This window comes from Enhydra lutris, unplaced genomic scaffold (genome assembly GCF_002288905.1).
Source record: "Enhydra lutris kenyoni isolate GAN:26980312 unplaced genomic scaffold, ASM228890v2 scaffoldscaffold9, whole genome shotgun sequence".
Lineage (NCBI taxonomy): Eukaryota > Metazoa > Chordata > Mammalia > Carnivora > Mustelidae > Enhydra > Enhydra lutris.
The window spans coordinates 7,125,318-7,196,673 of record NW_019154093.1 but is presented as its reverse complement, the minus strand read 5'-3'; the positions used below and the strand labels follow the sequence as shown (position 1 = coordinate 7,196,673).

Sequence of the window (71,356 nt, the reverse complement as noted above, 5' to 3'; positions counted from 1 at the left end):
AGATTGTTTTGGCTCTTCTGGGTCTCTTACATTTCTAGATGAAATTTAGAATCAGCTTGTTCACATCTGCAAAAAAAAAAAAAAAAGGCAGTTGGAATTTTGATAGGGATTATGTTTAATCTGCAGATTAATTTGGAGATTGTTGCTATTTTGACAGTATTAAATATTACATTCTATAAACACAGGATATGTTTTCATTTCTTTAGGTCTTCTTTAATTTTTCTTAACAATTTTTCAGAGTGCAAATTTTATACTTCTTTGGTTAAATTTAAGCCTGAGGAGTGCCTGGGTGGCTCAGTCTGTTAAGCGTCTTCCTTCTGCTCAGGCCATGTTCTCAGGGTCCTGGGATCCAGCTCCACATCAGGCTCCCTGTTCGGCATGGAGTCTGCTTGTCCTCCTCTCTCTCTCTCTGCCCTTCTCCCTGCTCATGTTCTCTCTTTCTCTCAAATAAATAAAATCTTTTAAAAAAATTATTCCTGAGTATTTTGTTCTTTTTGGTACTATTATAAGTGGAATTGTCTTCTTAATTTCCTTTTTGGATTGTTCATTGCTAATATGTAGAAATGCAATTGATTTTTTATATTAGTCTTGCATCCACAACCTTCCTCTAGCAGTTAATTTTTATGTGTGTAGATTTTTTAGCATCTTCTATATATAAAATCATGTTATCTTCAAATAGAATAGTTCTTTCTCTTTTCTAATACGGATGCTTTTTCTTTTATATTCTTGCTTAATTGCCCTAAACCTCCAGTATGATGTCGAATAGAAGTGACCCTCTTTTTTTCTTTTTTTAAAGAAGTAGCCCTCTTTTATTTTTTATTTTTTTAAAGGATTTTATTTATCTATTTGATAGGCAGAAATCCCAAGTAGGCAGAGAGAGAGGGAGGAAGCAGGCTCCCCACCAAGCAGAGAGCCCGATGCGGGGCTTGATCCCAGGACCCTGAGATCATGACCTGAGCTGAAGGCAGAGGCTTTAACCCACTGAGCCACCCAGGCGCACCCAAGTAGCCCTCTTTTAACAAACTAATGGTTACCAGAGAGGGGGGGAATGGGGGATGGGGGAAATGGTGATGGGATTAAGGAGTACATTTGCTGGATAAGCACCAGGTGTTGTATGAAAGTGTGGAATCTGTGTATTGTACACCTAAAGCTAATATTATATCATATGTTAACCAACTGGAATTTTAATAAAAACTTTTAAAAAAGGGTTTTTTGTTTTTGTTTTTGTTTTTGGGTGGACTCAAGATGGAGGAATATATGTGAGAGCGAATTGTGGATGACTGTGGTGGGGTCTTTACCATGGATACCACAGTTGATGGTATCTTTCAACCACTCAAAGGTTTTCACAATTCTCCAGTGGGAGTAAACCACAGACTACAAGGGAGTTTCACAGCTATTAAAACCAGGGCTCCGCAGTTGAGAGGTAGCTTTGCAGTTTGTGGAGATTTATTTTTCATGACTGACTGCATTATGGTTCAAGTCGGAGGGAAAGATTCCTGGAACTCCATCACAAGTGTTGCCTTAACAGGAGCCATACTGGCAGCAAGAGATGGATCAGTGGCCATGGTTGGGTCAGCAGTAATGGGTGGCATTCTAGCTTTAATTATAGGACCTGGTATCTTGTTGATAAGATTTATCTCTGCATGATTTCCCAATGGTCCTCAGTTTGCTGAGGACCCCTCTCAGTTGCCTTCTGCCCAATTACCATCCTCACCTTTTGGAGACTATCGACAATATCAATAGGACTTCTTTCCCATGATTTCTTTAACAGAATGAGCTGTAGTTCAAGAAAGGATTTCAGAAGGTAAATTATGGTCTATTTTTAAAACCATAGGTGGGACAGCTATGGCCACATACGCTTTGAAGAGATGCTTAGGTCTTTTTTCTATTTAAAGGAACATGGTGGGGGCAGATGTTAAAAGATAATGCATTTATGTATTCACGCTTGGATTGCATTTGTGATAAAAATAAATGTCTAATATCTGTAAATGAAAAATAGTAAATGCTTAGAAGATGAAAGAGCAGAGGGCAAACAACAATGAAACATGACCATCATTTCCTTGGGGGATTCTCTGCCTGATATTACTATTCTGTCAGTGAAACAATAAAACAACTCCTGGAACTTAAATAAAAAAGAGTGACCCTTTTTTGTATTTTGTAAGCAGTCAGCTTTCTATGTATTCATGATCTAGAGCAAGGAATAGAGACACTTGGCAATTATATTTGATTTTGCCATCTTTACGAGATGGCATAGCTACTAAGGAGTGAGGTAGCTTCTAAGTTCATGAGGTTTGTTGTTGTTGGTTTTTTTTTTTTTTAAGATTTTATTTATTCAACAGAGAGAGACACAGTGAGAGAGGGAACAAAAGCAGGGGGAGTGGGAGAGGGAGAAGCAGGCTTCCCGCTGAGCAGAGAGCCCTATGCCAGGCTTGATCCCAGGACCCTGGGATCATGACCTGAGCCGAAGGCAGACACTTAATGACTGAGCCACCCAAGCGCCCCAGTGCATGCAGTTTTGACAAACAAATCAATTAATATGTTTGCTTTTACTTCCAGCCTTTGCTTCTACTACACTTTTTAACTGGGACAATTGATTTTTTTTTTCTCTCTTCTTCAAGCTGAAATAAAGGGAATGAATTAGGGAATGAGATAAATCTAGATTTGGATTCCAATTCTATAGTGTAATTCTCAAATTTCAGCTCTAGAGGCCACATGACATTTAATAAGTCACCTCATCTCTCTGAACTCAGCTTTCTCATCTGTGAAATGGGGATGACACCGTTTCCTAGGGTTATTGAGATGATCAAAGAAGATGATTAATGGAAAGCACCTAACACTGTGCCTGACACTTTAAGGGCTCAAAAAAATGCCCAATCCCTTTGACTTCCACCCCAGCCCAGAACAAGCCTTCTTTATCTATAGGTTGGGGGTGGGGAATAATTGATTTTAGAAAGACCTTTCTAATACCCAGACTTATCCAAAGTCTGGAAGGGTTTTCAGGAAGTAGTGAGCTCCAGGCCCCTGATGGTATTGAAGCAAGTTTGAAATGATGAAAAAGGTCTACGGCCATACCCTGAACGCACCCGATCTCGTCTGATGTCGGAAGCTAAGCAGGGTCGGGCCTGGTTAGTACTTGGATGGGAAATGATGAAAAAGGTAAGGTCAGATGACTTTTGTGGTTTTTTAGAGTCTATTAAGTTAATATGAAAATATTCATTGGCTTATATGTTACTGAATTTTTTCAGCAACTGTTTATTGAGGATTTGCCATGTGCCAAACCCTGGACTAGGTAATGGGGATCCAAGAGTGAGCCAGAGAAGTGGGGTTCCCCTCCTCATGCAGTTCAATCTTGAAGTGAGACTAATAATAAACAAAAAAATAAATAAAAAGAATAAGATAAAACCGGGGCACCTGGGTGGCTCAGATGGTTAAGTGTCTGCCTTCAACTCAGGTCATGATCCTGTGGTCCTGGGATCAAGTTCTGTGTTGGGCTCCCTGCTTAGTGGAGAGTCTGCTTCTCCCTCTGCCTCTTCCCCTGCTTGTGTTCTCTCTCTCTCTCAAATGAATAAATAAAAATCTTTAAAAAAGAAGAAGAAGAAGATAAGACCAAGTTTATTGATCATAAAGAACTGTAAAACTCCAGCACTAGGGGAAAAATATAGTATATAGAATTCATGGTTTGAATGGTTAAAGAATCCCATGATTCTTTAATCTTTGAATTTAATTTTTTTCTCTTTCCTTTTTCAACCAATTTCTTATTTTACCAACTCTCTTTTATTTGTTTGTTTATCTATTTATTTTTAAAGATTTTATGTATTTATTTGACAGACAGAGATCACAAATAGGCAGAGAGGCAGGTGTGGGGGTGGGGGAAGCAGGTTCCCTGCTGAGCAGAGAGCCTGATGCGGGGCTCGATCCCAAGACCCTGGGATCATGACTGGAGCCGAAAGCAGAGGCTTTAACCCACTGAGCCACCCAGGTGCCCCACCAACTCCCTTTCAAAAATATTTTTTAACTTTCATTTTTACATTTATAGTCTATTCTTTCAATGTATTTAATTTTTTTAATATATCTATTTATATACATATATAAGTTTTCCTTTCTTTACAATTTTGAGATGTAGTTTCCTCTAACAAACAAACCAAAATACTCAGGATATAGCGTATTGCTCTCTTCTGTTCAACCGTCTGTTTATATTCTTTTTTTGTCCTTTAATTTTCATTTTTATAGTTACATTCTATCCTTTCACTGTATTTAACTTTATTTTTGTACATATATAAGTTTTTTAAAATTATTTTTAAATTAATATATAATGTATTATTAGCCCCAGGGGTACAGGTCTGTGAATAGCCAGGTTTACACACTTCACAGTACTTAGTTTGTTTGTTTCCTTACAATTTTGGGATCTAGTTTTCTAACAAATAGGCCAAAATACACACAGGATCCAGTGTATTACTCTGTTCCGTTCAACCTGTCTGATTATATTATCTCTCTCTCTTTTTTAAAAGATTTTATTTACTCATTAGAGAGAGAGACAGAGAGCACGAGCAGGGGGAGAGGCAGAGGGAGAAGCAAGCAGACTCCCTGTTGAACCAGAAGCGTGATAACATGATGTGGGGCTCTATCCCAGGACCTGGAGATCATGACCTGAGTCGAAGGCAGACGCTCAACCATCTGAGCCACCCAGGTGCCCTATATTCTCTCTCTTTTTAAATTTTAATTTAATTTTTTTTTCATTTTGGGTCTTTTCTAATTTGTTTTGTATATAGTTCTCTGGGCTTGTTGTAGCCATTTTAGTATTTTGTTCTCTTGTTCATCTATTCTTCCCTGGACAGAATGGCAAGACAGAAAAACTCACCTCAGAAAAGAGAACAAGAGGCAATACTGACTGCCAGAGACCTAATCAGTATGGATATAACTAAAATGTTGGAACTAAAGTTCAGAATAACAATTATAAAGATACTAGCTGGGCTTGAAAAAAGCATAGAAGACATTGGGGAAGCCCTTTCTGGGGAAATAAAAGAACTAAAATCTAATCAAGCCAAAATTTAAAAAGCTATTAATGAGGTGCAATAAAAAAATGGAGGCTCTTACTGCTACGATAAATGAGGCTAAAGAAAGAATTAGTGATATAGAAAACCAAATGATGGAGAATAAAGAAGCTAAGAAAAAGAGAGATAACTACTGGATCACGAGGGGAGAATTCGAGAGAGAAGTGGTACCATAAAGCAAAACAATATTAGAATAATTGGGACCCCAGAAGAAGAGGCGGGGGGGCAGAAGGTATATGGGAGCAAATTCTGAGCAGAGAACTTCCACAATCTGGAGAAGGAAACAGACGTTCAAGTCCAGGAGGCACAGAGAGTGCCCCTCAAAATCAATAAAAATAGGTCAACACCTTAACATATAATAGTGAAATTTGCAAATCTCAGAGACAAAGAGAAAACCCTGAAAGCAGCTTGGGACAAGTGGTCTGTAACCTACACAGGTAAAATATTAAACAGGCAGCAGACCTATCCACAGAGACCTGGCAGGCCAGGAAAGACTGGCATGATATATTCAGGGTGCTAAACGAGAAAAATATGAAGGCAAGAATACTTTATCCAGCTAGGGTGTCGTTCAAAATTGAAGGAGAGATAAAAGCCTTCCAGGACAAACAGAAACTAAAAAAATATGTGATTACTAAACCAGCCCTGCAAGAAATATTAAAAGGGATCCTTAAGTGAAGAGAGAGCCCAAAAGTAACATAGACCATAGAGGAACAGAGACAATACACAGAAACAGTGACTTTAGAAGTAATACAATGACATAAATTCATATCTTTCAGTGTAGTTACTCTTTTTTTTTTTTAAAGATTTATTTATTTATTTGACACAGAGAGAGAGCACAAGCAGGGAACAGGACAGGCAGAGAGAGAAGCAGGCTCCCTGCTGAACAGGGAGACCGATGCGGGACTCGATCCCAGGACCCTGGGATCATGACCTGAGCTGAAGGCAGAGGCTTAACTCACTGAGCCACCCAGGCGCCCTAGTGTAGTTACTCTTAATGTAAGTGGACTAAATGCCCCAATCAAAGACACAGGTGTCAGTTTGGATAAAAAAGCAAGACCCATCAATATGCTATCTGCAAGAGTCTCATTTTAGACTCACAGACACCTCCAGATTTAAAGTGGGGGGGGGTGGAAAACCATTTATCATGTTAATGGACAATTTAAAAAAAAGCTGCTGTGGCAATCCTTACATCAGACAAATTAGTTTTTTTTAAAGATTTTTTATTTATTTGACAGAAAGAGACAGTGATAGAGGGAACACAAGCAGGGGATGTGGGAGAAGGAGAAGCAGGCTTCCCGAAGAACACGGAGCCTGATGCGGGGCTTGATCCCATGACCCTGGGATCACGACCTGAGCTGAAGGCAGATACTCAATGACTGAGCCACCTAAGCATACCAGACAAATTAGATTTTAAACCAAAGACTGTAATAAGATATGAGGAAGGACACTATATCATAATTAAAGGGTCTATTCAATAAGAAGATCTAACAATTTTAAGTATTTATGCCCCTAAAATGGGATCAGCCAACTATACAAACCAATTAATAACAAAATTAAAGAAACACACCAACAATGATACATTAATAGTATGGGACTTTAACACCCCACTCACTGCAATGGAGAGATCATCTGAGCAGAAGATCAACAAGGAAATAAGGGCTTTGAATGACACACTGGACCAGATGGACTTCACAGATATATTCAGAGAATTCCATCTTTTTTTTTAAGATTTTATTTATTTATTTGACAGAGAGAGAGAGAGAGAGAGAGATCACAAACAAGCAGAGAGGCTGGCAGAGAGAGGAGAGGAAGCAGGCTCCTTGCTGAGCAGAGAGCATGATGCAGGACTTGATCCTAGGACCCTGGGATCATGACCTGAGCCGAAGGCAGAGGCTTAACCACTAAGCCACCCAGGCACCCCCAGAGCATTCCATCTTAAAACAACAGAATACACATTCTTCTTGAGTGCACATGGAACATTCTCCAGAACAGATCATATGTTGGATCACACATCAGGTCTCAGCTGGTACTAAAAGATTGGGATCATTCCCTGAATATTTTTGGACCACAGTGCTTTGAAACTGGAACTGAATCACAAGAGGAAATTTGGAAAGAACTCAAATACATGAAGGCTAAAGAGCATCCTACTAAACAATGAATGGGTCAACCAGGAAATTAAAAAATAATTGAAAAAAATCATGGAAACAAATGAAAATGAAAACACATCTGTTCAAAAACTCTGGGATGCATGGAGCGCCTGGGTGGTTCAGATGGTTAAGCGTCTGTGTTCAGCTCAAGTCATGATCTCAGGGTCCTGGTATTGAACCCTGCATCAGGCTGTGCGCTCAATTGGGTGTCTGCTTGAGATTCTCTCTCTCCCTCTCCTTCTACCCCTCCCTTCAGCTGTGCCTCCCCAAATAAATAAATAAATCATTAAAGAAAGGAAGGAAGTAAGGAAACTAGACCACTAGAGATCTATGAGATCAACAAAGGAGTGCGAAGACAAGAGGACAGAGAAGAGAGTCCTGAATCACTCCAACATTTGGAGGTTGGCTTGGCTTAATAAGAAGCCAGCAAAGGAGACTGGGAAGCATCAGCCAATGAGGCAGAAGTAAATAAGGAGAATGGTATATAATTGAAGCTAATAAAAGAAAATGTTTAAGGAAGTGGTTAACCATGTTGAAAGCTTCATAGAGGTCGATCAAGATGAGAACAACAGAGAAGTGAATTTGGCAAACTGGAGGTCAATGGTAGCTTTGACAAGTGCACATTCAGTGGAGTGAAGAGGTTAAAAGGTTGGTTGGATCATTATGAAAGGTTAAGAAGCAGAGAAAGCAAATATAGACAACTTTTCCGTAAGTTTTGCTATGAGTAGGTATAAGTGGAACGGTAGCTGAAGAGAGATATGCTATCAAGGGAGAATTGTGTTTATGTGGGTTTTAAGATGAGACATCCTAAGGCCTGTGATTTTGGTGATGGAAATGATCTGGTAGAGAAGGAGAAATTGATGATACAGCAGAGAAGAAATTTGATCCTTGGGAAGACACAAGAACGTGGGATAGGTGTGTAGAGCCAGGTGAAAAAGCAATGACTAGGATCCTGATGCAGATCAGAAAAGTTGGTAGTCTCTCTCTCTCTTTCTCTCTTTGTCAAATAAATAAATAAATAATAAAAAAAGAAAAGAAAAGTTGGTAGATTAGGTGGGAGGAAGATGAATCTGAATGCTTCTATTTTCTCAATGAGTTATAAATTGAAGTCATATGAGAGTGAAGGGGGACAGAGTATGTTGGAGGTTTGAAGAGAGCAGAAAAGATCATATTGGACAGTGGGAAAACAAAACTATACCAGGGGAGTATAGCAACATTACTGGGCAGGATCAAGTTTCATTTAAGGTTTGTAGTCAGAAATTTCAGTTCATGAGGCCTGGGTGGCTCAGTGGGTTAAGGGGCTGCCTTTGGCTCAGTTCATGATCTCAGGGTCTTGGGATTGAGCCCCACGTCAGGCTCCCTGCTCAGCAGGGCATTTGCTTCTCCCTCTCCGTCTGCCTCTCCCCCCTGCTTGTGTTCTCTCTCTCTCTCAAATAAATAAACAAAACCTTTAAAAAAAAAAAAAGATATTTCAGTTGAAGCAGCACATTTGAGTGATTTTCTCCAGCCATGTCCAACTGCTCAGACACAGACATGGACTACTCAGTCAGAGTTGGGTTTAGGAGGACTTGGAGTTCTGTCAGTGAATGTAATGAAGAGAAAGTGACAAGAGAAGTATGAATATTTACAATATTGTGATTGCAGTGATGTACCATGGAATCTAGACTGGGAGAGGAAAAAAGTGAGAACATGAGGAGAGTGGAATAATTAGAAAAGTGATGATTTTGATGGATTAGGGGACTTCGTGAGTTTTTGATTCAACACTAATATATGTATTGATTTCATTCCTTAGAGAAGTAGAATAAAGGAGGAAAGTCATACAATTATCCTGATAAATGCTGAAAAGCATTCAGTAAAATCCCACACTCCTGTTACACACACACACACACACACACACACACACACACACACACACAATTATTAGCAATCTGGAAATAGAAAGAGATTTTCTAAGTGAGTTAATATATGAAGCACTTTCAACAGTAACTATTATAAATATATAGTAACTTTTGGTATTATTATTATCTTTCCATAATGTGATAAAAAGCATCTACCAGAAACCAAAGGTAAACATTGTACTTATAGCGGAGGTTCCCCATAAGGGGATGCCCACACTATGATCCCTATAAAAGCAATCATTCAAAGTTAAATGTGTAAATATTATATAGAGATATATTTTATCAAATTAAATACTTTGTGTTAAATGCAGGTGCATCCTATTAAGTTGAACATGTTACTGTAATATGCACAATCTGTGCTACTTGTGCAAGGAAAGGGTATAAAAAGTAACAGGAAGTTTTTGGGCAGGTCTTTAGTCTCCATGAAACTCATCTCAAACTGTTAACATCTTGTTCCCCTGGTCGGGACATTTCTATGGGACCAAGAGAGGTCAACTTCAGAATATCTTTCATGATGTCTCACTGTCTGTCGAATGAAGTAACTCTAAGTCAACAATTTGTTTAGATAATACTTTCATGCTTCTGCTAATTGAAAGTCTACCCACCAAATTACTTGTTAAAATAAAAATGGCAAATCCCACTAAGTTAAAGTACAACAAAAGCATGTCAATGATCATCTGTACTAGTCAACTTTGCGTTGGGGTACTTAACTACTGCTGAGAGACAAGAAAAGATAAGGTATAAATATTGGGAAAAGAAGACACAATGCAAGTATTTTTTTAAAGATTTTTATTTATTTATTTGACAGAGACAGATCACAAGCAGGCAGAGAGGCAGGCAGAGAGAGAGGAGGAAGCAGGCTCCCTTCTGAGCAGAGAGCCCGATGCGGGGCTTGATCCCAGGACCCTGAGATCATGACCTGAGCCGAAGGCAGTGGCTTAACCCACTGAGCCACCCAGGCACCCCGCAAGTATTATTTGAAGAAGAAAAATAGTGCCTACAAAATCTAAGTGAACAAACTGAAAAATCATTAGAATGAATGAGAGTTAATAAAATGGTTATATATAAAATTATGTAGAAATCAATATCTTTCCTATTGACCAGCATTAACTTATTAGAATATGTCACAGAAAAGAATCAATTCACAATGGCTGCAAAGTCTATAAAGAATCAAGAAATTAAAAAAAAAAGAATCAAGAAATAAACTTAGTGAGAAATGTGAAAGTCCTATATGAATAAAATCATGAAGTTTTACTCTAAGATATAAAAGAATATCCAAATAAATAAAGACATATGGGAGACCACTTACTTTAAAGACACCATTCTACTCAATTGATCTTTTTAAAAATGAAATTTGGCAGGTTGACAAAAAAGTGAGAGAATCACCAAAAATGTTCACTATATAGGAGGAAGGACTTACCCTATCAGATATCAAAATGTGCTATGAGGCTATAATTATTCAAATATAATATTATTAGTCCAAGAATAGATGAACATAAAGAAAAAGAATTAAGTGTCCAAGACCAGATTTTCTCCCTTGTCTATCTATCTATTGGAATTTGGTATATGAAAAAGATGGCATTTCAAATTAGAAGGGAAAATAATGTCTGTAACAAATGTTTCCAGGACAACTGGCTATCCATTTCAGAAAAATAATATGCTTCAACCATTCCTCACACCATACACACAAATAAATTCCAGTTTGACCAAAATAAATAAACTCCAAACACAAAGTAGTACTAGAAACTATGGACTATTTCCAAATTTGGGGGCACCTAGGTGGCTTAGTCAGTTAGGCTCAGCTCAGATGGTGATCTCAGGATCCTGAGATCAAGCCCCATGTCAGGCTCCATGCTCAGCATAGAGTCTACTTCTCTCCCTCTCCCTCTGCCCTTTCCCCACTCTTTCTCTAAAATAAATAAACCTTAAAAAAAAAGTATTTCCAAATTTTGAGGGGGTAGGAAAGGCATTCTTTTTTTTTTAAAGATTTTATTTATTTATTTGACAGACAGAGACCATGAGTAGGCAGAGAGGCAGGCAGAGAGGCAGGCAGAGAGAGGAAGGGAAGCAGGCTCCCCACTAAGCAGAGAGCCCAATGCAGGCCTCAATCCCAGGACCCTGGGATCATGACCTGAGCTGAAGGCAGAGGCTCTAACCCACTGAGCCACCCAGGAGCCCAGGAAAGGCATTCTTAAACAAGATACAAAATTTGGAACCACATAAAGAAAAAGGCCAACAGATTTAATAATATGAAAAATTAAAACTTCTCACAAAAAAACCCATAAAACTGACTATAAAGGTCTCCTACAAAACCATCAGTAAAAGACTAACAATACAGTAGAAAAATTAGCAAATAAATATGTGAGGTGATGAATCTGTTAATTAACTAGATGGTGGCAATCCTTTGATATGTATATCAGATTACCATGATGTATGTTTTAAATATCTTATAATTGGGACGCCTGGGTGGCTCAGTCAGTTAAGCGTCTACCTTTGGCTCAGGTCATGATCCTGGGGTTCTGGGATCAAGTTCTGCTTTGGATTCCTTGCTCAGCAGGAAGCCTGCTTCTCCTTCTGCCTGCTACTCTCCCTGCTTGTGCTCTCTCTCTCTCTCTCTCTGACAAATAAATAAATAAAATCTTTAAAAATAAATATCTTACAGTTTTCTCCATTATATTTCAATAACGCTGGAGGAGGGGAAGAGAGTCACACTGAGAACTATTTAAAACAAAAAACAAGGCAATTATTAACTCTAAGAAGAACACAAAAGTTTAACAGGAAAGGAAGTATTATCATAGCACATGGTAGCTATGGATTCTGGATGTGTTTTGAAGACAAAATTTACTGATCAGCTGAATATGGGGTATAAAAGGAGGAGGAACATTAAGTATTATTCTAAGGTTTCAGTGCTGTTAGTACCCCAGGTGTCTACATCTCTGTGCCTGATGCCTTTCCCAGAACTGCAAAGGAAAAGCCAGTCTAACAATTCCTACCACAGGCTGGAAGTGCTGGGAAATTAACCCCAACCGTGGAAAGCTATATCAACCAGTGATTCTCAGGAACTGGTATATAAATACCTCAGCTCCTTTGTCCCTCAGATGGGATAATTCTGACACATGTGTTTTACACCATTTCCCGCAAGATTAAGCTCCAGCCGATCAGTGGTAGCTAACTGAACAACACATCTTCATTGGCCACCTTCTCTTCCATATGTCGCTTCCCCACTCTCCTCCTAGTGGCTCCTGCTTCAGTAAAGTATAAACTATTTGTACTTGAATTCTTATCTTGGAGTCCGCTTTTGGGGAAATTCAAACTAACACACAAGGTTTTTAGCATGAGCAGCTCAGAAAGACATTTATTATTATTTATCAATGAATAAACTGACATTTGTTAAGATTAGCAAGACTTTGGCAGGTGCAGATTCTTGGGAGGGGGAAGACCAGTAGTACATTTTGAACACATTAGTTTTTAGGTGCCTGTTAGGTCACCAAGTGGAGAGGTTGCATAGTCATACAGATACACAATCTGGAGTCAGGGAAGAGATTGGTCTAAAGGTATATGTTTGGGAGTCAACAGTGTTTGGATATTATTTAAAGCCAGGAGGCTGGATAATATCACTAAAGGAGTGAGTGTAGATGGAGAAGAAAAGAGATTCTGGGATTGATAAGGTTCTGGGTACTGTAACATTTAAGGGTAAAGAAATGAGGAAGATCCAGCAAAGGAGATGGAGAAGAAATGGCCAAAGAGGTAGGAGGAAAAGAAGGGTGTGTGAAATCCCAGAAATGAAGGGAGTCAAGTGTTGTATTAGTCCCTTTTTCAAAAATATTAGTCCCTTATTTTTTATTTTAGTCTCCTTCATTTAATTGGGGGGGTTATCAAATGTCTGCTGATCCTTTTTTGTCCACTCACATTGAAGAATCAGGTATTAGAAGGTTGATTTGCATTCTGTTTCTATGTGTGGAGTTTTGGTGGCTTTCATAATAGCAGCTACAACTTTAGGTCTCTGAGGCCGTTCAGTCTCTCCAGAGAAAATGTCCTCATTTTCATACCTAGGGAGCTATTAACCTAGCTACCATGTAAAGAGACTGGGAAATGGGGTGAGAGTAGACAGATAAGTGTGTTTTCTCTTTTTTGATATATAGACTTCCAATGAATTTCCCTTTTTCTAGGGAGGCACTGGTTCAGTTGCTCCACAGACCAACCCTCTAGACTCCTGCTGGGGAGGGGCAGTCATTTCACAGGTGCAAGACTGTAGATGGACCTGGAGGGCTAATGGATCATAGATACTTTCATCCAATCCTCTTGTCTTCAATCCATTCTTCTCCCTGGGTCTTTCTTCCTGGGTTTCTGGGTCCTCTCTAGTACTTGAGCTTCACTGGAGTTCTATGGCAGGAAATGCCTTGCTTCTCATTAACACCACCTCTGCAGACACTTGGTATGCAGCTTTCTCAGCCCTGCTAATTTTTTCACTTGGCTTTCCATCTTCTTATCCTCTGATGCCTCCTCTCCCACTCTCTTTATCCTTGTGGGTTTATTCTAGTTTTATTCACTTGCTGTCATTTTTGTGGGGCTCCAAGAAGGAGAAGAGATAAACATATGTGTTCAAACTACCAGTTCTCCTTCTCAGCAAGAGTATTTTGAGATCATCAAATGTATGGCAATTTTCTAGGTTCTGGGACCAGAATTTTAGGAGGGATGTGAGTTCTTCCCTGGAGAAACCACATTCCTTAGAGTTCTTGGTGCCTCTGTCTTCCAAAGGATCTCTTGTTTTCTTTTTCCCAGAGACTAGAACTGGACCAGAAGTATTTTTGCCTGATCCATCCATTTATTTTCCAACTACCTGACTGTGGAGGCATTTTCTACTTGCCAACTCAAGTTGACTCTTCCATGTTGTCAAGCCTTCTATGTCTATAATAGCCACATGAGAGGAATATGTTCACAACTGTATTAAATCCTAAAAGTCATTATAGTCATAAAAAGGATTCTCCAAGTTATATAGCAAAAATATTTGGAAAACTTTGGGCAGAGAATGTGTATGGAGTAGGTAGGGATGATTTGGGCCATAAATATAATTTATATTATTGCTCACATAGTATGGGCTTAGGCTAGTCTTTCTATATCCATCACATTGTTCCACTTTATTGTTTGATGGTGGTGAAAGGAATTATCATTTCTTTACTGCCTACTGCACACTAGTCAGTGAGTTAGGGGTCTGAACATTTACCGTTTCATTGAATCATTATTTCATTGGGGGGAAATTGAATCTGAGAAAAGGGAAGTAACTTTCCTGCAGTCGAACGGCTGATAAATGGGAGAGCCAGTACTGGAATGAGGATCTCTCTGATGCCAGTGCCCAGGCTTTTTTCCTCTGACTCCCACCTCACCTGGGCTATAGCAACAATCTCCTCATTGCTAGTCCTGTCTCCAGCATTTCTCTTCTCAACCCATTCTTTAGATTGTAGCAAGCTGAACTTCCTAAAACATGTGTCTACCTTGGCTTAACATTGGTTGGCTTCCCTTTGGTAACGTGGGTCCAAATTGTTTGGTATTTAATGGTGGCAAGAATCAATTTGTTATGTGATCTTAGGCAAATCATCTGTCCCATATCAAGCCAAGCCAATTTGCTCATTTGTTAATTATATTCTATTAATAAACTATTAACGATTGAGTAGGGTTTTATTTTTTCTTTTTTGGTCGTTTTTACTTTCAAGGGGGAAGGGCAGCTATCAGTAGCCTTCAACAGGAAGAGAAGGGCCACATGTTCCTTTCTCAAACCTTACCACTAAGTGGTGTATTACAATGAAGGCAAGTCTTAGACTGAAATCTGCCACATGCTCAAATATTTATTAACAAGCAGGCAAAACCAGTCATACAACTTGTTAGCTCAATGAAGTCTTAGCTCCTGATCTTTTTAGACACTTTGCCAAGCACTTGGCATGAAAGGTTTACTTTAGGTAAATAAGAAAATATTCTAGCAGCAGGATTTATCTGACCTGCTAGTCAGAATCAGGTAACACAATTCTCCACTAAATGGGAAGGGAAATACTGAATAGGTCCTAGCCCATAACATCTCTCTAAAGGAACCTAGTTGTTGGGCACACCAGATTCTTATATCTTGGTTAGGTAAGGGTGGGGATGCTTGTACAATATAATACTTCCTCCCAAATCACATATCTTGACATCACTCATTTCACGCATGAGAAACTGTATCTAACACCTAACCATATTTAACAGCTTTCTTTCTTTTTTTTTTTTAAATTTATTTGACAGAGATCACAAGTAGGCAGAGAGGCAGGCAGAGAGGGGGTGGGGGGAAGCAGGCTCCCTGGCGAGCAGTGATCCCAGGACCCTGGGATCATGACCTGAGCCGAAGGCAGAGGCTTTAAACCACTGAGCCACCTAGGCGCCCCTAACAGCTTTCTAATGCAGACACAGATAGTGGAAGTTCTTATAACTGCTACTGGAATGTAGCCTATTGACTAGCATTTCTCAGATACTTACTAACCACTCCTAAAGTATATTTCTTATTAGGGTACTTCCATGTTAACGAATAGCTTTACACTTCAGTAGGTTTACACTAAAGCTAGTTAATATACTTGTATATCAAACTTTCTCATCTGAAACATTGTAACACCTATTAACACATAATATATCAGATTCTATATTCTATATTATGGTATTTAATATAAGTAATTATCAACATAACATCTCTTCTAGGGCTCCGTCTATTTACATGAGGAGATAGGAGGAACTGACCTCTAAAGTTTCTTCCATGATTCTAAAAATGGAATCTAATGCAGTTGTAAGGATCTGGGTTAGGATCATGAAAAGAATTTACTGATAGGTGATAGAAGGTCATCAGCATGAAAACCTCTTTTCTAGAACACTCAGGTTTCCTTCAAAGAATTTCTTTTTCTGGGGTGCCTGGGTGGCTCAGTTGGTTAAGCACCTGACTCTTGATTTCAGTTCAGGTCATGAACTCAGGGTCAGGCGATCAAGCCCCCATGTCCTCTATGCCCAGCATGGAGCCTGCTTAAGATTCTCTCTTCCTGTCCTTTTGTCCCCCTCTCCCCTTCACCATCTTTCTCTTCCTGAAAGAACCCCCCCCAGAAAAGGATTTATTTTTCTAAAACAGCAGCTCTTCTCCTTATCCCCCAACCATACCTGTCATCCTCTCACCCTTCCTTTTTAATACACTTTTGAACACTAAGGTATAACTGATATATAACATTATATTTGTTTCAGGTGTACCATGTTATGATTCAATATCTGTATTCAGTTGACCCTTGAACAACATGAGTTTAACTGTGTAGATCCACCTATATGTGCATTTTTACAGTAGAATGCTGTAAGTGTATCATCTCTTATAATTTTCTTTTTTAATCTCTTATAATTTTAATCTCATAATTTTCTTAATAACATATTCTTTTCTTTAGCTTTATTGTAAGAATACAGTACCTACAGACTGCACTCCACTGTGTGGAGTCTGCTTGAGATTCTCTCCCTCTGCCCCTCTTCCTGCTTGAGCTCTCTCTCAAATAAATAAATAAGTAAAATCTTTAAAAAAAAGAATACAACACATTATGTGTACAACTTACAAAATATGTGTTAATGTCCTCTTATGTTATTGGGAAGGCTTCTGGTCAACAGTTAAGTTTTGGGGGGCATCAGAAGTCTATGCAGATTTTCAACTGGATGGGGAGGTCAGCACCAATCCATTTCCCCACATTGCTCAGGGGGCAGTTGAATATTTCAAACTAATTGCCAAAATCTGACACTATGCATAGTTATCGTTTTTTTCCTTGTGATGAGAACTTTTAAGATCTACTCTCAGCAGCTTTCAATTATGCAACATAGTATTATTAACTACACTCACTGTGATGCACAGTGTATCCCCAAGACTTATTTATTTTATAACTAGAAGTTTGAACCTTTTTAAAAAAGATTTTATTTATTTATTTGTCAGAGAGAGAGGGCACAAGCAGGGGAGTGGCAGGCAGAGGAAGAAGCAGGCTCCCCACCAACCAAGGAGCCCGATATGGGACTTGAACTCAGGACCCTGGATCATGACTTGAGTCCAGGGCAAACGCGTAACTGACTGAGCCACTCAGGCATCCCAGAAAGTTTATACTTTTTGACTCCCTTCCTCCATTTCACACACTCTCCATTTCCCCACCCCTACCTTGAGAAAACACCAATCTGTTCCCTGTATCTATGAAATCTATGAATTTGTTTTGGAATCTAACCATATAAAAGTGAGATCATATGGTATTTGTTCTTCTCTGAGTTTTTTCACTTAGCACAATGCCCTGAAGATTTATACGGCCAAATAATATTCTTCTGTGTGTGTGTATGTGTGTATCACATTTTTAAAAATCCATTCATCCATCAATGGATATTTAGTCTATTTCTACGTCTTGGCTATTCTAAATAATGCTACAATGATCCTGGTGTGGGGGAACACATATATCTTTCCAAGCTAGTGCTTTAATTTTCTTCAGATAAATACACAGAAGTGGAACTGCTGGATCATATGGTAGTTTTATTTTTAATTTTTTGAGGAAGTGGCTGCATCAACAGTGTACAGTTTCCCTGTTCTCCATATCCTCACAAACACTTGTTATTTCTTGTCTTTCTGATGATAACCACTTTAACAGGTGTGAGGTGATAACTCATTGTGGTTTTGATTTGCATTTCCCTATTGATGAGTGATGTTGAGCACCTTTTCAAGTACCTGTTGGCCATGTGTATGTCTTCTTTGGAAGAATGTCAATTCAGAGTCTCTGCTCATTTTTAAAAATTTTAATTTATTTTTAAAGTAATCTCTATGCCCAATGTGGAGCTCAAACTCACAACCCGGAGATCAAAAGTTGTATGCTTCAATGACTAAGCCATCCAGATGCCTCTCTGCTCATTTTTTAATTGGATTTTTTATTGTTTTTTTTAATACCAAGTTGTATAGTTATTTATATATTTTGGATAGTAAACCCTTATAGATATATGATTTGCAAATATTTTCCCCCATTCAGTAGGTTGCTTTTTCATTTTGTCAATGGTTTCCTTTGCTGTGCTTTTGTTTGAGGTAGTCCCACTTCTTTATTCTTTCCTTTTGTTTCCTTTGGTTTTGGTGTCAGATCCAAAAAAATCATTAAAAACAATGTCAAGGAGCTGACCACCTATGTATTCTTTTAGGAGTTTTATGGTTTCTTACATTCCAGTCTTTGATCCATTTTGAGTTCATTTTTGGGTATAATGTAAGAATGTGATCTAGTTTCATTCTTTTGCACGTGGCTGTCCAGTTTTCCTAACACCATTTATTAGACTGTCCTTTCCCATTGTTATATTTCTGGCTTCTTTGTTGTAAATTATTTGGTCATATATTCATGGGTCTCTCGCTCCCTCTCCATTCCCACCCCACTGCTTTAATGATAGCCCTATACCCAACATGGGGCTTGAACTTACAACCCCAAGATCAAGAGTCACATGTTCTACCCACTAAGCCAGCTGGGCACCCCATTTATAGGTTTATTTCTGAGCTCTCTATTCTGTTCCATTCATCTATGTGTCTGTTTTTATGCCAATACCATGCTGTTTTGATCACAATAGTTTTCTAATACAGTTTTCTTTCTCAGGATTGCTTTGGCTACTTGGAGTCTACTCTCTAATCCTTTACCATCCTTTATTTTTCTTCAAAATATTTATCACTACCTGACATTATATTTGCTTATTTGTTTATTGTCTATCTTTTGGTAAAAGAACATAATCTCCATAAAAGCCGAACCATTGTTTAAAGATGTATCATCTATGCCTGACCCATGGTAGGAGCTTGTTTCAATTATCTATTAATGCATAACAAACCATACGAAAATGTAGTGGCTCATTTATTTGCTCACGATTCTGTGGTTTGGCTAGCCTTAGTTGATTAGTTCTTTTCTTGATCTCATCTTTGGTAGCTCACATGGCTACTTTTATCTAGAGGCTCACTAGGGCTGTATAGTCCAGGATGGTCAAGTCTAGCAGGTAGCTGTTGGGTGAAGTGCCTTTATTTTCCTCTATGGGGTCCACACAGTACGATACCTTGGGTTTCTTAAATGGTAGCCACAGTGTTCTAAGGTAATGAAAATAAAAGCTGCAAAGTTCCGTAAAGCTTAGCCCCACAAGCTGTATATACAATGTTACCTTCCCTATAGTTTGTTCATCACTGCAAGTAACAAGGAAGGCCCAGATCTGAGACTGAGAATTAGATGGGAGACACAAATCACCTTGAGGAAGAGAGAGGACAAAAAAGCTGTGATTATTCTAGCAATCCATCACAATGCTCAGTAAAGGTTTATGAAGTGAGTCAATGACTGTCTAAAGTTTCATCTTCATATTCAAGTTCTGCTGTGATTGTGCTTCCCAGAGTGCAGATTTCCTATCTTTCCCATAACACTCATCACATTCTGGTCTGTGTTTTTTATCCTCAAAGAAGTTACCTTGTCTTGTTCTCTCCCTATATTCCGAGTATCTAACAAATAGATATTCAGTCTCCAAAAAGACACTCTATAGATCCTTGAATTGAATTTAATTCAATAATCTTGACATCCTATCCCCTACCATCCATTCTATCATCACGAAGTCACTGATTGAACAATTCCCTGAAAATCTTTACCATCATTCCTATCTCAGTGCCCTTACCCATTGCATCTTCCCTGCCTAAAATACTCTCCCTCGGGGACCCCTGGCTGGCTCAGTTGGTAGAGCATGAAATTCTTCATCTTAGTGTATAAGTTTGAGCTCCATGTTGGGTGTAGAGATTATTTAAAAATAAAATCTTTTTAAAAAATACTCTTCCTCCATGCTTATTGCATTTAGCAACCTTGGCCCTACCCTCTAAATTCCAGTAAAGGAAGGGGGCATTATAACAACTGTGATATGGGCGCCTGGGTGGCTCAGTGGGTTAAGCCGCTGCCTTCGGCTCGGGTCATGATCTCAGGGTCCTGGGATCGAGTCCCGCATCGGGCTCTCTGCTCAGCAGGGAACCTGCTTTCCTCTCTCTCTATCTCTCTCTCTGCCTGCCTCTCTGTCTACTTGTGATCTCCCTCTGTCAAATAAATAAATAAAATCTTAAAAAAAAAATAACAACTGTGATAAATCCCCTGGTTGAATACCACTAATAAAATCATTGTTTGGGCTTACAGTGGGAACCATGTTGTTTTGTCTGTCCAGTACCACCTCCTGTCTTAGGAGGTGTTCCTTCCCCAACTGTATTGTGCTTGAAGGAGTTATTATATTACTATAAGATTCTGCCCTTCTAGGTACAGTCAAATTATCTGACATGTCTGAAGTAGGCATTAGACTACCCAAAAGCAGGTGCTAAAATTTAATAGAAAACACAAGTGGAGGGGCACCTGGGTGGCTCAGTGGGTTAAGCCTCTGCCTTCGGCTCAGGTCATGGTCTCAGGGTCCTGGGATCGAGCTCCACATCGGGCTCTCTGCTCAGCAGGGTGCCTGCTTCCCTTCCTCTCTCTCTCTGCCTGCCTCTCTGCCTACTTGTGATCTCTGTCAAATAACTAAACAAAATCTTAAAAAAAAAAAAAGAAAAAGAAAACACAAGTGGAGCAGATCCCCTTTGTTCTTCTGTGATGGAATCCCCTCCCCTAGACATACTTAAAGATGTAGAGTCTCCCTAGACTCGAGGAACATGTGATTGAGGTATAAGTAACCAAGTGCTGAGGATGCTGATGTCTGATTAAACACTCCTTGCAACACCAACCAATTAAGTGTCTATAAGGTTTTAGAGGAGGGTTGGGTCACGAAAATACTTGGGTTTTCACAAAAACTGAAGCCAAAAGCCTGATGAAAAAGATACAATAAAGTAGGGCAGAGGAATTTTTCTTACACCTTCCCTTCCCCCCGCCCCCGGGTAGGAAGCCAGAAAGGAAAAGAAAATTAAGGAGAAATTATACGAACAGGAAACAAAGAGCGGCTGAGTTGAGGTTCTGGGTATTGCATGGAGAGCAGTTTGGAAATTGGAATGGACAGAGGAGTCTGTGCATGGGCAGTGCCTCTTCAGTCACCAGGAAAGCTAAGAGAGAGAGCTGCAATGTGGACAAGGTGTGGACAGGGGGAGCTTGGAAGGGGAAACCTTATGTTCTACAATTTTTAAAATTTATTTATTTATTTATAAAGATTTTATTTATTTATTTGACAGAGATCACAAGTAGGCAGAGAGGCAGGCAGAGAGAGAGGAGGAAGCAGGCTCCCCGCTGAGCAGAGAGCCCTATGCGGGACTCCATCCCAGGACCCTGAGATCATGACCTGAGCCGAAGGCAGAGGCTTTAACCCACTGAGCCACCCAGGCGCCCCTATAATTTTTTTAAAAGATTTTATTTATTTACTTGATAGAGACACAGCGAGAGAGGAAACACAAGCAGGGGGAGTGGGAGAGGGAGAAGCAGGCTTCCTGCTGAGCAGGGAGCCTAATTCGGGGCCAGATCCCAGGTGTGACCTGAGCTGAAGGCAGATGCTTAACTGACTGAGCCACCCAGGCGCTCCTTTTGTTCTGCATATTAACCAAGCTTTTGGGCTAAGCTTAACTGAGCCTGTACTTAGAATTAATTATGTATATTCTCAATTTTGGTACATGGCACCAGAATTGGTCACCCACCAATCTGAAAACCTGAGAGTCACAAAAGTCACACTGATTCTACTGTCCCTTGCCCCTCAAGGTTAATCATCCAACAAGCCCTCCACCTATTTGCCTCTTTGTTCCCAATCCATCTCCTTCTCTCCATTGCTGCTATCATTGACCTAGTTCAGTTCCCTCTAATCTCCCACCTAGACAACTGGTCTTCCTGCCTCCAGTCTAATCCCCTTCCAATCCAGCCTTCATACCCTGCCAGAATAATCTTTCTCAAACATATTATCAAACCACATTGCTCTCCTTCTTTACAACCCCTACGCCCACCCCTAGATGCCCAGTTCATTTTGTCTAAAAACTAGACTAAGCATAGCATGCCAGACTTTTTTTGTTCCCTGTTTAACTTTCAACCTTTGTTCTGCCCATTCCCCTTTCCCTGACCAAATGCATACCCTGGGCTCTAGTCATACTGACCTACTTTTAGCTCCCCAAGCACAACATGCTTTATCAAGCCCCTGCAGATACCTAAATGCCTTCTCCTCCCTGTGCCAGCCGAGAGAGCTCCAATCCTTCTTTGAAACTCAGTTCAGGAGTCATCTACCCCTGGCTTACCCCAGGCAAAGTCACTTGCCTTTCTCAGGCCCCCACAACTATCTGTACACACTTCTACTATCACATGTGTGTATTTGTTTGCCTGTCTCCAGCCAACAATGGGAAGTTCTCTGAGAACAAGGCTGTATTTTATTTATCTTTATAGTCTCCATGTTTAGAATAGGCTTAACATAGATGCTTTGTTAAGTGAGCGGATGAATATTGAATAGATACTTAAGCTTGCCAAAAGTTGCAGTAAAGAGGCGCCTAGGAGGCTCAGTAGTTGTGTGTCTGCCTTTGGCTCAGGTCATGATCCCAGGGTCCTGGGATCAAGCCCCACATTGGGCTCCCTGCTTGTCAGGAGGCCTTCTTCTCCCTTTCCCACTCCCTCTGCTTGTGTTCCCTCTTTGGCTGTGTCTCTTCCTGTCAAATAAATAAAATCTTTAAAAAAAAAAAAAAAAGAGGGGCGCCTGGGTGGCTCAGTGGTGAAAGCCTCTGCCTTCGGCTCAGGTCATGATCTCAGGGTTCTGGGATCGAGCCCCGCATCGGGCTCTTCTGCTCGGCGGGGAGCCTGCTTCCTCCTCTCTCTCTGCCTGCCTCTCTGCCTACTTGTGATCTCTCTCTGTTAAATAAAAAAAAAATAAAAAAAAAATCTTTAATAAAAAAAAAATAAAAAATAAAAAAAAATAAATAAAAAAAAAAAGAAAGAAAAGAAAGTTGCAGTAAAGGAGCTTCTGAATACAAAATAGCAGATGGCCTTTGCACTGTCATGCCTTGGGAAGAGGCCCTGAGAGTTTTCGGTTTTGTTTTTTAGGCCATGGTATTTTCACCATTCATTCAATTATGTAGTAAGCACTCCTTATGTGTCAGGTCCTGTGACATTTTTAAAGGTCAGGGGTTACTTAAGTGAAGCCAGAAAAAATAGCCCTGGACTTACAGTGGGGCACTTGCCAGGAGAAGCTTAAACTATATGGAATTACCGCATGAAATGATTTTTTTAAAGATTCTATTTGACAGACAGAGATCCCAAGTAGGCAGAGAGGCAGGTAGAGAAAGGAGGAAGCAGGCTCCCTGCTGAGCAGAGAGCCTGATGTGGGGCTTGATCCCAGGACCCTGGGAACATGACCTGAGCAGAAGGCAGAGGCTTTAGCCCACTGAGCCACCCAGGCGCCCCTGAAATGATTTTTGAAAGCATATTTTGGGAGATGCAATTATTTCACTGCACCAAAGGAAAATTTAAACAATTCTGAATTATTTAAAAAAAATTTTTTTTTTTTTTTTTTTTTTTTTAAGAATAGAGTGGGTACAGGCAATAGATGGAATGATATGATCAAGGTCTGCCACTTGGTGGCAGTGCTTCTCCAGGGATAAAGACTCAATGGCCGAGGACTTGAGAAATGCAAGCCATTCCTCACACCACCAGAAGAATAGTAGTGCTAAAACTTAAACATGGGAGGCTTCCTCAATTTGCAGAAAAGGTGAAATAAAATATGGAATTTAATCCCAGCTTTCTCCCTCCAAACTTCCATAAGCCTTTGGAATCTGCTTTTGTCTTCCAGTGAGCAAATGTAAATATAACTTTGGAATGGGCTGACAATGTTAAATCCTACAGCTTATTTTTTCATAGACATGTAATCTAAGGATTAGATTTTTTTTTTATGATTTTTTTTTAAGATTTATTTATTTATTTATTTATTTATTTGACAGGCAGAGATCACAAGTAGGCAGAGAGGCAGACAGAGAGAGGAGGAAGCATGTTACCCGCGGAGCAGAGAGCCCGATGTGGGGATTGATTCCAGGACCCTGGGATCATGACCTGAGCTGAAGGCAGAAGCTTTAACCCACTGAGCCACTCAGGCGCCCTAAGGATTCCTTTTTTTTTTTTTTTTAAAGATTTTATTTATTTATTTGACAGAGAGAGATCACAAGCAGGCAGAGAGAGAGAGAGGAGGAAGCAGGCTCCCTGCTGAGCAGAGAGCCGGATGCGGGGCTCCATCCCAGGACCCTGAGATTATGACCTGAGCCGAAGGCAGCGGCTTAACCCACTGAGCCAGCCAGGCGCCCCAAGGATTCCTTTTTAATATTGATTTTGTGTGACATAAAGATAGATCCTAGAAGTAAAAACAATTCCTAATTTCTATGACCAGATTAGGTGTGCTCAGTACTGAAAATATTTCCTGTAGAGTACCATACGTCCAGGTGATCTGCCAATGAAACCCACTGGAGACTCCATCTGATTTGACTGGATTGGATCCAGTGTTTTCTACTTATAAATAATGAAAACAAGACTCTGAGAAGCTAAATGACTCACCTAAGTTTACAAAGCCCTTTACTGAACAGGTTCAGGCTAATCTCTGCAAAATGAACGCTGCAGAGATTTTTCTCATCATCATCAACTTCCTAAACAGAGCTTGTTGGATGATTAACCTTGAGAGTCAAGAGACAGAAAGGAGTCAGTTGACTCAAGGGTTTCTAAATTGGTGAGTGATGGATTATGGTGCCAACCACCAAGATTGAGAATATAGATTGCTAATTCCAAATACAGACTTGCTTTAGATTAGCACAAGTAAATGTATAGAGTAAAAGGTTTCCCTTTCCTAACTCACCCATTCTGCTCATTTTCCAAATCAGAGTTCTCTTTCTTTGTTTTTCTGGTGACTAAATAGATGTTCTTCAGAGAGGAAAATGATAATTACTTCTGAAAATGCTAATATCAAGAGTATTATCTCATTTATTCATTTCCAAGGAGTTCATGAATAGTATAGTTTCAAGTGATGGAATTAGTTCAACAAATATTGATTTCCCTACCATGAGCCAGGTATGTTTTAAGTCCTTGGTTCTCAAAGCGTGGTCTCCATACCAGCAGCATTAGCATCATCTGGGAACTTGTTGGAAATGAAAATCCTTGGGCCTCAGAGTGCCTGGGTGGCTTAGCCTGGTAAGTGTCTGCCTTGGGCTCGTGTCATGATCCCGGGGTCCTGGGATTCATGATTCCAGGATCCTGGGATCCAGCCCTGTCTTGGCCTCCCTGCTCAGCGGGGAGCCTGCTTCTCCCTCTGCCCCTTCCCCCTCCCTGTGCTCTCTTGCTCTCTCTTAAATAAATAAAATTTTAAAAATCTTAAAGAAAAAAAGAAAATTATTGGGGCTCACATCAGACATACTGTCTCAGAAACTCTGGGAGTGGGGTTCAACAACTTTTTTTACTAGCTCTTCAGGACATTCTAATGGCTGTTCAAGTTGTAGAACTAGTTAGTGAGGATATGGTGTTAAAGGAAACAAAGTGCTTGTCCTCTTGGAGCAGCAATATACAAATAGATAAAAGTAAAATTTCAAGCAGATGTGTTGTTGGGGAAAATAGAACAGGGGATGGAAGGAGAATGGAGAAGGGGCTCAGGAAAGGTCTCTCTGAGGAGTATGAGCTCTGGAGTCAGACTGAGCAGGGTATGAATATTGGCTCCACCAGTTACTAGAATTTAAAGGTTTAGTCTCCTGTTAAAATAGAGATAATATATTACTTACCTTACAAATTTACTCTGAAGGCTAAAAAAGATGTTTGCAAAATTCTTGCAAGTGTTTTTGTCACAGGGTAAGCCCCTGATAAATGTTGGCCCTCCAAATATGAAGGAGGAGTACTATAGCTGTATATTTGGAAATCATCAAGTAGAAATAGTGAAGTGGGTAGAAATGTGGCTATATGGATGGGAGAGAAGAGGGTGGATAATGGGATCTGGGGGAGGGGGCAAAAGTGGGTTGAGAAGTGGTGAGGAGGTAAAGAAAGAAAGACAAGGAAAGAGAATTTTTATCTGAACCCAGCTAAAGCTAGAAACTTGGAAGAGGAGGCCAGTGGATATAGTAACTATCCTGGTTTCCCTGGGAATAAGAATCTCAGGAGGTGAGATTTTCAGTGCTAAAACTGGGAAAGTCCTGGGAAAACTAGAATGAGCTGGTTACCTACCAGTGGATAGGATCATGAGAGTGAAGTAGGGATGGTAACTACAGTGGCCTTTCTTTCTTGGTGCTCTCTGATCTCCTTCTTAACAGTAACATTGTAAAGTATCTTCCATGAGTTTGACTCAACCAGAAGCCTGAGATCAAGGGAGCTTGGGTAACACAGTGGGGAGAAGTCAACCTTGCCTGGACAGAGCAGGATAAGGAATGACAGAGAATGGACCCTCGGGGGAAAAAGATGTGACCAGCATAATGACAAGGGATTAGAATTGTCTGGGCTTAGTCTGACTCCAGAACTTTTATTCTTTTTTCTTGCTTTGCCTAAAGAGTCTAGGAATGGATAGGTAGGTGTTTTCCGCGTCTTCAAGTTAACTTTATTTATTTATTTTTTTAAAGATTTATTTATTTGAGAGAAAGAGAGAGAACACAAGCAAGGGGGAGGGAAAGAGGGAGACGTGGACTCCCCACCAAGCAGGGAGCCCCATGCAGGGCTCCAGAGGACCCTGGGATCATGACCTGAGCCAGGGCAGATGCTTAACCCACTGAGCCACCCAGGCGCCCTCAAATTAACTTTAAATAAAATTGTAAAGTCTATCCAAGGATATTCTTTGGTATCTGAGCAGCCCACAAAACTTTTCTTTGTCGATGTCTGGTAGCGTGAATGCAATGTACAAGAAGGAGCAGGTAGGATCTTGCTGCTCTAGGGATGGAGGAAGGTCTTGGAGAAAATCCCCACAGGTACCTTCGGTTGCCCTGGGATCTTCTCCCAGTTCACTTCCCGCTTGGAAGGCTTACTCCTCAAAAGGCGCTGCGGCAAGGGCCAAAGGTCAAAGGCCACCATTCGCTTGGTACTGCCTTACGAGGCCAGAGGGCCCCTTCCGCCCGCAGACGCGATACCCCCAACCTCCTTTCGGTTCAATTGACTGGAGGAGCCCGGACCCGCCAACCCAACCCAGATTATACGGGCGGGACTGGCCGAAGGCGCTTTGTGATTGGTAGGACAGTGTGGAGGGCGTGGCCTCATGTAGAAAGGCTCCTCGGGATTGGTGCGAATCGCTAGGGCGGGGCCTCCACTCCGGCTGGGCGCGAAAGCTCGAACAGTGTCGCCTGACTGGAGACGGCGGGAGCAGCGGCACCCCGGCTAAGAAACTGGAGACCTGCTCCGTTACAGCAAAGCGCCGGGGAAGCCGGAGTCATGACCGGCGAAGTAGTTTCTGAGGTGAGTTCTTGCACTGACCTCCGTCCGCGGCTCCAGAGGCCTGGCACCGAGGAGCGGTGTCGGGTAGGGGTCGAGCGGGGCGGAGCGGGTCGCGGACGCTGGAAGGACTACAGCTCCCGGCGTGCTCTGTGGAGGCGCCGCGCGCTGTCGGGCCTGGCGGGATACCTCCGCAGCCCAGTGGGCTAGAGACCGTGCTGTCCAGTCCTGCGTTGGGCTTCCCGCCCCTCCGTGCGCTCGGCGGCGTCGCTTGTGGCCCCTTCGGGAGCGGTTCCTCAGCTGGCCCCGCCCGTCCGGCCTCCCCTTTGGCGCGTTTCCTGCCGCCGGGGCTCTTCCTTGTTCAGCTCCCCCAAACAGAAGCCGGCCGAGGCTGTCCTGGGCCGCTGGGTTGCGGGGCGGGATTCCCCGGAAGTGGACGACTGGAGTCTCTGGGAACTCGGAATTGAGTTTGCAAGGGGGCTTTGAGGTCATCGTACGGGACCCCGAGAGAAGCAGCAGTCTCGGGGCTTCCCGGCTGGTGGCTGGTTGATCGCTGGCGGGATTGAGCATGGAAGCATCTGTTTTCAGACCCGTGTTCTTTCCTGGGGCGGGACTAGGGTAAGACACTAGCCTTGGGAGCAGAATTTCAGAGGGCTCCCCAAAACTCAGTAATTGAGATAGTATTTTAATGCAGTATTTTTAAAAATAAAGCAAAACCCTGCAGTCGCACTACTCCACCTCACCTTCCCCCAATCCTGGCCTTGTTTCCAATAAAACTTTATTTATAGAAGTAGTTGGCCGACCTCATGAACCATAGTTTATCAATTTGGTCTTTTTTAAATACTGCACTAAGATACTATCTTGATTACTGAGGTTTTTGAGACTTGACTCTGTCTTCACCCTGTTCCTGGCCCTGACTGTTGCTGGTACTGGTACAGATAGCCTAGAATAAAGTGATTCAGAGCAACACCGTGTACTGAGTTAAATGGTTACCTAAACTCAGTTTCGGCATCCACAAAAAATCTTACTGCTTTGGATTGTTGAGAGAAACATCAGCACATGCATGATGATCCTCAGTGATTTCTCAGTACCCGTTACCTTTGGTTATTATTTAAATAATTGTACCAAACATTTAAATCAATTTAATAATTGTTTGAGAAACCAGTAAGATGGGTAATGCCCTACTACTTTACAGATGTTAATATTTACCCTCCTATTATGTCAATTCAGAGCCCTAAGAACACCAAGGATGTAGGAGATCTGTCCTCTAGGATCAGCCTGGTCACTAACTGGTCAAGTCACCCAACACAGCAGTCCTACTTATATTTTTTACTTGTGACTTTTTTGAAACATTTCTTTTTTTCTCTCTTTATTTTAAGATTTTATTTATTTATTTGACAGAGAGAGAACACAAGTAGGCAGAGAGGTGGGCAGAGAAAGAGGGCGAAGCAGGCTCCCTGTTGAGCAGAGAGCCTGATGTGGGGCTCGATCCCAGGACCCCGAGATCATGACCTGAACTGAAGGCAGAGGCTTAACCCACTGATCCATCCAGGTGCCCCTTACTTGTGACTTTTAAAATGGTTTTATTTGGAAAATTTCAAAGATATACAAACATAGAAAGACTGGTATAAGGAACCTATCATCTAACTTCAACAGTTATCAAATCATGTCAGTCTTATTTCATTTATAGTCCCACCCACTTTCCCTCCTCACTGGATTATTTGGAAGCAAATCCCATCTTAATTTGTAAAAAATCTCTAACTCATACTGTGAAGACAAAGGTGTTTTTGAATCAGAAATATATGAAATCTACATAGTCTTAATTTGTAAAAAATCTCTAACTCCTACTGTGAAGACAAAGGTGTTTTTGATTCAGAAATATATGAAATCTACATAGTCTTAATTGGGAAGCAAATCCCAGACGTCATTTCATTTACAAATATTTCATAATGCATCTCTAAGATAAGAGCTTTCCAAAACAGATAACCACAAATATTATTACCACACCTAAAAAATTTAGAATTGTTTGTTAATACTAAATATCTAGTGTTCATATTTCATTGACTCATATGTATACTTCCAGTTTATTGGAATCAGGATCCAAAGTCTGCATATTACAATTGTTGATGTGTGTGTGTGTGTGTGTGTGTGTGTGTGTGTGTGTGCGTGTGTGCGCGCGCGCGCTCGCGTGCCCGGATGTATCTTGACTCTATATAGGTCCCTCTCCCTTCTCTTTTTTTCTTGCCGTTTACTGTTAAGGAAGCACATAGTTTTTTCTTTTTTTTCTTTTTTTTTTCTATAGAGTTTTTCATATCTGGATTGCATCTCTGTGGTGTTATTTAACATGTCGTTTGAATACACTGAGCAGCAGTTCAGACAGAAAATGTGTAAATGCTTGATTCTTTTTATTTACGCACCATTACTCAAAATAAAACCATTGGTTCTATAGCATTCTTCAAAGGTGAACAATGAATTTTTAGTTTTTGTCCAGTGATTTTTTTTTTTTTTTTAAGATTTTATTTTTAAGTAATCTCTACACCCATCGTGGGGCTTGAACCCACAACCTGGGATCAAGAGTTATATGCTCAGGGGTGCCTGGGTGGCTCAGTGGGTTAAAGCCTCTGCCTTCGGCTCAGGTCATGATCCCAGGGTCCTGGGATCGAGCCCCACATCGGGCTCTCTGCTCAGCGGGGAGACTGCTTCCTCCTCTCTCTCTCTGCCTGACTCTCTGCCTACTTGTGATCTCTGTCTGTCAAATAAATAAATAAATAAATAAATAAATAAATAAATAAAAAAGAATTACATGCTGCACTGAACCAAGCCAGCCAGGTGCCCCTTGTCCAGTAATTCTTAATGTCATCCTTCGTTGAACCATTGTATTGGTGCCTTCCTTACTTCAGCCTTACAATCCTGTGATGATTTATGTATCATTATGTACTTAGAGATTTTTGTCCCCAACTGGCTAATGCAAAGTATGTTCTCATTTTCTAGGTTCACCTAGAAATTAGTGATTCAAAGCTCATTTCACAGGAAGAAGCCAATAGTCCTTTAGACAGTGGACAAGGCAGCTGCGAAACAATTGTACCCTCGAGTGACAGAGGTTTGTAACAGTGATTTTGTTTTAGGAATAGAGTGTGGGCTCCTGGATTGTAAGTGGGTTGGATTAATTTCATTATTCTTTTGGTTTGTTAAATTATTAATGCCTAACCTTATTATCTTATTTATTATAAAAACAAAATAGTAGTACTTGTACCCTTTTGACATTAAGCATTTCTGTAATGTTATTGAATGTATAAAATTTTTAGAAGCTACCACATTGCCTTGTTGAATGCATTCATCCTTTAATAAAAGGATTTTTAACACCTGCCAGAAGAATTAGAACAACTTTACACTTTGTAAATATATATAATTATTTTTCTTAGTAAGAGACATTTTTCCAGGGAAAATGTTTTTCAAAACCTATTTTTAGATTTACTTTGCTACAGTCAGTTCTTAGTGGTAGTTACATAATTTCACAAGGTGGCATAGCACATGGATAATTGGATGTTTTTGAGAGGATGGGACTAGGAGGCGGGCCAAATGACAGTAGACCTCTAAAAAAAAATTGTGTTTCCTCCAGATTCAGATGAAGAGATATTCGTGAGTAAGAAATTGAAAAGCAGGAAGGTGCTACAAGACAGTGATTCTGAGAGAGAGAACACAAATGCCTCTCCAGAGAAAACTCCCTATGACAGTGTTGAGGAGGAAAATAAAGAGAATTTATATGCCGGAAAAAGTGGAAAAGTCAGAAGGGTTTACAAAACTCTGGCAGACAGTGCTGAAAGTGACATCGAGGAGTCTTTGTATCAGGAAAACCTTGAAACCTGGGTGATGCCTTGCTTAGAGCAGAGTCTCCAATCTGAAAACTCTGTGGACTCCCCAGTTGACAGAAAGATTTCCAAAAAACTCAAACATGATAAAGAAGGAACTGAAGGAAAAGCAAAAGTAAAATCAAGGAGAAGACTTGAGAAAGAGGAAAAAAAGATGGAAAAAATCAGGCGGCTAAAAAAGAAGGAAACAAAAAATGAGGTATATTTAAAAAAAAATACATTTGTTCTTTCTAAGACAGATGAATTTAACATCTTAGAAAGAGTTGCTTTCAGTTCTTGAGGTTTCTGCACTCAGAATATAGCTTCAAGTTGATTGTTTTACATTGTGAGTAATGAGAAAAGTAATTTAAAACTTGTTGGTCTCATTCTCCATTTTGGATAAATGGACACTTCCAAATAAATAGATTTCTGATTTTCTTTGTGAGCACATGGATTAAATTGCTGCCTCTGTTCTGATGAAAATTAACTTTCAGAGGAGAGTTTTTTAGGCATCCATAAGTCAAGTCTTATTTGGTAACTAGAGAAACCATCAAGTTTTATAAAGTAGTTGCTTAAAAAGTATTTAATTGACTCTTCAAAAAAATATATATACTGTTTACTAAGTTAGTTTAGGACACTAAAATCACAGCATGAACCTCAAAGGAAAACTGTGGGTAGGAACCAGAGAGAATGTTCTAGAATGCCATATATTTGTCTAGTGATGGAATATGGGCTTTTTATGCCTTGATCCAAATTACCTTATGATGTTGTGAAATATTGGAGTTCGGGTGATTGGATTTTGCTTTTTCTTTATGTATCATCCAGGAAGATGATGTGAAAGAGCCATTTAATGACAGTGGCTGTCTTCTTGTGGATAAAGACCTTTTTGAAACTGGGCTAGAGGAGGAAGAAGAGGAAAATGACTCTGCATTGGAAGACGAAGAGTCGTTAGAATCAATAAGGGCAGCTGTGAAAAACAAAGTAAAAAAATACAAGGCAAGTAAAAGATGATTGCAGAAGAGCTAACCCACTGCTTCTAACCTTTGCTTTATCTTCTGATTTACTGTCGGAACTTTTTTTTTTTAACTGAAGAAAAACATGTGGCAATTGATGTAGGTTTTTTGGCTGTTAATTTTGGAATCAGACAGTACAGGTGATAGACATGCTAACTTGTGTGGAAGCTAGTATTTTTTTTTCTTAAGATTTTATTTATTTATTTGAGAGAGAAAGAGAAACAGTGACCGAGAGAGAGAGAGAGAGAGAGAGAGAGAGAGCATGAGCAAGGAAGGGGTAGTGGGAGAAGCAGGCTCTCTGCTGAACAGAGAGCCTGATGTGGGACTTGATCCTAGGACCCTGAGATCATGACCTGAGCCAAAGTCAGATGCATAACCAATTGAGCCACCCAGGCACCCCAGGAAGCTAGTATTTTGACTCCCCTCATAAGAATGTTAAGGGGAAAATGAGATACTTTATATTGTAGAGATATAAATTTTATAATCCTGTGGCTTCTATGAAATGAACCTCAAGTGTTTCTGGAAAGGTATCAAAGAGAAGCAACAGTCAAATATTATTGTCCTGAGTGTTTGGAAGCACAGTTGTTCTTGCTAAGATTATCTTTAGCTCCCTGGGAGTCAGTGTCCCTCCTTAGGGAAAGATATAATAAAAAAATGTAAGAAACAACAGCCCAACCTCCATTCAAGACAGTAAATTTTTTTCTAGGCTTTATAGGGATGCTGTATGTTTAAAACTTTTATTTGATAATTATTGACTCATTATTAACGTAGCATAATGTGTTGTTGGGATACAAAACCAATCCTTTGAGTAGCCAATATCCTCTTATTTTAGTTTAATTTTTTCAAATAATTTTTTTTAAAGTTTTATCTATTTCCTTTAGAGAGAGAGAGTGAGAGAGAGCGAACTGTATTGGGGGGAGGGCAGAGAGAGAGAATCCCAAGCAGACTACCTGCTCAGTGCAGAGTGCCATGTAGAGCTGGATCCCATGACCCATGAGATCATGACGAGCTGAAATCATGAGTTGGTCACTTTACCGACTAAACCACGCAGGCGCCCCTTCATTTTAATTTTTCTCCATATTTTTCAACTTGTAATATTTTCTTTTAGAAAAAGGAACTGTCTTTGGAGAGTGGAGTCTATCCGTTTGGAGAAGAAACCGAGTTGTCAAAAGGCACCATAAGGAAGGTGAGATAGAGCTCTGTATAATTGTCATGTTGATTTCTTTCCCCAGGAGATTGTGAATTTCTGAGGGATAAATATTTTATCATGTCTGTCATATTTTCCTGGTACCCAAGATACTGCTTTGTATATAGTAGGGACACAAATATGGATTGTGTTGAATTAATTCTGTGATAGGCAAAATAAGCAATTTTGAGTTTATATTGTACTGAACTTACTGCTTACTTTTCTCTCTCCATCCGCTTTTCTTGGAGAGGGAAAACTCTTGAAGCATGAATATCTTTCTGGATAAGAGCATTAATGTAGTCTCACTTTTTGTTTTCTCTAAGGAAAGAAAGGCAGCCAGATTAAGTAAGGAAGCGTTAAAAAAACTGCATAGTGAAACTCAGCGCCTTATTCGAGGTAATGTAAACCAGTGCAGTAACTTTGAGGCAAATCACAATATTTCTTTGTAAGTTCAACTTGGCTGTTAGGGATTTTTTTTTTTTAAGATTTTACTTATGTATTTGAGAGAGAGAGAGTGCACACGTGCATGAGTTAGGGGGAGGGCCAGAGGGAGAAGCGGACTCCCCCCTGGATAGGAAGCCTGATGTGGGGCTCAATCCAGGACCTTGAGATCACAGCCTGAGCCAAAGGTAGACATTTAACCAACTGAGCCACCCAAGTGCCCAAGATTTTTTTTTTTTTTTAAGATTTATTTATTTATTTGACAGAGATCACAAGTAAGCAGAGAGGCAGGCAGAGAAAGAGGAGGAAGCAGGCTCCCCACTGAGCAGAGAGCTGGATGCGGGGCTCGATCCCAGGACCCTGGGATCATGACCTGAGCCGAAGGCAGGGGCTTAACCCACTGAGCCACCCAGGTGCCCCCCAAGATTTTTAAGACTTTATTTTTAGGGGAGCCTGGGTGGCTCAGTCATTGAGTGTCTGCTGTGGGCTCAGGTCATGATTCCAGGGTCCTGGGATCAAGCCCCACTTTGGGCTCTCTGCTCAGTGGGGAGCCTGCTTCTCCCCTGCCTGCTGCTCCCCCTGCTTGTGCATGCTCTCTCCCTCTTTCTCTGTGTCAAATAAATAAACATTTAAAAACAAACAATTTCCTGGATCAGTTTGATTTCACAACTAGGTTTAAAAGCCACTGGTCTTCAGGAAGTTCTTTTGTACTTAGATCACACCTTTATTAAATCCAGATTGTTTTCTGTTTCTCGTGATGACTTTCGCTATACTGTTTAGTTAACTGAATATGAAGTGACATTCCAAATATACAGTATATGTATTTGCTTGTTTTGTTCCATTTTATAGAGTCTGCACTTAATCTTCCATATCATATGCCTGAGAATAAAACCATTCATGATTTCTTCAAACGTAAACCCCGACCCACTTGCCAGGGAAATGCCATGGCACTACTGAAGTAAGAACTCTCTTTCCTTGTGATTATAGTTTTTGTAAATATTCAGTTTTATAACAAACATCCGGTATAAAAAGTTCAGATTACTCACTCCTAAAACCAAGTTAATTGATAGTATTATGAGAGTTTCCCACATAGGATAATTTTCAACTTCAGCTCATTTTCCCTTCTCTAGGTCATCTAAGTATCAGTCAAGCCATCCCAAAGAAACCACAGACACTGCAAATACAAGTGAGAAGAGTAATGACCACCATAGCAAAGATTCTGAGCAGACAACAGGTGTAGGATATGAAATGGAAATTCATGCCCTCTCTGCAGCTTCAAAGGAACCCCCGATCACTACTGGATCAGACGAGTTTTGCAGTAAGGATTTGATGGGAAGTGAAGAGCAAGAAATTCAGGAGAAACAGAAGCAGAGTGACAATAGACCTTCACCTGAGGACAGCTCTGTGGCACGACAGGAATCCAGCTTCCTCGGGAATGAGGACGAGGAGTGTCAAGCCAGAGGGCTTGTGGCACCTGAACCTCATGCTCTGGTGGAAGAGGAAATCCTGAAGAAAACAGGAGAGGCAGATGAGAAGGTGGAGGAGCATGGGCAGCAAACTAAATCAATAATTGTGCCACCTGAAAAAGTGAGGAGGTTCACTCTGGATAGACTTAAGCAACTGGGGGTAGATGTTTCCATTAAACCTCGACTGGGTGCTGATGAAGATTCCTTTGTGATACTTGAAGAACCTGAGACCAACAGAGGTAATCCTTTGAAATGGGGGGAGCCTCTAGAGTAATTTATTTTGGCAACTTTCTATTATTTGCTACTATGGAGGATAGGGAACACAGGAGGAACCCATAACCACACGTGATTGTATTCTATAGATGTACCAGATATGGGTAAAAATCTATTTGGATAAATTTGGCAAGGCATCAGAGTGTTCCCAACCTTGTTTAAAATGGAAGCCTGTTGGGGTGCCTGGGTGGCTTAGTTGTTTAGCATCTGCCTTCCTCTCAGGTCAAGATCCCAGAGTCCTGGGAACGAGCCTCACATTGGGCTTCCTGCTTGGTGGGAAGCCTGCTTCTCCCTCTCCCACTCCACCTGCTTGTGTTCCTGCTCTCGCTCTCTCTCTGTCACATAAATAAATAAAATCTTTAAAAAAAAAAAAAAAAGGAAGCCTGTTGATAGGTTAGTATACAAAAGAGGTACGTCTCTGTTGTATTATGGTATGACATCCAAAAAAGCATTATTCATTTTTTTACAAGATCTTTTTTATTTATTTGACAGAGAGAGACACACACACATAGCAAAAGAGGGACTACAAATAGGGAGAGTAGGAGAGGGAGAAGCAGACTTCCTGTTGAGCGGGGAGCCCAATGTGGGGCTCGTTCCCAGGACTATGGGATCTTGACCTGAGCAGAAGGCAGACATTTAACTGACTGAGCCACACAGGCACCCCAGCATTATTCATTTTTTCACCATTAAGAGAAACACTTGGTTCAGTAAATTGTCTGCAAACTGAATTTCTTTTCTTTCTCCGCTCATTTAACAAATATTAAACTATCCACGACACGCAAGGTTCTGTAGGGCACACCAAGAGCAATCTAAAATTTATCGTACATTTAAGTTACTTACACTCTTGTAGGGAAGATAAGTATGCAAATAACAGTAATGCAAGAGAGAAGGTGGAAAGTGACATCTAGAATGAGTGTGTGTCACTGATGATGGGAAAAAATTATATGAGGGAAAGGGAAAAGTAGTCTTTGCTGAAGGAAACACTTAGAATAAAGTGCTCTGACACTTTAGAGGAAGGATTGGTTTCTTCCAAAAGGTGGTTAAAAGAAGGCTTAAAGAGTAGGTGGATGTAATTACTTGTTCACTGCCTTTCCATTTATACTTTGAATAGGGATCTTCTGGCTTGTTCCTTACTCTATCACCAGTGCTTCCACAGTGGATGACAAATTATAGGCATTTATATTGGATGAGTGAACGATGAATGGTCCTTCAAGACAGAGTTCAGAGTTCATATATTACCATATTAGGTAATATTACCATATCCTGAATAGTAGGTAGAATTGGGTGTTCCCTCCTCTGTACTGAGGCAGTATGGCATGATAATCAGCGAATAAGTCTTTGTAGCAAAACCAAGGTTTGAATCTGGACTATGCTACTCTTTAACCTTGAGTGTGCTATTATATGACCTCTCCGAGCCATCTTCTTTAAGGAGAAAAAAAAAAAAGGATATCCAGTTCCCAGGGCTATAGTGAAGATGTGTTGAAATAAGTCATAGAAATAGATGGCATAAGGAAACACTCAAATAGTGGCTCCTATTTCTATTATTAGTGAAATTACTTACATCATAACCATAACAGCTTCTGGCTGGCAGGTACTCTGTCATCCATGGTATCTAGTCTCTAAATTATACCCTATGAGTCTTTGTTGACTAAATGGGTGGGTTTTTTGGAAGTGGAGGGAAGGACCTTCTTGGAAGGGACAGAGTGAGCTCTGCATAGAGCATATGGGTAGGATGGATAAGTCTGTTTGACCAGAGCAGGAGGTGAAGTGAAAAGAATTGTATAACAGAACCAGCATAGCTCCATTAGCAAAGAAGCAGGGAAATAAGTTGTTGAATATGGAGGGAAAGTTTCGTGATGTGGGACCAGAAATAATCTGAACAGCGCCGGAGTAAGAGAGGGGGAAGAAACATTTCTTAAATAGTTACAATACTAGACACTGTGAGGGAATCTAAACCGTTCTGGACTGAGACAGGAAAAGGAAGAAACCTTTTTTTTTTTTTGAATGCATACTATATTAGACATTGATAGATTCTCTATTATTGTTCTTAATTCTCACAGCCCCAGGTATTATTTTGCAGTGAAGAGACAGAGACTTGGAGAGGTTGGGTCATTTTTTCCAACATTACACTTGGCTTATATAGGGAACTAGCACAGTGCTTGGCACGTCGTAGGCATTTATTTTTAACTCAAAATATGTTTTCCTTCAGAAATAGTATTTGACGTGAAAGTTGGGTTTCCATGCCAGCCAGTTCCATATGTATGAACTTAGGATCAACTTTTATTTATCCGTGCAAGAAACTTTTATCTAGCATGGTGTCGGCTGCTGTGTATACAAGACATAGTCCCTGCTCTCAAGGAAGTTCAAGTCTAGTAGGAGGGACAGACAGGCACACAGACCATTTCATGACTAGATGGTAAGGGCTGGGTATACTGTGAGACTAGAGGAAGGGTAGCTCCCTTGAGTACCTTGTTGGGAGTCAGGGAGGCTTCTGAAAGGAACCAGGACCAGAGCTAAGTCCTGAAAGCCAAATAGGAGGTTCCAAAGCAGAGAGGTGAGGGAGGGCATTCTTGGTGGAGGGAACAGACCTGCAAATGGCCCAACAGCGACAAGAGAGAGAACAGGGTATTCTGGTGAACCAGAGTGAAGATTGCAAAGGCATTGTGGATGGGTTATGAGAGGCCAGGTCATGCAGCAGGGTTTTTAGGCCTGGGGGGAGCTGAGCCTTTTCCCTTTTATTAGAAGAGAACCACTGACAGATTTTTAGCAAAGGAAATGACCCAATCAGATAGTCATTTTGGGAAGTTCAATCTGGTAGCTAGCTGGGTGGACAGGGGAAAAGGTTAAGAGTAAAAGCAGTAGGAACAGCTTAGTTTCCTTAACCTCACATAAAATAAGATTTCCATGAGAAAAGGCAGGTAGATCTCAACTTAGGGATGCCAGAAATGTAGGACTCCTGCTTCCCGTAATAGTGTAGGGAATAATCTCTGTCCTTAATTCTTCTACTTTCTGGATTAAAATATGAGAATGAGAACAGTTTTAGATTCAAGCTGCTGCTGGTGGAGACCTGAGCTGGAGCAGACACTTTTCACGGAGGACATGAATGGACCTGGGCAGAGACTGATTGAGTGAGAGGAGCCTGAGCAGGGTTTCTAAGGTGAGGGGGGAGATGGTTGAGTCATGTAGTAAAAGGTAAGGGAAGTAGGTGCCAGGTATGTTGGAGTTGAAGAGCTTTAAGGAGACTGACTTTCTCTAGAAGAATGAAGGCAACTCCTCTGCCTCACTATTATTTTGGGTCCCAAACATATCTTCCTCTACATCCATTTGTTCTGTTCTATTGGGGCCAATAGCAACCTGCTTACTTCTGTTACCTTTCCACTTGCATTTCCCCATTGCTTCCAGCCTTACTGAACTGCTAGAAAAGCAGGTGCAAACTTACATCTTCTCTTCCTAGACTTTTGTTTATCATTCATTTTTTAATTTTTTAAAAGATTCTATTTATTTATTTGACACAGTGAGACACAGTGAGAGAGGGACACAAGCAGGGGGAGTGGGAGAGGGAGAAGCAGGCTTCCCGCTGAGCAGGGAGCTTAATGTGGGACTCGATCCCAGGACCCTGGGGTCATGACCTGAGCCAAAGGCAGAGGTTTAAGGACTGAGCCACCCAGGTGCCCTCAGGTGCATTTTAGAAAAAGAATCAAACTTGGAGTGTTCTGGACATTTTAGATGGAAGAGAAGGCACGTGAAAATATCTAACATACCTTAAACCCAAAGGAATCTTTTTATAACTATCAGCTCTCTTAAAACAGCCCACTATGGTGTGAGATCTTTTTTTTTTTTTTTTAAAGATTTTATTTATTTATTTGACAGAGAGAGATCACAAGTAGACAGAGAGGCAGGCAGAGAGAGAGAGAGAGGGAAGCAGGCTCCCTGCTGAGCAGAGAGCCCGATGCGGGACTCGATCCCAGGACCCTGAGATCATGACCTGAGCCGAAGGCAGCGGCTTAACCCACTGAGCCACCCAGGCGCCCTGGTGTGAGATCTTAAACAGAGGCAGAAGGTGATGATGCCAGGTCACAGCTAGCTGAGGGAGAAAGGAAAAAGAAATTCTGAGCTATTATAGCAATGGGGAAGTGGGGAGAGACCCTGTTGTCGTTGGACCACTGAACTAACTGCTCCCAGCATATATATTCCCCTTTGTATACTAGTCGGGTGTGTGGTATAGAGGCCACGTGTAAATAGGATTTCCTTCCTGATGATACTGATCTTACTAGTACAACAGTTTCACCAACAGACTTTTCCAGTCCTGCTGCTGAGTTACATCACTAACTGGATGGATTATCATTTCTCCCTTTTTTTTAATTGATGTTGTCCCTATTTAATAAAATTGCTAATTAATAGTGAAATGTTCAGAATAGGTAAATTTTTAAAAAGAGGCTGGAATCTATGAAAAATTAAGCCACTGAATGATAATTAGGGTGCAGTTTCTACCAGTTCAATACTTTCTTTTTAAGAATTGCCTACATTTATCTGAAACTACTAATATATGTTAATTAACTGAATTTATTTTTTTTTAAAGATTTTATTTATTTATTTGTTAGAGAGAGAGAGAGAGAGAGAGAGAGAGCGCGCATGAGCACAGGCAGACAAGAGTGGTAGGCAGAGGCAGAGGGAGAAGCAAGCTCCCCGCCGAGCAAGGAGCCCGATGTGGGACTCGATCCCAGGACGCTGGGATCATGACCTGAGCCGAAGGCAGCCGCTTAACCAACTGAGCCACCCAGGCGTCCCTTAACTGAATTTAAATCTTAAAAATGAGGAAAAGAAAGAATTGTTTACATCTAGAAACTTCAGTTATAAATTTCTACCGTAAAATGATTTGTGAAGTATACTGGGGAAGAACAATTGCAACATTTTATTAGTTTGGGTTAAGTTATATGGGTATGAATTTGACATAGGTGTTAGTAGCAAAGGAGTGTTTGGTGTCTTTGGGTATTTTTTTTCCCCCCGGGCAACTTTTTGAACTTAAACATAACTGGAATCTTAAAGGAAAGAGTTTAAGCATGGCAAACTGACATACTTGTTGGTGTTTGGATCTAGAACTGGAAGCTTTGAAACAGCGTTTCTGGAAGCATGCTAACCCAGTGGTCAAGCCCAGGGCTGGTCAGAAGGTGAATGTAAACATCATAGTGAAAGGCATGGATACTGATGGAAAGGAAGAGCTGAAGGCAGATGTGGTACCTGTGACTTTGGCCGCTGAGAAGCTGGATGGAGCAAGCCACACAAAGCCAGGTATCTGAGTTCATGTTTTTGTTCGTTTGATTCCTTATGCTTTGTACTCGGGCAGGTATTTATGGCGACTGAAGACCTTGTCGTGAAAAGTTCTAGAATCTCTTTCCTTGGACACTTTGGAGATTGGATAGCAGTACCTGTGGAATGATTCACACGTAGCATTGTTTAGATGTGTGGGGTGGGTAGGATGACTTTATTTCCAATTGTCTTTGTCTTGTAAAAAACAATAAATAGAAATGCCTGGCTGGCTCAGTCAGAAGAACATGCAACTCTTGATCTTGGGGTTGTGAGTTTGAGTCCCCCACGGTATATAGGGATTACTTAAGGAAAAAAATTTAAAAACTAATATATTAATTTAAAAAACTATAAATATTCATGTAGAAAACACGAAGAATATAGACAAAGCTTCTACGATTCTCTATCAGAGACACAACTATATTGTATTTTTTTTTTCATTTGTTTATTGTAGAGAGAGCATGAGCATGAGTTGGGGGAGGGACAGAGAACGAGAGAGAGATTGAGAGAGAGAATCTCAAGCAGACATCCTCCTGAGCCCAGGGCTTGATCTCACAACCCTGAGTTCATGAACTAAGCTGAAATCCAGAGTCCATCCCTTAACCGCCTGAGCCACCCAAGCATCCCTATTGTGTATCTTTTTAATCTCTCTTTCCATGTATGTATGTATATGTTTTTAGAAACAATAGGATGATCAGACCATGCATTTGGATTTTTTTTTTTTAATTTTTTTTTTAAGATTTTTAAAATTTATTTGATGTAGCGAGAGAGATAAGGAGAGCAGGAACACAAGCAGGGGGAGTGGGAAAGGGAGAAGCAGGTTTCCCGTGAACAGGGAGCCTGATGCAGGGCTTGATCCCAGGACACTGGGATCATGACCAGAGCCGAAGGCAGACCCTTAATGACTGACTGAACCACCCCAGTGCCCCTGCATTCTGATTTCTTATCTGCTTTTTTGTTTTAACAATGTCTGTAGTCCCCACTTCTACTCTGAAAATACAATTAATATGACACAAAGAAAAAAATTAAGACACTGAGGAAAATGTATGAAATGTAAAGTTATTCTTCCTAAAGGTAGCTGTTCACAGTTTTTTGTGTGTTCTAGGAAGAAAATTCATAATGTATATGTATACCATTGTGTGTGTGTGTGGGAGAGAAAGAGACAGACAGACATTGGATACTTACTCTCAGCCAGGCACTGCTCTAGGTACTTTACTGTAGATAACATCAATATCTTTATTTTATATATGAAGAAACTGATATACAAAGCATTTAAACCACTTGCTCGAGTTTACACAGCCCGTGAGTAGTAGAACCAGCAGCCTAATCCAGACCTCGTAACTTCAGAGCTCAGATACACATTTTCTTGCTTCTGAAGTTTTTTGTTTTTTTTTTTAAGATTTATTTATTTATTTATTTATTTGACAGACAGAGATCACAAGTAGGCAGGGAGGCAGGCAGAGAGAGGAGGGAAGCAGCCTCCCTACCGAGCAGAGAGCCCGATGCAGGGCTTGATCCCAGGACACTGGGATCATGACCAGAGCCGAAGGCAGACCCTTAGCGACTGAGCCACTCTAGTGCCCCTGCATTCTGATTTCTTATCTGGTTTTTTGTTTTAACAATGTTAAAACAAGAGTGGGAGAGGGAGAAGCAGGCTTCCCGTGAACAGGGATCCCGATGCAGGGCTCTATCCCAGGACCCTGGGATTATGACCTGAGCTGAAGGCAGAGGCTTTAACCCACTGAGGCACCCAGGCACCCGCTTTTAAAGGTTTTTTTTAACAGCTGCATAATATTCCATTGTGCAACTTTAACATGATTTGTTTAACTATACTCCTGTTAATGAATATCTTGTTTATTCTAGTCTTGGCATTTTTTACAGTGTTTCACCCCAGTATCAGGTGTATATTGGTGTATCTGGATGCAGAATTCCTTACTCCGTGGAATATTGAGTCAAATTTTGATATGTATCATCCCATTGTCCTTCAAAATAGTTGTACCAAGGGCACCTGGGCACCTGGGTGGCTTAGTCGGTTAAGCGTCTGCCTTTGCCTCAGGTCATGATCTCAGGGTCCTGGGATCAAGTCCCATGTCTCACTCTCTGCTTAGCCAGGAGTCTGTTTCTACCTCCCCTCTGCTACTCCCCCTGGTAGTGCTCTCTCTCTTTGGCTCAAATAAATAAATAAAATCTTTAGGGCGCCTGGGTGGCTCAGTGGGTTAGGCCTCTGCCTTCGGCTTGGATCATGATCTCAGGGTCCTGGGATCAAGTCCCGAGTTGGGCTCTCTGCTCAGCGGGGAGCATGCTTCCCCCTCTCTCTCTGCCTGCCTCTCTGTCTACTTGTGATCTCTCTCTGTGTGTCAAATAAATAAAAATAAAATCTTAAAAAAAAAAATAGTTGTACCAATTCCACACGGAATCGCAGTGTGTAAGAGTTCCTGTATCTTCTTGTTAATAAGAGATATTATCAAACCTTCTAATTTTTGCCAAATATGTCAAATTATTTTGACAAATTATTTTGATTTGTATCACTTTAATTAGAAATGAGGGGAGGGGTGCCTCACTGTCTCAGGTGATGGAGCATACAACTCTTGGTCTTGGGATTGTGAGTTCAAGTCCCATGTTGGGTGTAGAGATTACTTAAAAATAAAATCTTTAAAAAAAAGAAATAAGGTTAAGCATTACTTTTGTTTATTAACCACATATGTTCATTTTTTCTTTGAATATACCCTTTGCCCATTTTACTCTTGAGTTGTTTCTTTTTTTCCTTAATATTATCAGTGTTGTCCTTCATGGCTTCTGAGCCAGAGCCAGAGTCCTGCTCTTCCACTGTGTTTTTGTTCTTTAATAACTTTATAATCTCTGTGTGGTATATTACTCCAGGGTGTAGAACATCACTGTGAAAGTTCTCTTTTACATTTAGTTCTTTATACTCCTTATTTGTTAAGGTAACAAAAGCCAAGAGTACTAAAGTCTCTGATTTTCCTTTGGGGATGTGACTAGAACACTTCTGGAGTTGCCTGAAACACACGCTTCCATGATTACAGTGGGTAGTCGGTCATTCTGTCTGAAGCGTTTCTCCGTATTTCTGTTCAGGTGAAAAGCTTCAGGTGCTGAAAGCCAAACTACAGGAAGCGATGAAACTCCGTAGGCTTGAGGAGCGCCAAAAGCGCCAAGCATTATTTAATTTAGATAATGAAGATGGATTTGAAGAAGAGGAAGAGGAGGAAGAAATGACGGACGAGTCAGAGGAAGATGGAGAAGAGGAGGAAAAGGGAGATTTAGAGCAAGAAGAGGAAGATTTAGAGCAAGAAGTGGAGGAAGAAGGCAATCAGGAGGTTCTGAAAATTATTTAATTTTGTTACTTGGTCAGGATGGATAAGAAAAAGAGAAAATCAGATTTGAATAAGAGCAGAGTAAGCATGTGCAATTGTATAAGAGACTTTAGGGCCAGAGGTGATGTAACTAGCTCAGAGGTACTGAAGTCCTAGTGCATTCAGTTCTCTCAGCACCTTTGACTACCTGCCGTTCACAGGGCCCTAGCCTTGGCTTCTACCTGTTAGTCGGCTTGTTGAAACATAGGGCTAAAATGGAAACAGCTTTGTATTCATAGTTGCTTTTATCTTGTTGTTTACATAGTTTTCTCTATTTAGGATGAACAGCGGTCTTAACCTTGGTCAGGTGGAGGTCTGGAATAAGTTCTCAGACAAGCTGAGTCCTTCCTGAGTTTGTTTCTTTCTTCATTGAGGAGGGTATTTTTAGAAGGGCCTCTTGCCCTTGTTTCTGGCTAGGTAAGATAGATGATGATAGGGTTTTGGGTACTGAGAAAAAGAAAAAAGCCACCAAAGGAAATACATACATACATACATAAGAAAAAAGAAAAGCTCCCTTGCTGGAATTCTGCAGTCATTGTGAGAGTTGGCTCCTATTTATCCTTGGGTAAAGAAAAAAGAAAGAAAGAAAGCAAAGGCCGAACTAGGCAGCATGTCACAGTTTGGTTTTGGTCTGAGGCCACTAGTTGTCCTTCAATCTCAGGCTAATTATTTAGCCTCTTATTGCCTCAATAAAATGATAACCTAGTCTTTAACAATCTTTTAGCAATTTGGGGAAGGTAAAAGGTAAAATAAGTATAAAAGAGCTCTAGAGGTGTCGGAAAGTTATGTTACTGCTAATGGTTAGACCAAGCTTCCTTCAGATTTACCTTTTCAGATCTAAGATGTGACCTGTAACCAAGCAGCCATATATTTGGCTAACAGCATATTTGCTTTTGAATTTTTTGACTCTTTTTGTTTTTGGGTGGCGTGATTGGTGAAGATTGCAGAATTCCTTCTCGGTAGTGAAGAAATAGAAACCAAAGACGAGAAAGAAATAGATAAAGACAACAGTGATGGCAGTAGTGACATTGGGAAATCAGTTGGACTTCTGTCTGTCCCCAAGCCTCTGTCATCCGATTCTACCTTACTTCTATTTAAGGACAACTCTTCCAAGATGGGGTAAGTAATTCTCTCTAGAGAAAGATAAGATTCCCTTGGGTTTGCCCTCTCATAAGAAGCAAAAACATGGGGCACCTGGGTGGCTCAGTCGGTTGAGCGTCTGACTCTTGATTTCTGCTGAGGTGTGAACTCATGGGTCATGGGATGGAGACTTGCATCCGACTCCAAGCTCAGTGGGGAGTCTGCTTGGGATTCTGTCTCTCTTCCTCTGCCTCTCCCCTTAAAAAAAAGCAGAAACAAACAATTTGCTTTCTTATTTTATAGTTATTTTCCTAGTGAAGAAAAATCAGAAACAGATGAAATCTCAGGCAAAAGGTCTAGCAAACTGGGTAAGTAATGACTCTTACACAGAACCTGACTTTTCTTAGCTCCTCTAGCTTTGGTACTTAAGGACTACAATTCCATAAGATTCCATTTTTTTTTTTTTTTAAACTCTACTAGACTTTTCTCGGTCTTCCCTGTGGCAATGAAAAGAATTTATGAGTTAGAAGATTTTTCTAAAAGGACTTTGTGAATTAGAAGATTTTTCTTCGTTCTGTTTTTGAAAGCTTACATTCGGTTTCCTTACAGTTGACTATGGACATATAATAAGTCCTTAGTAGTATGTGTTGATTAAGTGAACCATGAAACATTTCTGTCCTATGTAGATGAAAAGAAGATGAATACGTGATTGGATAACAGGGAGAGGGATGATAGGTGTTAGGCAGGGTGAGAGAAAGATGGGAACTTTCAGGTGTCACTTAGCTTAGTGACAAACCCCAACTGTATAATGCTATTTTAGTACCATAATTCACCTTCACCTTCATGTTTTAGAACTTAGAACTTGAGAGGTTTGCCTATGAATGTTATCTGACAGTTTCATTCTCAATTCTTTTTCCTAAACAGATCCACCTTATTTCTGGACCTATGCACTTAAAAGTTATTTCTCTTTCTTTAGATGAAGAGGATTCATGCTCATTGCTAACAAAGGAGAGCAGCCACAATAGTAGTTTTGAGCTGATTGGCTCCACGATTCCATCCTATCAGCCTTGCAACAGACAGACAGGCCGTGGAACCAGCTTTTTCGCTACACCAGGAGGATTCAGATCTCCTTCCCCTGGGCTATTTCGAGCCAGTCTGGTCAGCTCAGCTTCTAAGGTAAGATGGTAATGGTTTTCTAATCTCCTCCCCCTTTTACTTCCCACACTGCTAAATTGTGTCAAAGCCAAGCAACTCCCACCACATTATGTATGTTCAGTTTAAAGAAACCACCCCCTTTGTGTATTAAAAACAAGCCTCATCCAGCATTCTTACTTTCTTGAAGACGTTTTTCCTTTATTCTTCTCTTGGCTATGCATTGTCCTCCTCAACTGCAATTGCCTGAGAGTAGATAAAATCCTGCAAATAGCAACTTCTGTTGTTGTCATGACAGTGAATGACAATTATAAAATGTTTTGTTTTTGTTTGGTTTTGTTTTGGTGCCAGAGTTCAGGAAAGCTGTCTGAGCCTTCACTTCCCATAGAGGATTCCCAGGATCTGTATAACGCCTCCCCAGAGCCTAAGACACTTTTCCTAGGAGCCGGAGACTTCCAGTTCTGTTTAGAAGATGACACTCAGAGCCAACTGTTGGATGCAGATGGGTAGGTAGTTTTATGTTTCTGTGGGTGGAATGGTGCTGGGTACTGCTTAATTTTGTTTAAAAATAAAGTGAGCTTCTGTTGCTCCATCTGTGCTTTCTCTTCTGAGAAAGAGAAGGTGTACAGACCATTAGTATTACATTCTGCAAGTTTGAACAAAAGCTCTCCAGAAAATAAAACGTAAATAGTCCTTGCTGGCATTCTGATCCTTCGAGCTCTGCTTTCCTTGAAATGCACAGCTCTTGTAAGGGCATCAGATGATCTGTCCTGCTGTGTTAGGATTGAAGTGTGGGACTGAGGGTGGACAGAGCTGTGGCACATTCCATGGACATAACACCAAGTTCTACTCTGGTACTGTCTGAAACCTAAAACTATCCTTTACGCCTTTACCTTTCCAATAGCATTTGTTCTCTTACTAAACTCCCTCCCTCTTTAGAGTATCACAGGGCTACAGTTTGAATCCTTTGTCTTCTGGTTTGGGATCCAGCTTTTTTTTTTTAAGATTTTATTGATGTATATGAGAGAGAGCACAAGCAGGAGGAGGGGCAGAGGGAGAGGGAGAAGCAAGCTCCCTGCTGAGCGGGGACACTGACACAGGGCTTGATCCTAGGACCCTGAGATCATGACCTGAGCCACCCAGGTGCCCCTGGAATTCAGCTTTTTTTTTTTTTAAAGATTTTATTTATTTATTTGACAGAGATCACAGTAGGCAGAGAGAGAGAGGAGGAAGCAGGCTTCCCGCTGAGCAGAGAGCCCAATGTGGGGCTCGATCCCAGGACCCTGAGATCATGACCTGAGCCGAAGGCAGAGGCTTTAACCCACTGAGCCACCCAGGTGCCCCTGGAATTCAGCTTTTAAGATTAGTTTTAGAAAGATCAAATTTTGGGGACACCTAGGTGGCTCAGTGGGTTAAGCATCTGCCTTCGGCTCAGGTCATGATCCAAGGGTCCTGGGATTGATTTCCACATTGGGCTCCTTACTCAGCGGAGAGGGTACTTCCTCTCTCTGCAGCTCCCCCTGCTTGTACTCTCTCTCTCTGACAAATAAATAAAATCTTGAAAAAAGAAAAGAAAAGAAACATCAAATTTTTTTACCCACAGTATGCCTGGGTGGCTCATTCAGTTAAACATCTGACTCTTGATTTCAGCTCAGGTCATGATCTCAGGGTCACGAGCTCGAACCCTGCCTTGGGCTCTGTGCTGGGCATGAAGCCTGCCTAAGATTCTCTTTTTCCTTCTCCATCAGCCCCTCCCCCACCTTCTTAAAAAAAAAAACCTCTTTAAAATTTTTTACTCACTACTTTGTTTTTTCCTCTAGAGAATGTCTTATATTCTTTATTGTGCTTGTAGGTTCTTAAATGTTAGAAACCACAGGAACCAGTACCAAGCTCTGAAGCCGGGGTTGCCATTGGCCAGTATGGATGAGAATGCCATGGATGCAGACATGGATGAGCTTTTGGATCTGTGTACTGGAAAGTTCCCATCTCAGACTGAAAAATCTCTGCCCAGGAAGAACGACAAGAAAGAGAACCTAGAAGAACTTCTGAATCTTTGTTCAGGAAAATTCACTTCTCAGGGTAAATAGCCAAGAGATCAGGCTCACCATAGTAAATATCTTAAGTCAGTGTCCTTGAAGAGAAGCCTGTTACCCTTGGGTGAGAAAGTCACAGAAGGCAGGGCTGTGACGGATTCTTGTGGGTGGTTTGAATTCTTAGCTTCCTGACATTTGGAGCCCTTTCTTTCTTAACGTGATAAAATGTCAACTTAAGCTTCAGTGATTTCTTAACTTAACCCATGTGATTTCTCATTTATGGTTAATATGCATGCAAAGCTTAGAAGAGAGTTGGTGTATAGTTAATTTCACATCAGTGCCTACTTATTTCCACCTGCGTGTTCCTTCCTCCCTGATGCTAGAATGTCAGCTCTCTGAGAGCTGGGATTTTTGTTTTGTTCACTACCATATCCCTGGTGCCTGGCACATAGTAAGCACCAAATAAGGATTTGTTGAATGAATGGATGGTGAGCTCTTTTTGGCAAGCTTACCTTAGAACTGTATTGAGCTGGGGAAAGAGGACAGAGCTGTTATTTCTTGATGACAAATCTTTTTCTTTGTTGTGGTATAGACGCCTCTACTCTGGCTCCATCAGAGTTAAATAAGCAGGAGAAGGAGAGCAGCTTGGGGGATCCCATGGAAGAAGCACTTGCTCTTTGCTCAGGTTCTTTCCCCACAGACAGGTGAGTCTCAGTGATTGGAGGGAATGTAGGAAGGCCCAGACTTCTGTTAAAATCCTGAGGTCAGCAATAAGGAACCATCTTAGGCGCTTCCTATCCTGAGAGTCTTACGGTACATTTAAGTCTTATTTGCAAAGTAAAGAAATTACAATACTTTCCTTTAGTTGGTGGAGAACAGGGTTAAAGAAAGCAAAAATACGGAGTGCCTGTTTGACTCAGTCGGTTAAGCCTCCGCCTTGGGCTCAGGTTGTGATCTCAGGATCCTGGGACTGAGCCTGGTGTCAGGCCCCGAGTTGGGCTCCGTCCTCAGCAGGGAGTCTGCTTGTCCCTCTGCCTCTCCCTCCACCACTCCTCCCACTGGTGCTTTCTCTCTCTCTCAAATAAAGTCTTTTTTTTTTTTAAGATTTTATTTATTTGTTTATTTGAAAGAGAGAAAAATCGAGAGACAAGGCATAAGTAGGGGGAAGAATAGAAGCAGATTCCTTGCTGAGTGGGGAGCCCGATGTGGGGTTCAATCCCAGGACCCTGGGATCATGATCTGAGCTGAAAGCAGATGCTTAACCCACTGAGCCACATAGGCACCCCAATAAATAAAATCTTGGAAAAAACTAAAAAGGGCAAGAATAGAAACTTAGAGCTAAAGCTGGGAGGCAGAGAGTGCAGAGGACTGGGCATTGCTCATTTCTTTGGCTCTGATCTACTGTTGTGCCAGGGCTCCAGTAAGGCCTGTGTCTGCCTCCTTGAGTAGGCCAGGATCCCATCTAAACAGCCTCCTAGGGCAGCTCCCCACTATGGGGGCCCTGACCAAGTTCCAGACCAGCGTTGTCTCCTGGGACATTGCCACAGCAGCCATGTTTATTGGTGCTGAGGCTGCCACGGTTAGTGTGGCTGGTTCGGGGCTGGCTCTGGAACAGTGGCAGCTTTGATCATTGGCTGTGCTAGGAACCCTTCTCCAGGGGCAGCTCTTCTGTACCATTCTGGGCTTTGCCCTGTCTGAGGACACGGGGCTCTTCTGTGTGATGGTCGCCTTCCTCATTCTGTTCGGCACGTGAGCCTTCGTGGGGGTCACCTACCTGTCCCTGCTGCTTCAATTTAAGGCCATGGCTGGTACTAAATGTGTGCCAAGCTTTACCATTAAACACAACATTTCTCTTTAAAAAGGGGGGAGGGCAAGAATAAGCACATGAAAGTGTTCAACACTAATAATTAGGGAAATACAAATCAAAACCACAGTAAGATACCACCTCACACCGATTAGGGTGGCGACTATAAAGAAAAAAAAAAAGCCCATAAAATAATAAGTGTTTGCGAGGATATGGAGAAATTGGAACCCTTATCCACTGCTGGTGGGAAATGTAAAATGTGGAAGCTTCTGTGGAAGTCAGAATGGCAGTGTCTCAAAAAATTAAAAATAGAATATGATCCAGCAATTCCACTTTCAAATATATTCACAAAAGAAGTGAAAACAGGGTCTCAGGTGTTTGTATACCCATATTCATCCTAGCATTACTCATGATGATCAAAAGGTGGACACATCCCAAGTGACGAAACAAAATGTGGTGGACACACACACGATTATTCAGCCTTAAAAAGAAAGGAAATTCTGACACATGTGACAACATGGATGAGCCTTGAGGACATTATGCTAGGTGAAATAAGCCAGTCCCCAAAATACAAGTGCTGTAGGATTCCACTTACATGAGATACTGAGAGTAGTCAAATTCCTAGAGACAGAAAGTACAAGGGTAGTTGCCAGAAGCTGAGGGGAGGGAAGAGGGGGAACCTGTTGTTTAAAGGGTAGAGAGTTTTGGGGCACCTGGGTGGCTCAGTCAGTTAAGCGTCCGACTCCTGATTTCAGCTTGGGTCATAATCTCAGGGTTTTGAGATCAAATCCCATGCTAGGCTCTGCATGGGGCATTGTGCTTGTGATACATGTATTTTGTTTGTTTGTTTGTGTCCTAGGCAAAGAACTTGATTAAATTAACATTGCTTCAAACTTTGTTCCCAGACTTCTTCAGCTTAATTCACTCCAAAGAATGAATTGTGTATAAGCAAAATCTGAAAAGAGCTTCAGTGTCCAAGGGGCTTGGGCTTAAAAATATTAGAGATCTAGATTTTATCAGATCCACGAACAAAATTTTAAAAAGCTGTCATAATATAAAATAGCAGCTCCCAGTAACTTCTTCAAGTTTTATCTTCTTGAGAAGTTGACTCCATTCCATTTGCTTCATTCTTGGAAGCTTCATCCAAATTCTCCACAAGAATTAGAACTTCATCATCATCGTCCTCTCTGGTAGCAAGTGGGGCTTTTCCATTCACAGGTTGTGTGGACAGAGTTTCAGCCAGTCTTAAACTAGTCAGACAGTCTGCACCAAGCTGGTTTAAGACAGCCGGTAGCGTTTCTGTCAGCTGCTTTGTCTCAGCATGGCCTGGAATGGTGAAAGTGTGCACCGCCAATGATGCCTGAACTTTGGGGTTGTTAGAGTGGGTCACTGTTCTTCTTGGTGAACATACTCACTCCTTCAGTACCAGAGATAATTGTTTATCCCTAACTTCTTTAAGGAGAACCGTAGTTTTTTATCATCTGCTATAGCCATCCTATAAACCACCTTCTTTCGGCAAGCAGTTCCTTTCCCACCAATGCGCACTTGTGCTTTGCCATTTGGCGAGTTTTTCCTGGTTCATGAGAGTGTCTTTCATCTTGTTGGAGCGGAAATGAGACCGAGTTGGAGAATAGGGTTGGCACTCAGGGGGTCTCGGGCAGGGCAGCTGAGATGAGGTACCTTATGTGTATTTTATCATAATTAAAAATGTTTTTAAAGGCAAGGCATCTTTGTTTCCTGTTTCTTGAAGAGATTGTTGGTGCCAATAAAATACTTTCAGTTTCTAAGTTGACTGAATCCTTGTAGTTTGCTTTCAACAACTTACTTACTGATTTCTTGATTTGCATTTTAGGGAAGAAGAAGGTGAAGAGGAGGAATTTGGAGACTTTCGGCTTGTCCCAAATGATAATGAGTTTGATAGTGATGAGGTGAGTTTGAAGCGAACGGAGTAATCCTAACCGATTTCCAGGTGTGGCTGCTGTTTGTCTTCTTCCTAGTCTGAATTGTTGAGAATTCTGAGTTTGGCATATTATCCGAAGCCATTTCGTAGAATGAGATGTTTGGGCAGAAGTTTATAAGTCCTGTTTTAGTTGAGGACTAAAGTTAGGCAGAACAGAGTTAAGCAGAACATGTTTTGTTCTGCTAACCCCATGTGTGATACTCTGCATTTTTTCAGGACGAACGCAGTAACTCTGATAATGAAGATCTGGCACTGGGAGACCATGAAGATGGTGATGAGGAAGAGCTCCTGAAGCAGTCTGAGAAGCTGAGAAGGCAAATGTAGGTGTTAGGGCCATTCCTTCCACTGCTAGAGAAAGTTCTCCTAATGGTTAAGTTGTAGCTTGCTATTGTTTTACCTAAGTCTGCTGGTTCTGTTGCTTTTTGTGGTTAACACAGATGAAATAAACCCCTTTCTCATGCTATCTCTTGAGTGTTCAAAGATGGTATGTACTCTTAAGTGAGTTCTATACTAAATATCTCTAGTTCCTTCAGCTATTTCTCATATAACGTTGCTTCCCAGCTCCTCATGTCCTGGATATTCTCTTTATCCTCAGGTGTGGTTGGACTCCAGCTGTAGGTAGCAATATAACCACATCCTTGTTCTGGGTGCAAATGACTTACAAAATAACCAACGATCGTAAGAGCAGAGTCACTGTAGATCCTGAGGATTTAGAAGACGATGAAAATTCCTTGTCTAGGACTAGGGTCTTTTTTCCTATGAATTACTGTCATTTCAGGTTTTCCTCATCCTGGTCTTGGGCAAATGACCTCCTGTTCATTTTTGGGTTTTTTTTTTTTTTTTATGTTTTTTTCTGCTCATGAAAGTAAACCATTTATTTTAGAATATTTAAAAGAAGATAGGAAGCTACAAATAAAAGCTTATCTGTGCTCATCATCCAAATATTTAATGAATGTGTAAATGGTAGCTTGCTCCATAACCATTTTTATGCATATATTTTCATATAGTTGAGATCTGTGCTTTTTTTTTTTTTTTTTTGTATGTACACTTTTGCGTCTTGCTTCTTTCTCACTTGGGATATCCATAAGCATTTTCCTGTGATGTTACAGTTTTATAAAGACCATTTTAATAGGTATTCAGTATTATATTGTACATGAATGACTTTTGGAATTCACATATAGGATATCATATTGATCTCTACTAGCTCTATATTATTGTCTCTAACCCATCATTCCATTCTATTAAGATCAGTTTGGGGCTTTAATTTGTCACTTGTCAAATTAACTCTTGGGCACCTGGGTGGCTCAGTGGCTTAAGCCTCTGCCTTCAGCTCCGGTTGTGGTCCCGGGGTCCTGGGATTGAGTCCCGTATTGGGCTCTCTGCTCAGCGGGGAGCCTGCTTCCCCCTCTCTCTCTGTCTGCCTCTCTGTTTACTTGTGATCTCTGTCTGTCAAATAAATAAAATCTTTAAAAAAAAAATTAACTATCTCTTGCAGGTTTGGGTCATCTATAGATTTTTCTAGGGTAGTGGTTCTTAAACCTTATTTAACAGCAGAGTCCTCTGTCCAAATGAAATCTTAGGAAGAATGACAGCTAAAAGTTGAACAGCTCCAAGTGGGTAAATGGGAAGATCAGAGAACTCAGCTGGTAGCCCTTGAAGGAATTCCCCAGGAACCCTGAGATTTAGAGGAATTCAGCTTTAAAATAATAACATAAGTCTGGGACACCTAGGTGGCTCAGTTGGTTAAGCTGCTGCCTTTGGTTCAGGACATGATCCCAGGGTCCTAGGATCGAGTCCCACATCGGGCTCCTGGCTCAGCAGGGAGTCTGCTTCTCTCTGCCTCTGCCTGCTGCTCTGCCTGCTTGTGTTCTCCATCTCTTTCTCTCTCTGGCAAATAAATATATAAATAAAATCTTTAAAAAAATAATAACATAAGTCTTTGATAAAAATCAGCCTTCCGAAAGCCATCAGACTTCTGCCACTCACAGCCATAGATGACAGGACTTTGAATTCAGAGCGACAGCAGACTTGTTCTCAGTAGGAACTGAGGTCACAAAAACTAACTAATAGTGGTTTTACTCACCAGTAACTCTGAGCCTCAGTCATGCCTCTAACTTGGGGGTCAAGATGTAGCTGTAAGGGATCCCAGGCTATTATGTTTCTGTACCATACCATCTCTAACCTGTCTCCCAACACTGGTGAGCTTAAATACAGAACAGAATGATCTGAACCTGCCAGCGGGCATGTCCCAAATGTATAAAGGAGATCGGGAGTTCCGGCTTTAAAGAACCTCATTGAATACAGGCTCTACTACTTCCCAGCTGTGTGACTTTGGGTAATTTATTTACTCTCTCGGTCTCAGTTCATTCAACTGTAAATTGAAGGGAATAATAGTCCTCCCCTTAAGATAATGCCGTGATGCCTGGAAAGCACAGTTATTGGCATCCAGTGTGTATTAAATGACAGACTTTATCTTCAAAATGTATTATTAAAATTTAAGTGGCTCTATGTTCTGCTTTTCTCACTCCGTCCCTAGTCTGTGTATGTTTGTTGCATTTCTGATCTTCACAATTCTTTTCTAGGAGATTGAAGAAATACCTGGAGGATGAGGCAGAGGTGTCGGGGAGTGACGTGGGAAGTGAAGATGAGTATGATGGGGAAGAGCTGGACGAATATGAACAGGAGGAAATTGATGAAGTGCTTCCTTCTGATGAGGAGCTGCAGAATCAGATCAAGAAAATCCACATGTCAGTATCCCGACAGGCCCTTTTGCGTGATGGGATGTTTCTATGACCAGCCACAGTGGTCCTGGTTTTGAACGCTGTACTTTTCCTGCAGGAAAACGATGTTGGATGATGATAAGCGACAGCTACGTTTATACCAAGAGAGGTACCTTGCTGATGGGGATCTGCATAGTGACGGTCCTGGCCGAATGAGGAAATTCCGATGGAAAAACATAGGTATCTTGGTCATTGCTTTCAGAAACAAATGGTACAGCGACCGTGTTTGTCCACTTTAAGATGGCGAGTGGAAATCCAAACTGCAACAGACCCGGCTGTCACCATGACTTTGAGTTAGTGAATGGGGAAAGGTTGTGCCGATGTATGAGGAACAATGAGTACCTTGTGTCTGTCCGGGCACCTTCTCCTAGGAGAATGCTGACAGCCTTGACTCTTTGCTTTAGATGATGCTTCCCAGATGGACTTGTTCCACAGAGACTCTGATGATGATCAGATCGAGGAGCAGCTTGACGAGACAGAAGCCCGTTGGAGGAAGGAGCGAATTGAACGAGAGCAGTGGCTTCGGGACCAGGTAGAAAATCTGCATGAAAGTCCTCTGTTCTGGGGCGCCTGGGTGGCTCAGTGGGTTAAAGCCTCTGCCTTCGGCTCAGGTCATGATCCCAGGGTCCTGGGATTAAGCCCCGCATCGGGCTCCCTGCTCGGTGGGGAGTCTGCTTCTCCCTCTCTCTCTCTGCTTACCCTTCCGCCTACTTGCGATCTGTCAAATAAATAAATAAAATCTTAAAAAAAAAAAAAAAAAAAGTCCTCTGTTCTGTCCCTAGTTTATGAATAAGAGGACCCACTCACCTCACTTGTCAGGATAGTCTCAAAACCTTGGGCAACTTATTGCTGTCCCTTTTAATCCAGTTTTCTTTTGCGCTTTGAGAAGATGACCATGAGTGGTTCAATTCATGTTTGTCCAGTACTGATTTTTTTTGTGTATAGCAACAAAGGTTGCAAAAAGGAAAACAAATGATATCCCAGGTACCTTAGCTTCCCAGTCCAGACTATGCTAACTATTTGGTGGCAGGGTAGCCTTCTGTTAATGCTGATTTTTATTTTCAGGCACAGCAGGGAAAAATTGTAGCCGAAGAAGAAGACATTGGGGAAGACAGTCAGTTTATGATGCTAGCCAAGAAGGTTACAGCCAAAGCACTACAGAAAAATGGTGAGCTATTGGCCGTCCTCAGGTTCCAGCCCCCTGGATTGTTTGTGCTGGAGCCTTGAAGTGACTCCAGCCTTAGGGACTCTTGTGGCTTAGGCATGGGCCTGTGTCTAACATTGTCTTAAAGAGGCCCTCCAAGATGGGAAAGGGTAGTGTTCTTGGATCTTAGACTACTGGGCAGTGGACATTGTACTTGTGAGTATATGTAGCTGGTTTGACTTCATCTTCTAAGGCCTCTCAGAGCAAGAATTCTGCCTTCTTTATTTAGTTGCCCAGTATCGTGTTAGAGGTGGACTTTGAACCCAGATATATCTAACTCCAGAATGAGGCTCTAAAACACTATTCTATACTCTTACCATGCTTGTTTTTGCTTATTTATCAACTATTTATCAATGTTCAAGTTGGTTATCTGTCTTCCTGCTGCTCCTTACTATAGTTTCAAGTCACTGTTATAAAATAATCTAAGTTCTTAAGCTTTAGTTTACTGTTCTAGTTACAGGCTTCTTAACTTGTTTAGATTTAAAGGTAATTCTATCCAGGTTTGCCCAGAACAAGCCTCTCTGTGTTGTCTTTTCAGCCAATCGCGCTGTGGTTATGCAAGAACCAAAGTCTTTACTCAGAAATCCTTTTGAATCCATCAGTCCGGAAAGTGCCCACCAGGTTGGTTGGGGAGTTCATGATCTGCAAGGTTCTACAGGCCCAGATCAGGCTAAGGGAGTACTCTGTCATTAGCAGAGGGAGGTGGCTGCAGGAAATGGAAGTAGATGTCAAAGGAGTCTGCTCTTTCTTTTCTACTTGAGTGGGGTAGGAATATGTCCCCTCAAGACGAGGGGGAGGCAGGGAGGGACTGGCTTCTCATTCTTCCCTTGGCACTTGGGATCTGATGCCAACCGACTCTTCTCTCTTTAGCCGAAGACAGGCTCACTGCTAAACCAGCCCAAAGCTGTGCTTCAGAAACTGGCTGCCCTCTCTGACCTGAACCCCAGTGCACCCCGAAATTTAAGAAACTTTGTCTTCCATACACTTTCTCCTGCCAAGGCTGAGGCAGCGAAGGAATCATCTAAGCCTCAGGTAGGGAATTTGAGAACTGATTTGGTGGCTGTCCAGAGCGAGATTGATGGATGATTGATATTTAAGTAAAAAAAAATATAGATATTTCTGGCTTAAAGGCTTACACTGTGGTGTTAATCTTGTACTCCCCACTGAAGTACAAGAGGACTGCTACCCGCAGTAGGTCATCAGCTTTGAAACTTTCCCGGAAAGTTTATATTTCTCTTTTTCCTAAACATCCATGATTTAACTCTGTGTTCCTTAAGAGTTAACTGAAGGTAAGGACTTGTATGAGGGTCTTGAGCTGGTCCTGACTCTTTCTCTGCTCTCTAGGTAAGGAGAAGGACTCCATCTTTAATGACATCCCCTTCACCTAAGCGCCTCAAAACAGATGATAGCACTTCAGGATTGAAGCAAAGCATCTTCAGATACTTGGAAAGCTAACATCATCAAGGGTGCTGGCACCTTTGCTGAGACTGCTTTGAGAAGTTCCTGGCGTTGAAGATTGGAATTGATGCTCACGTAGATGATCTCCATTTCCCTCCCTCCTTTGTAATCAGCGCATTAAGATTACAGACAGAGATTCCAATTCTTTCCACTGCATCGCTCTGGGCATCTTTCTCCTTTCCTAGTATTATTTCCTGGGTTGGCCACTAATCTTAATTCTGCAGTGTTTACAACATTAACCCATGGCTGCTTGGGTGAAGGCTCACTTCCTCCATTGTATATTTGGCATTTTAGCCTAGCAGACTCTTACGTTGATAGCTCTTTGTGAAATGGGTGGTTGGAGGAGGAGGAGGAAAAAGTGTGGCATTACGGAAAATTCCAGAAAACAGTGAATGTTGATACCAGAAGGAATCCTTCACACCCTAAGATGTGCACAGTGACTTGGACTCAGTAAAAGAGACCTTCTTGGAGGACCTTGGAACCCGCTGATGGGCTGTTATATTTATCTTGCCCCTTCTGTTTTCCCATATGCCTCTTCCCAAGGCAGCCTCAACTTGCCGATTAACTTTTGCTTCCCTTATGGTAAGGACGCAAATCGGTACCCAAGTCAGAAAGACATTGACCCTTATTTTCTGGATTATGAGGATGAAGATAAAGGGTTGCACACACCCGGTGTCTGTCCACATTACCCCATGGGACAGAGAGAGCTGTCTCCTCCAGGAGCTACATTCTCAACATGGAACAGTGTTGCTCAAGGACCTCCCTTCTCATCCTGGCAAAAAGACATATAACCATTATTTATTGCACACAACGGGGTTTATTACATTGCTCTGACCAAAGGACAACCCTTCATTGCTATTTAGAGAGAAAACCACTATCAAGTTTATAATCAAAATATTGTTGAAGAGAATGGTCCCCCACTCCCAATTTTCCCTGAACAATCATGAGGCTCTCAGAATTCTAGACAGATTTTTTTTCTTCCCCCTCAAAACTGAGTGTCACTACTACTTTGGAAAAACATTCCATGTGAATATGCCGGTTTCACTGTCAGCAGCTGGACTTAAGAAATTGGATGAATTGTGCCAGTTTGTTACAGGCAGATGGGGAACACCAATTTAATTGCTGGAGTTAGGTTTTCTACCTAGGTTTTCTACAATTGTTTCTAATACACAAGATGCTGACCTTGAACATGTATATTTGTAATCTTGTAATGGGGAAAATGTATATAAAGATGTTTTAATATGTATGTAGCATTTCAATAAAACTCAATGCCTGAAGGCAGGGTTTGCCCTCCAGATTGGGTGCTTGTTCTTAGGTCAGTGCCTGTCTTATGCTCAGAAGCATCGTTTTCAGGCCTCTTCCCTCCCAGGGGAGCCCCCTGGGTCTAAAGAGAGAAAGACCCCTGCAGTTGCCCCTCCTGGCCTCTCTGCTCTGGTGAATCAATCACATTAACCTTCCAAGTGGTTTGGGTTCAATGCAGGTGAGGAGAATTTACACAAATGGTACCTGGAGTTAAAGCTCTTTGATTGGCAGCCTGAGGTCCATGGTGAGGGCTAATGCACTCACCCCCTAGCCCTCTAAACAGGGCCCCAGGCAGGCAGACTTCACTATGCAAAAGAGCTGGGAAGGAGGGCCAGCTATTTCTCCCCTCTTGCTTTCCCAGATCCTTTTTGGAGGGAGAAAAGAAGAGGGTTGGAATTGATCACTGAGGATGAGAAAAGCAGTGCAAAAGATGGCCAGGGAGCCAGTGGTTTCTGTCCTAGGCTCTGGAAAGAAAGCACTCTTTGGAGAAAGTGAAGATGGGTCTTCAGCTCTGGATCCCTTTTTCCCCATGCTGGTCTAGCTGTCATAGGGCAAGCCAAGCCTTGACCTTGCTGACAGGATTGGAGAGTTGCCTCCAGACCCAGAGGCCTGTGCCCCAAACACTAAGCCATCACCTTCAGCAATGTATTCATGAATCAGGCCCCAGGGCCCACTGCCACAACGGCTCCTACTGGGACTCCGCTCCTGCTAGCTGGGACTCCTCCCTGGAGGTGAAAGAGCCTGTGTGTCTGTGAGAGAGATACATTCAGTGTCGGCCCTCTCACCTCCTGGTTCTACACAGTGGGGTAGGACGCATGGTTTTACTTCATGCGAACAGGTCTCTGATCTCGTTAATTCGGTCCACAGTTGTACAAACTATACACCGTTCTAGGGGTAGTGCTTAAAGCGTCAGATTCTGTTCACCAAAGCGCCATGGGGACAAGCCGCTCAGCCCTCTTGCAATCCCTCATCTCAACTGCTTCTCCACAAACTGCCCTTTGAGAATTTCTAATGATCCAGACTGAACATCCGTGGTCTTTATGTCCTGTACTTGTTTAATAACTCCTGGGGCTTTCTGTCTTGACTTGTTCACCTAAGGATAGGGGAGCATATTTCTGGGAGGAGTGTCACGCTATCATCACATCATACTCGAGACAGCATTCTATCTTCTACCTTGTATTCTTTTTTTTAATTTTTCATAAAGACTTCATTTTTAAGTAATCTCTACAGCCACTGTGGGGCTTGAACTTACAACCCTGAGATCAGGAGTAGCTTCCTCTACTGAGTCGGCGCCCCTCTCCTTATTCCTTGACTTGCTGCCTGGAATGTAGTGCTGCCTAGTAAAGGTTGAATGAAAAAAACCACACCTTTCAGAGCCTCCATTTATAGCTATAAAATGAGGATTGTCATTCATGCCTGTCTCGGAGTTGCTGTGAGGCGTAAGTTGGAAAATGAACGTGAATGCGTTATGTCAGGTGTTTCTCTACAAGCATAAGAAATCACCACTGTCTCAACTGTATCACGTTTTGTGGACAGCTTCTTAAAAGGCCCGTTGTCTCATAGGCATCTCAAATGTGTGATGTTAAAAAGCATCTTAAAAATGTGATCTTCCCCATGGCACCTGGCTGGCTCAGTCAGTGGAGTGAGCGACTCTTGATCTTGGGGTCGTGAATTCAAGCCTCATGTTGGGCCCAGAGCTTTTTATTTTTTTTTTTTAAGATTTTATTTATTTATTTGACAGAGAGATCACAAGTAGGCAGAGCAGCAGGCAGAGAGAGAGGAAGGGAAGCAGGCGTCCGGCTGAGCAGAGAGCCCGATGTGGGGCTCTATCCCAGGACCCTGGGATCATGACCTGAGCCGAAGGCAGTTGCTTAACCCAATGAGCCACCCGGGTGCCCCTGGCCCAGAGCTTTTCTTAAAAAAAAAAAAAAAAAATATATATAATAATATATATATATATATATATACATATATATATGATCTTCCTTCCTTCTAAAAACCTGTTCTTCCTCAAGTGTTTCTCATTTCAGTAAAAAGTACCTCATATACCCAGTCATTCAGTCTGGAAACCTGAAGGGCATAATTTTTTTTTTTTAAGTTATGAGGATCTTATTTCATTTTATCATTTCTTCAAATCTGAGTCTAAAGGATTTTCTTTGTTATAATTGACATATAATGTTATATTAAGGTATACATTATAATGATTTGATATTTACATATATTGTGAAATGATTGCCTCAGTAAGTCTAGTTAATTAACATCTGTGACCACACAGGGTTACTTAGGCATTTTTTTCTCATGATAAGAACTTTTATGATCTACTGTCTTGGCGACTCTGTAGTATGCTATACCATATTATTAATTACATTCACCATGCTGTAGAGTACATCTCCATGACTTAGTTAATTTATAAGACCATTCTGTCTTTTTAAAATATTTTTCTTTATATTTTCTTTTTTTTTTTTTAAGTATTTCTTTTATATTTTAAGCCCAATGCGGGGCTTGAACTCACAGCCCTGAGATCAAGACCTGAGCTGAAATCATGAATTAGATGCTTAACCAACTGAGCCACCAAGGTGCCCCAAAGATTTTATTTTTAAATAATCTCTACACCTAACATGGGGCTTGAACTCACAAGCCCAAGATCAAGAGTTGCCCACTATACCCACTGAGTCTCCAGGTGCTTCTGTAAGGGCATCGACCCCTCCTTCCTTACGTCCATAATCAAACACTCTGAGACCAGTTATTTTGACTTCTACATTGCATTCAGCTGTCTTGCCATTCCATAGCCAGTGCCCTAATCCAAGTTTCCTTAATTTCCTGCCAGCAGTCTGTGGCAGCCTCCTGAGCTCTCCTCTCTTAAAATATTTTAGCTTGCCTTCCATCTAATCTATGTACAGCAGCCAGAGGGTGACTTTTGTATAAACATAAACTGAAGAATGCCACTCCCTCATATGAAACCTTTCAGTGTCTTGAGTGCCTGGGTGACTCAGTTGGTTAAGTGCCTGCCTTCAGCTCAGGTCATGATCTCAGGGTCTTGGGATCAAGTCCCAAGTAGGTTTGCTGCTCAATAGGGAGCTATTTCTCTCTCTCCCTTTGCTGCTCCCCCCATTGTGTTTGCTCTCTCTCTGTCAAATAAATAAAATCTTAAAAAAAAAAATAAAGATTCTCTCCTCCCTCTGCCCCTCCTCCCTCTAAAAACTAAAAAAAAAAAAGCTTTCATTGTTTCCATTGCACTCCGAATGAAGTTCAAACTCTTCATGACCTACAAGGCCCTCCATTATATAGCTCTGCCTCCCAACCTCCTGTCCACTCTCCTTCCACATTACACTTAACCTCAGAGTTTTCCACAGTGTTCTTCCCTTTTCCTGGCATGCCTTTCTCTCCACCCTCCTTTTTTGTCTGGCTAGTGTATAATTCTCCAGATGTTAGCTTAAATTGAACTTCCTCTGAAAAGCCTTCCATTACCACCCCTTTCTTAATGTGCTTACCTCTGTTAGTTTCCTTTTCTTTTGCATCTTTTATCACAATTAAAAAAAAAAACCATTTTATTTATTTACTTGAAAGAGAGAGAGAGAGCACAGAAGGAGAGGGAGAAGCAGACCCCCGCTGAGCAGGAAACCCAATGAAGGACTCAATCCCAGGACCCTGAGATCATGGCCTGAGCTGAAGGCAGACGCTCAACTGACTGAGCCACCCAGGCACCCCCATTTGTCACGGTTTGCCACCTTAAATGTTCGTGTAGGTCTGTCTTCCCTGTTAGACTAAATTCTGTAAAAGCAGAGACCATATCTGTTTTGTTAAAAAAATATAAAGAAAGGGGCTCCTGGCTGGCTCAGTCCATAGAGTGTGTGTGATTCTTGATCTCAGGGTTGTGAGTTTGAGCCCAATGTTGGGTATAGAAATTGCTTAAGAAAAAAATCTTTTTAAAAATGTAAAAAAAAAAAAAAAGAGAAAGAAAAAGCATAGGTATCACCATACCCAGCACATAGAATCATTCAATAAGTACTTCCTGAGCAAAGACTGATTTAAAGCCTGGAAGAGCTAATGGGGAGAAGCTTGGAGCTGAACTGCTTATAAAGTAGCTTCCTAGTGTGGGATAGAATATTGGCGGTGGCTGAAGCCTTAAATCCTTATTCTGCAACTTACAAGGGGCATGACCTTGAATAAGTCATTCTCTGAACTTCTTTCCTCAACTGGAAATGAGGCCTGTGTGAAATGACTGGGTTTAGCTCACAGGGTTGTGTTGGGATCAGAGGCACAAATTAATCTGAAATGATAGACAGAAGAGGCTGCACTGATGACTACTAGCCCGCTGCTGAGGACAGGCTGGGGGTCAGGCTTCATAGGGCTCTGGCTGAGTGGGGAGGAGAAGCCAAGCCTAGCCAGAGCCAGCAGCCCATGGCCCATGAACTGGTCGTGTGCTGGGACCTGTGGGAGGGGTTGGGATGAGCGCTGGCCGTGTACTGGACTCTCGCAGCAAGCTGAGGAGATCAGCACGACTTTGTGGATGGTTGGGGTCACCTCTGTACCTTTGGAGACCCCGGTACCAGACCTCTATCCCTAGTAGCTGTCTCATCTGTCTGTACTATCCACGTCCTTCCCATCCCCTCTTTTTGTCCTCTCTTCTCTCACCTTAAAGGTTTTCATTTTCAGTGTATTGATCTAGTTCTTCCCTGTGGTGGGATACATAATGGGAAAAAGGGGTTTGAAGTAGCTCAGCCTCAGGGTGTTTGGAAGAAACTCTGGGGCTGAACGCCTGGGTTCTTTCCCTTTATTTTAAAAAGCTCCATGGTCTGGTATTCTTGATGGCTGGTGGGTGAGGCGTGTGGGGGTGAAGGGGAGGCCCCCAGCTCTCGACTTGGGGGAATCACAGGGCCGAGTCTAAGGGGTGGAAAATGCTAGGGAAGGGTTGGGAGTGAGTCATGGTGTATGTTTTTCAGCCCCTGTCTTTCTCTCAGAGGCTGATGGAAGGAAAAAAGCCAACTGCCCACCCCTCTGTATGTCTTGTCTAATTTAACTTATGTTATTTATCAAAAAGACAGGTTATTTGGAAAGCCAGATGGACCCAGGCAAAAATCATCTGGGTTTTCCAAACGTGAAAAATTAGGTTCTGGGGGCCCAGGAGGAAAGGCGTGTGTGGTGTATGTGCATACATGTGAACGTGTGTGTGTGTGTGGTTGGGAGGGGTGAGGAATAATGAGAGTACTTTATGTCTTTCTGCAGTCAGACCCAGAAGTTGCTTGACATCCAAGCTTCCTCCCGACACACATACATGCCTCGTTTTCCTTCAAGTTCTTTACGATTAGAATCTAAATGACAAAACTAAATCTTTATGTTGGTGGCAGGGAGACTTAACTGGCCAAAGATGAGAATGGGTCAGGGCTATAATGGAACAGCGGCTGACAGATTCCTCTATCTGTCCAGCCCTCACCTCCTGCAGTCAGTCGGGTTATGAGAGCTACAGAGTACAGAAAGGTTTTTGGAGCAGAAACCTCCACCTAAGGGCGCCTGGGTGGCTTAGTCGTTAAGCGTCTGGCTTCGGCTCAGGTCATGATCCCAGGGTTCTGGGATCGAGTCCTGCATGGGGCTCCCTGCTTGGCAGGAAGCCTACTTTTCCCTCTCCCACTGTGTCTCTCTCTGTCAAATAAGTAAATAAAATCTTTAAAAAAAGAAAAAGAAAAAAGAAACCTCCATCTCTTATCCCTTCAGGGCCCTCCCCAAATGATCAGGCAGTTAAGGAAATTAGGTATTGGAGGTAGAACTCACCCTTTCATGGACTTTCTAATGACCAGATGACCAAAGAGCAGCAGGGATGAAGAGTGGTCTCTCCCTTTATCCAGAGAAGAAGCCAGTTCTGTAGCTACAATGAGGAATTTTTATTTATTTCTTTTTAAGATACCTATTTGTCAGAGAGAGAGAGAGAGAGAGAGAGAGAGCATAAACAGGGGAACAGCAGGCAGAGAGAAAAGCAGACTCTGTTGAGCAGGGAGCCTGACATGGGACTCGATCCCAAGACCCTGGGATCACGACTTGAGTTGAAAGCGGACGCTTAACCAACTGAGCCACCCAGGTGCCCCACAATCAGGAATTTTTAAAGCCCAAGCTTCTGTAGAAAGGAATGAAAGTCAGAGGCCATGGAGGCATGACTCTTGGCAGTGATCTAGGAAATATTCTGGCTAAAAGCAGAGAGAAAAGCCACCTCTCTCCATACAGGCACGCGCACACACAGAACAGAGAGGACACCCCTTTGGGGCCCGAAAGACCTTTGACAGCAGCAACAGCACTTGTCCCATTGTGTCATTTTTAAAGTGTCATTGCACAGCAAAAGCCACTTAGTAACTTCATCTCATGTGACTAATTTAATACCAGCCACACAGTTGTGAGGATTAAATAAGAAAAACATCGGTAAAGTGTCTCCCTCCAGACCTGGCACACAGTAAACCCCAGTGAGTGTTTGTTGAATGAATGGATCCACGAGTTCGAGCATTAAGACTCCCTTAACCATTTCCCAAGATCAGTTGCTTGAATAACAGATGTAGAGGCTGCCCCCATTGAGCCTGGAGCCTGAGGCGGGCTTGAACTGTGCTGCTCCTATAACACATGTTTGATGAGTATCTGTGAGGTAAGGGGTCGAAAGGAATGCGCTGTCCCATCCCACTTCAAGGAAGACCTTGTTAGCCCAGTTTTGGGGAACACTTTCTGCAGACAGCGTTCAGTGGTCAGCCCCTTGAAGGACTGCCTTTGCAGCAGAGAACCCCTTGCCTGAGGTCATGCCCCTTTCCAGCATGGCCTTCATGCAGTGACAGGAGTATGAAGGGCTGGCTGTCTCTGCTCATTTGGGGACAAATTTGAAGGACCATCCAAACTTTAGAGTTCCCTGAGGTGTTGACTGAGGCCGTCGGGGGCCTGAATGGCAGTTGGGCTTCTGTCCCCTCTCTTCCACAGATGTTGATCCTAAGGGCACTTCTTTTTTTCTTTTTTTAAGATTTTATTTATTTATTTGACAGACAGAGATCACAAGTGAGCAGAGAAGCAGGCAGAGAGGGAGGAGGAACCAGGCTCCCTGCTGAGCAGAGAGCCTGATGTGGGGCTTGATCCCAGGACCCTGGGAACATGACCTGAGCCCAAGGCAGAGGCTTTAACCCACTGAGCCACCCAGGCGCCCCTCAAGGGCACTTCTTAACGAGTGTTCCATATGCTAAACTGCCTCAGCATCTGCTTCCTGGGGTTTCCTCGTCCTGGTGACCAAGGCTTTAGAACAGAAAAGGAAACAGACTTTTTGCAGTTTCCAGCAAGTTTCCGGCGTTGGAGGTGTTGAGACTGTCTTTTTTGCCCACCAGAGGGCAGCAGCAGCATAGCAACCTGCCCTCCCGGGCTCAGAGAAGTGGGCTGGGGGACTTCTCCCTCTGACTTCCCACCACTAATGTGCAGTATTAGGCAGGATCACCTTCCTTCATGCGTCTACCCTCCTGTCTCAGGGAAGAAAACTTTTTTGGAACTTTCAAGGCCTTAATTTTTGTCAGTCTCAAACCACCCCCTTTCTGTCCCAGCACCAAAAGCCAATCTGTTTTCCTGCTGCAATTCCCTTCCCCCTCCTGAGCTGGGCAACTTCCTTGCCCAGGATCTCCCATCTCTCCGCATTTAACACCCACATAGATTTGTTTTCTGTGTGACAGGGTAATTATGAGCTTGGGGCCAGGAGGCCCAGGGGCCAGTCTAAGGATGGTCACTTCAATCTGGTTCTCCCTGTTCTGCTAACATTATTGATTTTTAGTTTTATTTATTATTATGTTTTCTTTTTTTTTTTTTTTTAATCTGGCTCTGGTGACATGAGGTGTGGAGGCTAGGAAGCAAAAACAAATTTATTCTTGTCACAATTTAGCTTCCCGAAACCTCCTACCCACCCAACATTTTTTTAAATATATTTTTTTTAATTTTAAGTACAATCTGCCCCCAATGTGGGGCTTGAACTCGTGACCCCAAGATCAAGAGTTGCATGCTCTACCTTCAGTCAGGTGCCCCCTCAAAATATATTTTTTTTAATCTACTGGTTTTAGTATCTCTACTTACCTGTCTTCCTTCTCTCCCCTAATTCCCAACATTCTCCCTAAGATCGTTCTGAGGAATCAGAGGCAGATGTGGCTGGAGGATGGGGGCTAGAAGTGTGGACAACAAATAGGATACCTTCTGTTAGCAAGACTTTACTGCATGCCCTTTATCTGCAGGCCATTTCCAGGCTGAACTCCCAAACCCTGCTTTTTTGGGCAGCCCTTCCCCTGGGGCAGTCCTGAGAAGGGTCAAGCTATGTGCCTTTTTTTTTCCTGCCTCAGTTTCTCTGGCTGTGAAATGGGTTTGAGAAAAACCTGACCAGGAAGATTTTAGAGAGAGTGAGGTTGAGATTGGGTGGAGCGAGTTCACAGAGCAAGCCCGCCTGACCTGCAGGCTACTCAAGGCATCCCTTACCTTGTCACGCACTCTACTTGCTGCTGGCCGGGAAGAGAAGGGCTGCCTGGAGACAACGCATTACAAGTGGGAGGGGGCGCTCTGAGCTGCTTCATTGCCTCCGGAATCAGCTGAGGTCAGGGGCGATTTGTGGGGCCACGTTCCCCCGTCCCCCCCCCCACCCTGTTTTTTCTGTGTGTGCCAGGAGAATGAATAAATCATTGTTCGGGGGTGGGATGCAGCTGCCGGGCTCCTCCCCTCGGCACATGCCCCGACTCCCGCTCCTCCATTGAGGGCTGCTGGAGCAGAGCGGTTTATACACCCAGCTCCCCAAATCCTATTGAGGCCTCCCCTTCTGCACGAGCCACCGGCTCCAAGCCCATTCAGCTAGGCCCTTTGTGCTGGGGGTTAAGTGGTTACATGTGGGGGGCACCCAGAAAGGACCTGTCAGACCCTGAAAGGCTGTGCTGATACCGTGCCCTCCTACTGATGAATGGGGTGAGTGGAGGAGAGGTGGGCGGCCAGAGGTTTCAGAGGGGGAGGGCGCATGGGGATTACGGAGCCCACGGAGGCAGCTGGTAGGAAGGGGGTGGGACAGGCAGGCACTGCCTTCTCCCAGTCCTCCTTCCCATCAGCTTCTCTAGCCCGCTCCCTCTGTTGTGGACTCTAGGATTTCCCACAGCCTCGGGACCTCGGATTTGCCTTTCTGGTCTCACGGTGGGAGAGATGTTTGGAAGAGGCCATTTACCACTTAGGTACATTAAGAGTTCATTCCCCCAGCAGCTCCAAAACACCCCTCAGTTTCTCCTTGCCCCTTTGGGGGGGAGCAAGGGTGGTGAGTGGAGGGATGCATCTCCTAGTGTATTTGTAACTGTGCCCCATCCGAGCTTAAAAAGCTTCCTGGGAGCCTCCTCAGGAACCATTTAGGGTGGAGGGTTCCAGCAGAAGACGAGATCTCGGTCTGGGTATACTGCATAGATTTTGTTTGGGAGAAAAAAAAATAAGATTCCAAGGCTTGGGGGGGGGGGAGATTTAAAACTTCTGATTTGAGGGTGCTTGGGTGGCTCAGTGGGTTAAGCCTCTGCTTTCGGCTCAGGTCATGATCTCAGGCTTCTGGGATAGAGTCCCGCATAGGGCTCTCTGCTCAGCGGGGAGCCTGCTTCCCAGGCCCCACCCCTACTTGGGATTTCTCTCTGTGTGTCACATAAATAAATAAAATCTTAAAACAACAACAACAACTTCTGATTTGAGGGGCGCCTGGGTGGCTCCGTGGGTTAAAGCCTCTGCCAGGGTCCTGGGATGGAGCCCGCATCCGTCTCTCTGCTCAGCAGGATGCCTGCTTCCCTTCCTCTCTCTCTGCCTGCCTCTCTGCCTACTTGTGATCTCTGTCGAATAAATAAAATCTTAAAAACAAACAAACAAAAAACAACTTCTGATTTGATGGCGCTCCCCTCATTTTACAGCCGAGAAAACAGCCATATTGGGGGTGGGGAATGGACGTGTCTTACCTAAAGTGATCGCACAGCAATTTCTTGAGAGAAGAGAGCTACATTTTACCTTTAAAGGGCAGTGGAGAAATGGATGAACAAAACAACTAGGTCATCAGCTCTGTAGGCCTTCTTTCCCAGGATGAGCTAATTCTTGGGGATGATTTTCCTTCTCATCGGCCTTAAGGACCCTCTGGGACCAGAGGTCTTTCAGGGCTGTGTCTAGTGCTGGGAGTCCAAGGAACCATGTTCACAATTACAGTGTTATTTAACCATGTTAAAGGCACAGTACCGTTATTTAATCTGGAAAGTTTGAAATGCTTTGATTTGCCTAAATTCCCAAAGCCATGTGGGGAAGCTGGCAGATGCCATGAGCTTGAGGAAAGAGAAGAAAGCGGGTAGCAATAGAGTTGGCCCTCCAGGGGCACAACTGTGCTTTGTTCTGATGAGGAAGCCTTGGGGGCGTGCTCAGGTTTTTCCTGCTGCCCGCAGGATGAAGCTCAGGTTCCCTGAAATGGTGGTCAAGGCCTTTCACAGCCAGGTCAACTTCACCCTCTAGCCTCATCTCCTACCTTCATTTCCTCTCAAGTCCCGGTCACCTGGGCCACAGTCTGAGCATACACATGGCATATAATCTCCTTGGCCTTCCCCCACTTTCTCTTGGGGGGCTTCTATTCATCCTTTAAAGCGTGGCTCAAATATCCTCTCTGGGACGCCAGAGAGTTCCTTACTCTCTTTTGTACTCATTACTTTTGCCTCGTAGCTCTGTTGTAGGGCCTGCCACCCTGTTCGGCCCACTTTTTTCTATTTCCCTTTCTAAACAGGGAGTCGCACGAGGCCCCAATTCTGCCCTGAATCCTCAACACAGCCCGTGACCCAAGGTGAGCCCTCTGCTCGGTGTGAGGGAGTGAGGGAAGGGACAGGAAGGGGCAAAGTCTTTGAGGCGGAAACACCTTGATCCTACCCCCCGCCCCTTTCTTCCTGGGAGGACTGATGCTGAGAAGTTCTCCACCTGAAGAGGAACTCGTGCCTGTCCTATTTCCTGGGGTAGAAATACCTCTCCTTTCCCTTGTCTCCTCGCCTGACACTCTAGGCCCTTAGGACCTGGGTCTGGCTACTCACTGCTAGCCTCTCTTAGTTCTGACATCTGTCTGTCTGCCAGGACATCTGTCTCCTGTCCCAGGCTGGCCTAGTCGGGCTGCTACTGGCCCTCTCTGATTCCTACGTCCCTGCCAATTTCATCCCTGAAATCTATGCAGGTAGGCGGACGCCTTACCGCTCTACCTGGAATGACTGGTTCCTTGGCATTCTAACTGGAATCTTCTGGTGAATGAACCACAGACATCCGTATATCTGCTTTTCTGTGATCATGTGGGCATGGATACCGCTGCCTTCCTGGGGTTTTTTGTTCTCAAGGCTCTTTGAAAATTATGGCATGCCCAGGACCACTGTCTGAGCACTCACTGCCCTGATTAGCCAGGGCTGGAAGATCCCACACAACTTTGCCCTTGACTAAGAGAAGAGAGGCTGCAATCTAACACCCTTGGACTTCCTGTGCCTTCTCCCAGATGATGCTATTTAGAAACAACTAGCTTAACAGGACAATGGAGAGAGTGATTGATGACACAGCTACCCCAGGTGGTGGGCTGCCCCGCAGAGCACCATAGAGGCTCCAGGTCAACAGTCAGCATAGAATTGGGATCTGCAGCCAGAATACATAGTAAGAGGCAGAGGTAGGCATAGCATGTTTCGCGATTGCATGTGACACTTTCTCCAAGACTTTGCTTCCTGCCTCTGCCATTCTAACCTCTACAGGTCAGGAGGTTTCGGAGTCCGGGGAGGAATGTTTCATTCCTCCCCAGAGGAAACACTATGATGATTCCACTGCATCTCAAAGGAGGTCACCATGTAAGCCGGGTTGATAATGGCTTACTGTGGGGAAACAGAGTTGCTCCTCCTTAATGAGGGCTGAGAGGTATATGAGAAGGACCCTTGGGTCACCACCTTGTGCTCTTGTATTAATCAGGATTTATTTGATTGCCGGTGAAGGAAATTCCACTCAAGTTAGGCTTGGCAACATAGGGGCCTTATTGGAAGATAGAGAAGGGCCTCAGGAAGCAGGGACCGGAACGTTGCCAGGACTTCCATCTTTTGTCTCTGCTTCCGTGCACAAGCATCATTTTCTCCTGCTATAAACTGACTCCCACTTGGCAGGGAATGTGATTGCCGCAGCCCTGTCCATCTATCTTCCCTGCTTTGCCTTCCTTTTATTTCAGAAAGTCCCGGAGAAGGATGCT

At 42.3% G+C, this 71,356-nt stretch overlaps 1 protein-coding gene and 2 pseudogenes across 2 annotated transcripts; 2 read left to right on the top strand and 1 right to left on the bottom strand.

Moving 5' to 3' along the window:
- The first annotated feature begins 1,299 nt into the window (after positions 1 to 1,299).
- LOC111143644 lies at positions 1,300 to 1,647 on the top strand (annotated as a pseudogene).
- A 25,705-nt stretch (positions 1,648 to 27,352) lies between these two features.
- LOC111143530 (claspin) lies at positions 27,353 to 59,066 on the top strand. Of its 2 annotated transcripts, XM_022497344.1 has the most exons (25): positions 27,353 to 27,476; positions 30,444 to 30,552; positions 31,072 to 31,520; positions 32,126 to 32,296; positions 33,422 to 33,499; positions 33,823 to 33,895; positions 34,790 to 34,898; positions 35,071 to 35,645; positions 40,777 to 40,968; positions 44,077 to 44,318; positions 45,295 to 45,473; positions 45,738 to 45,802; positions 46,411 to 46,610; positions 46,938 to 47,092; positions 48,439 to 48,665; positions 49,212 to 49,323; positions 52,276 to 52,351; positions 52,600 to 52,703; positions 54,966 to 55,130; positions 55,222 to 55,343; positions 55,568 to 55,695; positions 56,229 to 56,331; positions 56,906 to 56,988; positions 57,238 to 57,399; positions 57,712 to 59,066. In XM_022497344.1, exons 1-25 carry the CDS (start codon positions 27,453 to 27,455, stop codon positions 57,820 to 57,822), a joined length of 4,014 nt encoding a protein of 1,337 aa, XP_022353052.1. In that variant the 5' UTR covers positions 27,353 to 27,452; the 3' UTR covers positions 57,823 to 59,066. The 2 variants fall into 2 exon arrangements, with proteins under 2 accessions (XP_022353052.1, XP_022353053.1); XM_022497345.1 differs by lacking the exon at positions 40,777 to 40,968.
- LOC111143604 lies at positions 51,505 to 51,982 on the bottom strand (annotated as a pseudogene).
- Positions 59,067 to 71,356: the final 12,290 nt, after the last annotated feature.

Excerpts from the sequence above, each read along its gene's own strand:
- LOC111143530 (XM_022497344.1), top strand. The coding sequence starts at position 27,453 with ATGACCGGCGAAGTAGTTTCTGAG. Across the intron at positions 32,297-33,421 it reads ACAAAGTAAAAAAATACAAG|AAAAAGGAACTGTCTTTGGA; the intron begins GCAAGTAAAAGA and ends ATTTTCTTTTAG. Across the intron at positions 35,646-40,776 it reads AGAACCTGAGACCAACAGAG|AACTGGAAGCTTTGAAACAG; the intron begins GTAATCCTTTGA and ends GTTTGGATCTAG.